The sequence below is a fragment of the Lactuca serriola genome, chromosome 2, assembly GCF_051521515.1.
Source record: "Lactuca serriola cultivar US96UC23 chromosome 2, Lser_US96UC23_V15, whole genome shotgun sequence".
In the NCBI taxonomy this organism is placed as follows: domain Eukaryota; kingdom Viridiplantae; phylum Streptophyta; class Magnoliopsida; order Asterales; family Asteraceae; genus Lactuca; species Lactuca serriola.
The window spans coordinates 167,890,135-167,961,732 of record NC_136409.1 but is presented as its reverse complement, the minus strand read 5'-3'; the positions used below and the strand labels follow the sequence as shown (position 1 = coordinate 167,961,732).

Below are 71,598 nucleotides of genomic sequence, written 5' to 3'. Positions count from 1 at the left end.
CTACAAAAGCTGAGAAACATAACATAAACTGGTATGGGTACTTTGGGGAATACTTACTTGAGCTCGACCGGTCGCGCACATCACACACTTCGTTCTTTCTCAAAACTCTTTTCTCAATTTTAGAAAAAATTTTCTTTTAGAAAATCTTTTAATCCCTCGATTTGAGTTCAGACACTCCCGAGGGTGTGTCCGAATCCCTCAAACCAGGGCTCTGATACCAACTTGTAACGACCCAATTTTCATGACCAAAAATTTTGTTTTAAAAACATTACTTTAGAAAATATTAATAACTAAAAACATTGTCTGATCAAATCATAACACAAAGTGAACCGTGTCTAAAAGCCAATTCATACATTCAATCAAAATATCAGAGTACAAATCCCAGTGAAGCTCGTAAATGCGGAAACCGGAGAGTGTGTGTGTGACATGCTGCTACCGCGCCGGCTCCTTTCCCCTAGCTGAGGAGGTACCTAAAACCAAAACCGAAAACTGTAAGCACAAAGCTTAGTGAGTTCCCCCATCGTACCACATACCATACAAACACGTAACATACATACTGCCAGGCTATTCTGGGGTGCATGACTACCCGGTACGGCCGTTCTGGGGTGCCGTCCTACCCGTGTCAAGCCATTCTGGGGTGCTGACTACCCGTGTCAAGCCATTCTGGGGTGCTGACTACCCGTGTCAAGCCATTCTGGGGTGCTGACTACCCGTGTCAAGCCATTCTGGGGTGCTGACTACCCGTCGGTCCTAACTACCGACCACAGGGACTGGTCCCCTCATACTACCTCTATCGCATATAACATAACAAGCCAGCATGCAAACATATCATCATATACTGTCAGACGTATCTGGGGTGTCTGACTATCCTTCGGTCCTAACAACCGAACTCGACTACTATCACATACAACATATCATGCTAGCATATAACATATCAGGTAGTAGTAAACCTAGATGATATCACAAAGACAATCATCTACCATACGTCTCCTACTGGTGGGTCGGCGTTGTGGCCTTAGACCCACCGCTACTGGAAGGTAACTCACCTCGAAGTAGCTGCTGAACTAATCGGAAACTGACTGCCTACTGCTGTTGTTGCTGCTCCGGAAATCCTCCGGCTGCAATTCCCACAATATACCCAATCAAACACTGCTTACTGACCTTTGGGTAAAATGACCATTTTACCCCTGACCATGCCCTAAGTCAAAGTCAGAGTCAACTTTCAGTTGACCCGACTCGCCGAGTTGGCTTTCCAACTCGCCGAGTCCCTATCCAAACGACTGCCCTGAATCCCGATCCTACCCGTCGAGTTAGGCGACGACTCGACGGGTTCACCTTCTTAACCAATATTCAAGTCCTTCATCCTACTCGCCGAGTTGTATGAACAACTCGTCGAGTTCATCTTCATCCGATGAACACTTATGCTGAGACTCGCCGGGTTGTATGAACAACTCGCCGAGTCTGTTCTTGATCTAAGGAGATTGCCTTGAACTCGCCGAGTCAGGGCATTGACTCGCCGAGTACCTCCATAGACGAGTTAAGCTTCCGACCCACTGAGTCACACCCCGTGACTCACTGCTCACTCGACACTACGAAAAGGGGACAAACTCGGAGACTCGCGCACAGACTCGCCGAGTCATATGGACGACTCGCCGAGTCGTTGCCATGCACCCACTAAATACACGGATTTACTCGATTCCAGTCCGTGCCATTCACAGATCTGGACTTCTAGGACATGAATCACACGTAAAGTTTCCAACTTTACGTGTGGATATTCACCAATATGAATTTTAGGGCTCAAAATGTCTCAAAAGGGTAGATATAGGACTATCAAGCAACATGAGGCTATAAAGCTAACAGATCTGAGCTCCTGGAGCTCAATCTTGCCTAGATCCAGAGGCCAAACATCTTATTACGACATATAATGCACATACAAGCTTGGGGATTTGTCCAAGAAAGACCTAAATGAAGTAATGAGCAAAGAATCATGGGGAAAATGGGTTATACCTCAAAGGAACTGCTAGAAGAACACAATAATGCCTGGAGGGCTTCCCTTCTTCTGGATCTACTTCCTTCCTCCTTCAAAACCTTCCAAAAGCACACAACAAAGCTTCAATACTTCAAAGAACGAGCATAAACGAGGGTTGGGAGCTCTGGGGAGAGAATGGGGGCTGGCCTGGGGCGGATAAGTCCTTTAAATAAGGTGCAAACCCCTGAAACTTAGGGTTTCATCCAACAGCTGTGACTCGCCGAGTCCAGGATATGGACTCGCCGAGTCGCCAGCTTAAACTTGTCCCGGGTCCCGCATCCACTCGGCGAGTCGGACCTATGACTCGCCGAGTCCAAGACTAAAAGAAGGGAAATACTCAAATAACATTTACGTACCAGGAACCGGGTGCTACATTAAGCCCATTAAGTCTCATTGGGCCCATTAGGGTTTCAAGCACCCTACACGAATCAGACTCAACGAGGCAAGCACACCGCCACCCGACAAGGCGGCCGGTGGTGGTTAGGGTTTTTTTTTTTTGCACCATTGCAATGTATAAATTGATAATTCACACCCACTAATAAACACACACACACACATACACTAAGACACACACCCACACACGGTGGTTCATGGCGGCAGCCACCACCTCACGGTGGTGGTGGTGGCTTCCTTGCGATTTCCGGCTAGACTAAACACGCACTAACAGAAATACATGCACACACACCCGCTATATGGTCACAAAACAACTCCTGCCACCCATCTGGTGGCTCACGGCGGCAACAATAGTTGTTTATGATGGCAGCGACGCCAAAAAGTGGAACGAGTGGCGGCAGGCGGCAGATTTTGCATAGATAGCCACTAACACATACGCATTTAGCCACCCACAAGGTGGCAGGATATCACCAAAACGCCACTGAATGGTGACCAACGGCGGTTAAGGCCCTAACAACTAGAAAATGGAAGAAGGAGGTGAGAGATAGTCTCACCGAGAGCATTCCAATTGCACACGACTCGCGTCCGTCGGTCACAGCTCCTCCTTCATTCTTGGTGGGGCTTCTCCAGCCGTTCACGACTTCACCGGAGGTGGCAGAGGAGATTATGGCGGCGGTTCTCAACGAAGCAGCAACGGTCTCAGTGGCTCGTTTCGACAACTATAGCGGTAGCATCATCGGTGGTGAAGAAGGAGAGCGATGGAGGTTGCGACAGTAACATGGAGTGAAGAAGAAGAAGATGGTGGCTGCCATTGTTTGCGCTAGGTTTAGGGTTACGGGACCCTAAATACCCGCCTCCATTTACTTAGTTTGCCATAAGGACCATAACAGCCCCTCCCTACCCTTATTCTTTCAAAGCAACCCCATAAATTACCATTTGAACCCTGCCCCTTAAATTCCTTTACACATTAAGTCCGAAAGTTACAAAACAGTCGCATATATCTTAATTAGGCCATAATCAGCCCTTCCACCTAATTTGCTTTTAAATTAATTTCAAGTAATTACCACGGAGCCCCTCTCTTCATAAATAATTACAAACAGAGTCCGGAACTTACACTTTTGACTCTCGACTTCTAAAATTGACAATTAGCTCTTCGAGATCGTCCTTTTATATTTAATTATTATTATTTATTTTTTTAGGGATTCTATTCGTTCATTAATTTATTTATTTATCTAATAATTAAAAGGCGTGTTACAAATGAATAAAAAGTTGAGTTGGTCGGAGCGGAGGAGGTAGGTAGATCAAAGTTCTAAAAGATGGGCATGCCAAGGCACCATGAGAAACGTCAGGCGGTGTTGGTGGCTTCCGAGCACCAGAACTCAATGTGGTGGAATCATTTGACTGAGAATTTGTCAAACATGAGATTTGCTCGGATGAAGTCGTTGAAGCCATTAGGGCTTCTTAATGGGAATGGAGGCGATGAAGCCGATATATTTTTGATGAAGGAGTGTGTGTGTGTTTGTGTATGTGAGAAAGAGAGAGAGAGAGAGAGAGAGAGAGAGAGAGAGAGAGAAATGTAAAGTTACGAGAAGAGAATTGGTGGGTAGATTAATTCCTTTTTTTATTATTTTTAAATAGTAAATGTATTAATATAGATTTTAAAAATGGAAAAAAGGATATGAAAATAGTAAAATAGTCTTTTTAAGTTGTTCAAGGACCAAAAACACGAAAAATCCTTGATTTGGACCTTCTATGCAAGTGGGAAAGTTTTTGAATCTCATCCAAAGTTTTTTAATACCATAGGGACTAATCTTGTAGTTTTGTCATATATATATATATATATATATATATATATATATATATATATATATATATATATATATATAGGGTTAGGTTATTTTGTTTCTAGTAACTATTGTGTGCCAGAATGCATAGATCTGGACCATCGGATGGAATATAATCAAAGGTAATGATCTGAGGTCTATGATAGTAGAATAGTATAACATATACCATATAATCACACAAATTTCAGCATAAGGGCGTTTTAGTCAATTAACCTATATTAAAAAAGGAAATTTTCAGATTTTTAGGGATAATTAATTCCTTTATTTTAAAAAATCTGAATATTTTAAATTAATTCAAAATTAGAAATTCGATTTTATTCTATCAGAATGGTAGAATGTTAACCATAAACTAGTAAATATATTCGTCAATTATATTCTGTCAGAATGACAGAATGCCAACCATAAACTAGTAAATACATTCTAAAAAGAATACACAAAATCAATTCTTGAACTAATAATATCCAAATAATTACATTGTATGATTATGATTCATTGAATAATAACAACATTCTGAAAGAAAAAAGAAAAAAAACATCACAATCTAACAAAACACTAATCTATTCTAATAGAATATTATTTTTTAGCAACACTTTATGCATTATAGCATAACACATTCTAGTATAATAGACTCTCGTTCTCTATGTTTTCTTCCTTCTCCACATCAATGTTAGCCTCTTCAAAACCTAAATCCACAAAGAAAACATAATCAAGTTTCAAAATTAAAAAATTCAATGCATTCTAAGAGAATAAAAACTATAAATTCTGACATAATGTACTTGTTGTTGACAATTATTCTCAAACATTCTAACAGAATACATCTACATAAAATAAATTCTAATAGAATACATTACATAATTCAAGAGCTGTGATTGAATACAGAATTCAATAGCTGTGATTGAATCATCAACACACATATGCATTCATTCCCAGTAAACACTAGAGTATGTATTCATAATTCACAGCAAGATAAAGAAGAAGATGAAAATGAACAGAAAATAAACAAGTTTGGAATACCTGGCTAGAAGAAGGCTTGCCTTCACCATGTAAGACAACCACTCGTAAACACTCAGTAAACCCAAGATCATACACCCTCGCCATTGAATAAAAAACAATCAGCCCCACCATGGCATTTTCCGGCAACTGTGCAACAATCGACAGCAACTCATTCTTAAGTGCTTGAAGTTCATCCTCACTTGAACTACCATCAACGACAAAAACAAACGCCGGCCCAATCCCCATCCCCCTCTCTGTTAACCCTCGTTGATCTAAACTCGACAAAGAAGACGAAGAAAACAAGGAAGAATTCGATTTAGCCAACCCTAATTCGTTACTAGTTCCCCAATTGTGAACCGGATTGGAATTCATCCGGGTCGGAGTCATCAAACCCTGGTGACCTAATTGGGTAAAGAAGGAACGAATATGATTTCTCAAACCCTGGTGACCTAATAGAAATTAGGGCTTTTTATGTCCTGTGTTTTTGTTTGATCGAGTAAAGAAGGAACAAATGAAAGTAGCGTCGACAGGAAAGAATGAAGCACGAAGGCTCGCAGGCATTTTAAGAAATCCGATGTTTTGTCGATCTATTACAAGGAGAGAGAAAGCATCTCCGATTCTCGTCTTCATTTGATCGGGGACGAAAGGAACTTGATCGAAGTAGGGGAAGAACGAACGGAAGGCAGCAACAACATAACTAGGTTGATGGTGATGGTGTTGATGTCGATGATGAAGTGTTCAGCCACAAACATAACTAGGTCAAATATATTTAGTTTAATTCCTTAATTGAATGATTAGTTTATTTCCTTAATTGAATGATTTCAATTAAATAATTTCCTTAAATAAAAGTACAAAAGGTCCAAAATACCCTTTAATGATTTGGTTAATTATTGATTATTTCTTGATTCTCATTGGTGCATTTAGGCACACAATATTTGCTAAAAACATTTGAACCTAACTATATATATATATATATATATATATATATATATATATATATATATATATATATATATATATATATATATATAGACACACACACACACACACACCCTTCGTCCCAAAATTATAGTTCATATTTCATTTTTGGTTTGTCCAAAAATAACAGTCAACTTCTAAAAATAAATAACATTTTTATCAAAATACCTTTCATTATTACTCAACCAGCTAAGCATGCTAAGCATTTAATGAAACATTAAATGCAAAGTAACGATAAAATATTATTTTATTATATAAAGTTAATGGTAATTAATGTTTTTTTAATGTATATGTTTTTTTATCTGTAGACAAAATATATATATATATATATATATATATATATATATATAGAGAGAGAGAGAGAGAGAGAGAGAGAGAGAGAGAGAGAGAGAGAGAGAGAGAGAGAGAGAGAGAGAGAGAGAGAGAGAGAGAGAGAGAGAGAGTAATAAATCCATACTAAACTCCATATCTCGGCCGACATTCCTTTACACATGTCTATCTCCCTATGTAAGTTTAAATAGAACCTTCCGTTAAGGCTAACGTGGCACGTGATTATACGATATCTCCCAATGTGAATTTAAATAGAACAATCCATTAAGGTGGCACGTAATTAATTATAGGATATCGCACGTGTACGGCTGGCTCCATGCCATGCATCCAAGGTGACCCCAGTGACCGGTTTAGGCACCTCACCTGCTCCAAAAGCGTATGATTAAAAGACACTGAGATTAAACACCTAATTTATTAGATACAGTTTGAAAAGAAATACAAAAATCAATAGAGACACCTGTCTATTTGTCTATTTTCATATGTGATTATCATAAGTAATTAATTGAAAAAAAAAAAAAGAAGAAGAAGATGAAGAAGCTATCCCATACGGTATGATCTGGTGCGTTTGGAATAATAGAAACAACAAGGAATTTAATAAATATTTTCTACCTCGGCGAAATTAATAGTGGATAATAAAATCCCTTTGGTTTTTGGGTAGGCTAAAGTGCTAAACATTTGGGTAAAACCGGTAATTGTATCCGGCTAACTGGTGTTGTTCCCATTCCTGTGTTTGTAATGTTCTGTTGTTTTTCTTTCCCAGCTTTGTGACTTGCTCGTTGCATGCGGTCTAATAAAATTCGTTGTTCCAAAGAAAGCTAAATTCATCGGATAGACGTTTCCACAACCTAAACTATCAACGTATATGAGCTAATATAAATGCATCGTATAAATTCAAATTTATAATGATTGATATCATATAACTCCCAGAAACTATATATAAAAGTTCTAAGATATAAAAAGTGAGAAAAGAGTTATAGACTCCGGATAAAACTTGTTAAATTTCATATAGTATAATTGAAGAATCTTCATATATACAAGTAAATAATAATACATATTAAACTTCGGTAATGACTTAAAAGGGTAATATATTTTCCGATTTGTATATATTTAGTCACTGAGTTTTTTTTTTCGTCTATATTTACCCCTTCAACTTGTTAAATTGTACACATTTAGTCCTTATGACCGGCTAATCCAGGTTAGCGGTAAAAATAACTTAATAGGGTAATATATTTATCACTTTGTACACATTTATTCCTTAATATTTTTGTACACATTTAGTCCTTAATATTTTTTTGTTACAAAATAAGTCATTTTTGTTTTTGTATTCATTCAGTACTTATGAATGATTTCTTTAGATTGTTCTCGCGACATCTTATGTGAGATAGCCATATGGTGGTGAGATAATTTCAGGTGGTCTTGTTATATGTTGTAGGCCAAGATACCTGGTGCGGGCCGACTATAAGCTGTAGGTACGAAGACTCGAGAAGAGCGGTTGGATTAAGGCATCATGCCAACAAACCCTGAGTATTCCAGTCTGATGACTGATTGGACCTGTTGCATGTTGGCATTCCAGTCTGATTACTGATTGGGCAAAGATATACCAATCTGATGAGTATAGGTCCGTTATGCATGATAATACATTTGTTGTGTTGAGTATTTTGGGGGAAACTCACTAAACTTTGTGTTTACCCAGTTGTTTATTTTTTCGATAAATATATTTTGGAATAAACGTTTTTTCTTAATAATGGATTTATAATTAGGGAGTTTTGCCTTATTTAAAAATGAAATTGTTTGGTTGTGAAAATGAGACATTACACATAAACATCAGTAGCCTCACACACTTCATCAATGATTGTCCCACGTAAGATGTCGTGAGAAAAAACTAAAGAAAACATTCATAAGTATTGAATGTGTACAAAAATAAAAATGAATTATTTTGAAACAAAAAAAATTAAGGACTAAATGTGTACAAAATGAAAAATATATTACCCTATTAAATCATTTTACCCAGTTAACCTGGAGTAACCGGTCATAAGGACTGAATGTGTACAGTTCAACAAGTTGAAGGGGTAAATGTGGACGAAAAAAAACTCAGTGACCAAATGTGTACAAATCGAAAAATATACTACCATTTTAAGTCATTATCCCTTAAACTTCTATAGTAGTATTTTATTATCACGACCGGTCTTTTAAATTTCAAGAGTTTATAACAAAAGTAAAACTAGGCTCCAAAATGCAATCGTTTATACAAGAAATTCATTGATAAATCGATAATTATCAGAAAGGTAATTAAAGCAAAAAATTATCAATGTTAGTAATCCGTCACTAATCTATCATAATCTCCAACTACTGGACGTAAAAAATAGCAGGCTCCCAAACGATACGGGCTATATGAGGTTGTGTATCCCTAACATGCCCGATGTCATCCCCTAGGCCCCCAAACGACACGCACCATGTGTGGTCGCACACTCGCACATGTCCAATCGGCCCTAAACATTACGAATAAATGGAAAGGCTAACTATATATATAAGAAAAAATTACAAAAATGGTTTTTGTGGTATGCATATTTTCTGAGGTTTAGTCCAAACCTCAACTATTTTGAGTTCATGATCCTTTTGAGTTAGTTTCATTGCGGATTTGGTCACTCGGTAAACTAAAATGACTTTAATACCCTTGAGTATTTATTTTCTATTTTTAAATTCATTTTTTTAAAGTTTAATAATTATTTATTAATTTTAATAATTAAAAAATGAGAGGGCCTACCTCCTCTCTCTCTCTCTCTCTCATTTTAATACCCAGAAGATACATCATCTTCTTTAAAACCCACCATCAACTACTCACCATCATTCCTCCTTCTAGCCACCATAAATCAACGTCCACCTTCATCATTATCATAGTTGACACCATTTAAAATCCATATTTTGATCATCTTTTTGACAAAATTGAAACCCTATCACCATCAGATAAGCTGTGGTGCATTCATCAATGGTGTCGTTTCCTTTTTCCTACAAGAGTAAACTAGATAAGTTGTGTTTCTCCATCTTTCATTCTGGACAAAATCGACATCTAAGAAACTAGCTGAGACGGTCTAAAACCGAATCAAACCCTAAATCTCTTTAATAAACCCCAAAACTGAATGTTAGCAAAGTTTTCCATAGCATAAGGCGATGATGGTGGCTGGTGGGGTCGGTTTGCCCGAGGAGATGGGTTATAGTGGTCAATTGTATGGGAGAGGAGTGAGGCGAGGGAGATGAAGCGGGGTAGGGGCGGGGCTAACGATTTCAAGATTCTTTTGTGGATTGATTTCTAATTTGATGAATTGCTTATTTTGCCACTGATTTTGTGTACCCATCATCTCCCATGTCCATCCATAGGTTTAGGGGGTGTTTGGATAAATAGTTTTTAGCTTATTAGCTTATTGTTTATTTGCTTATTGCGGTCGGAATAAACACTTTTTTTAAATGTGTTTGGATTAGCTTATTGCGGTGTGAATAAGCAATAAGCAATAAGCATTTTAAGTGTTTGACAAACAAAACAGCTTATATGAGTAAAATGACCAATAAGCAATAAGTAATAAGCAATAAGCAATAAGCAATAAGCATTCCCCCCATTCCTTATTAAAATCAGCTTATTTAGCTTATTCCTACCGCAATAAGCTGATTTTTAAAGACTGTAACGCTCTAAAAATTTCAACCAATTTAAAACTTTTAAAAAACAACCCACATTCATAAAGTTATTACAAAAAGGTTTTCAATACTTTTATTATCAGAGTATTCCCCAGAACCATATCATAAAACATAAACATGAGGAGCGGTACGATCACGCCTTTGCCTTGCCACGGTCTCCTGAAGTACCTGAAACATTAAACCACAACTGTAAGCCCGAAAGCTTAGTGAGATACCCCCAAAATACCAACCACAATACCATACACGCATAATATCATAACCAGAACAGAACAGTCATGCAGTTCGGGTCTACTATGTGACTGGTCCGCCGCACCGGCCTACAGTCCACCTGACCTGGTCCACCCTCCGAGTCTAGCCATATACATCGAGTCTACAGTGTGATTGGTCCGCCCGCACCGGGCCTTTAATCCACCTGGTCCACTCTCTGAGTCTACAGTATGACTGGTCCGCCAGCACCGGGCCTTCAGTCGGCCTGGTCCACTCTCCGAGCCTCGGCACGTCTGGACCGCCCTCTCGAGGCCTTCAGCCTATCCGGATCGCTCGCTGGGCCTTCGAAATATCCAGTCCGCCCTGGGTATGTTGGCCTACAGCACGAAGCAGGACCCACCTCAACCCAACCCCAGTCCAACAACCATGTGCACATAAACATATAATCATATAACAATCCTCAACCAGACAAACAGTCTAACAGATCACATAGCATATCAATGTCCTAACCAGGATTCCGACCTAACCGGTCACTAGCATACAATTACCCTATATCCCGGGTACCGACCTTAACCAGATCTCTAACACATACCATCCTAACTACCATGATGCAAATATAGCAAAACAATATCATAAAAACAACTACCCGGATTTCCATCCGATAAGGGGCCGACCTTGGTGTCGTAGTGAGGATAACTCACTCTGCAATTGCCGACTGAAAGGATAAGATCACGCTGTTCCAACCTCCGACACGAACACCACCACTGATCAATACCAAAAGATTGAACTCAACAAATACCAATAATTACCAAAATACCCCTGGAAGTCAACTGGTCAACTCTTGGTCAAAGTCAAAGTCCTCAATCAAAGTCAACCCTCCTGACTGACTCTACTCGCCGAGTCAACCCACTGACTCGTTGAGTCCCTATACTCAGAAACTCCCAACCCACGACTCAACTCGCCGAGTCCAACAAACTCTGAGTCACTTCCTGCTCAACTCACTGAGTCGTCCCTCGACTCAACGATTCACAGCTCAACCAAAAAGGTTAGGACTTCACGACCAGACTCGCCAAGTCCAAGGCAATCTTCAACAGACTCAGCGAGTTGTTCTTCCAACTCGCCGAGTTCTTGCCTATCTTCATGCAACTCGTCGAGTACACCCATGTGACTCGCCGAGTACCTCTAGTTCTTAATCCATATAGTGGCTTTTTAAGCCATGCAGGGGCTCCAATCCATAGATCTACTCTTCTACTACCCACACATCACGTAAAGTAGCAAACTTTACGTGAATCCAAAGAGATCTAAGCATAAAACACTCTAGGCCTAGGGTTTGGGACAAAAGAACTTCACCAACAACTCTTGGGCATAGACTTTATGGCTTCTTGGATCATCCACAGCCTAGATCTGAGGTAGCATCCTCAGATCTAACTCCAAACTCGAGATAGACCTTATTTATGCCCCCAAAAACCCTACAATTGATAGATCTGGAAGCACAAAAGCTCAAGAATAGATTATTACCTCAAATGCAAGCTCCCACTGAAGTAGACCTCGGATCTATGCTCCTTCCTTGCTGCAACCCCTTTGCTCTTCAAGATTTCCTTCCTAATCCACTTATCCAAGCTCCAAGATGTGCTCCAATCTCTCACTCACATCTATTAGGGCTTTTGGAACTCAAGGGAGGGTAAAGAGGCTGGGGAGAGGGTATTATGTTCTTTATATAGGGCTTAACCCCTGGGATTAGGGTTTTGTCCATACAGCACCAACTCGCCTAGTCCACCCATGCGACTCGCCGAGTTGGTCACTTAACACGTGACCTGTAACGCGACTCGACTCGCCGAGTCTATCCATCGACTCGCCGAGTCGACCTTCTTATTTACACTTTTAGCCCTTCAACTATACTTCTGAATTCCCGGGATGTTACAAAGACTCTTATCCAAACACTTAAATTTGCTTATTGCGGTGGGATTAAACAATAAGGAATAAGCAACCTATTTTTTCTCTATCCAAACACCCCCTTATTCTTCTCCCTCTTTGTTATCATCCATGAAAACATTCTCATTGATTGCTAGATGTATTGATGTGGGTTCATATATGATTTGTTGGTGTGGATTTAGACATGATTTTATCTTCTAATTTGGTCAATAGCACAATGTGTTGGTTTGGGTTCATATATGAATCGTTTTTCCCTAAATCACTGAATCAGTGTATGTATGTGTTGAAAAAGGCTCAGTCGTGATTTTGTCTTCTCTATCGCAATTACTCAAGGTCGTGGTAGTTTTTGAGTGAACTGAGAATAAGGATTTTTTTATTAAATCAATGGTCTACTGGTGTCGGTTTATATGTTCATCATAAATATGTGTGTTGAAGCATGTTCATCAGTGAGTGTGTATGCAGGAGAGAGAGAGAGAGAGAGAGAGAGAGAGAGAGAGAGAGAGAGAGAGAGAGAGAGAGAGAGAGAGAGAGAGAGAGAGAGACCCTCTTATTTTTTAATGTTAAAATAAATAAATAAGTTTTTGATTTAAAAATGGAAAATAAATACCCTAAGGATATTATAGTCATTTCAATATGTAGAGGGATTAAAAACACAATTAAACTAGTTCAAAATGACAACGAAACCAAAAAAAATCGATGTTTGAACCGAACATTAGAAAAACTGCATACCACATGTACCGTTTTTACATTTGTCTATATATAATTGATATCTCATAATCTATATGTCTAAAGAAATAAAAATTTGATAGTTTACTTATCGAAAAACTTCGATTTTTGTGATTAACCATCAATCATTAAAAATATAAACCATAATCCAAGCTTCCCTGATACTTAACTAACTCGATTAAATAAAAGTGGTTCCGTTAAAAGAAAAATAATACATAGTTATTTATCAAATATATTATATATTAATTTATTAATAAATAAAAAATATATTCTATTTTGAGTTTTAGTCAATCATATATATCTTCGTGGTCGGCCCTTCCATACATCGTCAATCCTCCACGTACACCATAATTTACTAACCAATCTATTCGACTATTCTCTATATAAAGCCACTTAAATCCATCTCCATTCCCATCATCTTTCCCACAATAATCAACTGTTTGCTTGAACGTTTTGAATCATCACTTGTACTTTCTAACAATCTTTTTCACCGGACGAAATGGCACAATACGGAGGAGAACAGTACGCCCATAAGGAGGGTCACCACACCGACGAGCATGCCCACAACCCACTGCAGTCGACAGGCGCCGTTGGTCATGACACTATCGACGCTACAAAAATCAACAGCATCGGAACGGGAGCTGCTCATGGTCACGCCCATGAACAAGTGAAACATAATGATGCCGGTGCCGGAGGTGTCCTCCACCGTTCTGGCAGTGGCAGTTCCAGCTCTGTAAGTGAAATATATATGTTATCATTAATCTTCTAAGCCTTTAAAGATTAATAACTAACGTTGGGTTTGATTGTGCAGTCGGAGGATGATGGAGAGGGAGGACGAAGGAAGAAGAAAGGTGTGGTTGAGAAGATCAAGGAGAAGCTTCCTGGTGGAGATGAGCAGAAGACTTCTTCAGCCACTACCACTGTTGGCACCGGCGTCGGCGTTGGATATCAGGGAGAGGAAGGGCATGAGAAGAAGGGGCTGATGGACAAAATAAAGGAGAAGTTACCAGGGAGTCACCAGTAATTGTTATAAAATGTATGATGCATGTATGTTTGTATGTCTTTATGTAAGTATGTATGTCGTACACATGATAGTGTATACAATAATCTGCCTTATGGGTGGACGGTGGGTGATTGAGTTATTCACAAGGCGATGCTTGGGATATGTTTTTGTATGTTTGGTTTCTGATTTGTGTTATACGATGAAGTGAAGTTCCTTTTTATTTTATTTTATTTTTTAAACTTTTTATTGAATGGTGTTTAAGCCTTTAAGGAATTGGTGAGAATTGACATGGGTGTCTTTAGATAATAAAATCGGTTAAGAAGATAAAAAAAAATAAAAAATAAAAAAAATAAAAAAAATAAAAAGTTTTTTAGATAATGAAGATGAGTGAGGTGTTTTTTTTTTTTTTTTAAGAAGTATGATCCTTTTTCTACATCTAGATAATAAATGTGGACTAAAAGTCTATAACCTTCAAATGTTTTCTATAATAATCTAAAATAAATATATGTTGTTTTTAATATTTATTGACCATATAAATTAATGATATTGTACATTAACCGTATCGATTTCTTGATGATAGTAAAGACGATGACGATACTGGAGGTGGTAGATGTGGTGGTGGCGGAGATCGAAGGTTACGGTGGTGGTGGTGGAATCATAGTTGGTAGAAAAAATCATAAATTATTTATTTATCTTATGTAAAAGCAAAGGTTATACAGAACTTTTTATCTTTCAACTTCAAAAAAGCAAATACTTCAATATTTTTGGTAAAATGCATTTCCATCTTCGGACATTTGAAATCATGAATACATTTACTAAGATAAACTCTCTCTCTCTCTCTCTCTCTCTCTCTCTCTCTCTCTATATATATATATATATATATATATATATATATATATATATATATATATATATAAGGATAGGTTAAAGTGTTTTTTATATTTATTGTGTGTTAGAATGCATCAATACGAATTTAGTAAAATTTAATTAAATAAAGATAGATATTAAATGATTTCCATAATTGTTTGTATATTAAATTATATGAATAATTATAATTTTGTCTTTATAGAAACTAATTAAATTTGTCATTAATGTCAGCAATAATATTCTTTCAGAATGAATTCATATCTAGGTTTTTATGTCAGCAATAACATTTTTTCAAAACTCATTCACTTAAAATACAATAAAGTTGTATGGAATATAAAGAATGAGGGTGTATTTTAATAGAATATACTATCGTTCTGCTAGAATACACTCTTATTATATTATATATGAATTCATTCTGAAAAAGTATTATTATTGACATTAATGACGAATTTAATTAGTTTCCATAAAAAACAATTATAAGTATGGATATCATTTAATATACATTTAATGTTTACTAAATTCTTATTGGTGTATTTTAGCACACAATAGATATGAGAAACATTTGAACCTATATATATATATATATATATATATATATATATATATATATATATCATACATACTTATAAAGCTAGCATTTTTTTCAATCTCATGCATTTGAAACCCCCTTTTCTAACTTCATTTGACCACATTCATTTGAAACTCCCATGATTTTTCAATTTCTTTACAATAATATTATAAATAAGTTAAATAATGTTCTATAAACAAGAAAGGATGTTTTATTACAATGTCTTCATCCCACATCGATGGTGAGAGTAAACAAGAGAATGTTTCCTCTTCTATAAATTGGAAAGGTTGTGAAATGTTTCAAAGGGACCAAACCATGAGAACTTCCTCATGCCTACCTTTGTAGGATTTTGAAGGTATTATTTAGAGAGATTGTCTATATTGGCAAGTGTCCAATTAACTTTTAGAATTCCAAAAATAGTTTTGAACCGAATTTTTTCAGGTTTAAACCGTGTTTCAATTAGAAAAAATTTTATGTAGTTGGGTATATTGAGTTGAACCAGAGTTGGATCAATTTGGACCGATAAATGAATCATTTTCCTTTCACAACAAACATTTGAAACTCCCATGATTTTTCAAATTATTTCTAATAATATTATAAAAAGTTACATAATTTTATATAAATATAAAAAAACATCCACCTAAACCTAAAATTATAACTGTTTGAAAAATCACTTTGATTCAAAAGCACGAAATATATACAAACCGGGTTTCACTAGAAAAAAAAAATATGTAGTTTGGTATATTTAGATGAATCGGTTCGAGTTTGATCTATTTGGACCATAAAAGAAGCATTTTCCTTTCACTATATACATTTAAAACTCCTATGATTTTTCAAATTGTTTTCAATGATATTTTAAAAAAGTTACATAATGTTATATAAATATAAAAAAAACATCTACTTAAAAATAAAATTATAATTGTTTGAAAATTCGATTTGATCAAAAGCACGCAATATATACGCAGATTATATTTTATAAATGAATTCTTTTTATAATGAACTTTTGAATCTTGAAAATACATATAAACAAGCTTTCTATATTAAGTACCTAACTGAATTTATGATTTTAGAATTAAACAAAAAGTTATTTAATAAGAACTTACTTTTTTGGATAGTAACTTACGAGATTATAGAAAAATATAACTATTGAACAATAAAGAAAGGGTAAACAAAAGAAATGGTGTTTTACTAAATAAGTTGAATAATGTTTTATTAACAAAAAAACGTGTTTTATTACAAAGTTTTCATCCCACATCAATGGTGAGAGTAAACAAGAGAACATTCCCTCTTCTATAAATAGGAAAGGTTGTGAATTGTTTCAAAGGGACCAAACCATGAGAACTTCCTTATGCCTACCTTTTTAGAATGTTGAGGGTATTCTTTGGTGAGATTGTGTTTATTGGCAACTGTCCATTTAAGTTTTAGAATCCCGAAAATGGTTTTAAACAAGATTTTTTTAGGTTCAAACAGAGTTTCAGTTGAAAACCCGTTATGTAGTTTGGTATATTGAGTTGAATCGATCTGAGTTTGATCAATTTGGACCGATAAATGAAGCATTTTTCTTTCAGCACATACATTTGAAACTCCCATGATTTTTCAAATTGTTTCTAATAATATTATAAATAAGTTACCTAAACATAAAATTATAATTGTTTGAAAAATAAATTTGATTCAAAAACAAAAAATATATAAAAATCGGGTTTCAATAGAAAAAACGTTATGTAGTTTGGTATATTAAGCTGAATCGGTCCGAGTTTGATCAATTTGGACCGATAAATGAAGTAGTTTCATTTCGCTACATACATTTGAAACTCCCATGATTATTCAAATTGTTTATAATAATATTATAAGTTACATAATGTTATATAAATATTAAAAAAATCTACCTAAACATAAAATTATAATTGTTTGAAAAATCACTTTGATTCAAAAGCACGAAATGTATACTCGATTATATTTTATAAATGAATTCATTTTATAAAGACATTTTGAATCATGAAAATACATATACACAAAACCTAACTAGATTTATGATTTTAGGATTTAACAAAAAGTTATTCAATAAAGACTTGATTTTTTATAGCAACTTACGAGATTACTGAAAAATAGAACTATTGAACAATAAATTTTCTGGATAACGTTTTATTCTTATTATTTAATATTTTATTTAACAAAATGAAATTATTGGCAAATAAAGAAATGAGTTTAATTAAAATGTCTTCATCCCACATTGATCGTGAGAGTACACAAGAAAATGTATTCTCCTCTATAAATAGGAAAGATTGTGAAATATTTTAAAGGGATTAAGCCATGAGATGTTCCTTGCATCTAATTTTGTAGAACGTTGAGTGTATTTTTTGGTGAGATTGTCTTCGTCGACAAGTGACCAATTAAATTTCAAAATTTCGAAAATGATTTTGGATCGTATCTTTTAGATTTTGATCGAGTTTAATAAGGATCCAAGTGTTTTCTGGCTGAGTTAGGCAAACTCGCTTCCATTGGAGGCCGAGTTTAAGTAACGTGCCGAGTATTTGGTTGTGTTAGCCAAGTTTTACAACTTTGTATGTAATACAATTTAAAGTTTTAAACTTATAAAAGACGTCACTATTATCATATGTTCTACATAATTATGGTAATATTTATGATACAAAACATTTTTTTTACTATTTAAGATAAAAAAAAAAAGTTGTCTCTATTATCATATGTTGTGCACAATGATAAAATTTAAGATAGATAAAAAGATGTCTTTGTTATCTTATTTTCTACATAATGATAATATTTAATATAAACGTTTTAATTTAATATGAAATTATTATTTAATAGATAACAATAACAATTTATTTACTTTTAAAAATTAATTTTTTTTTCTATTTTAATCATATAACTTTGTATATGCAAAACAACTTCAAGTTCAAACCTTATCTCTTATAATATAGTTCAACATAATAACAATACTAAAAATCATTTTTTATATTTTTTATGAAATTATTATTTAATTGTTAATAATAATGATGATTTAGTTATTTTTAATATAAAATATTTTTTTATATCTCACGCAACGCGCAGGCATTCGCCTAGTATATATATATATATATATATATATATATATATATATATATATATATATATATATATATATATATATATATATAGTCCAGTAAAAAGAAGATTTTTATAGGAAGGTAAAAAGTTTTTAATCTGTATATTTTTTTGGTGAATCAACAAAATGAACAAAAAAATAACATGATTCATAAAAAATATTCCCAAAAAATTGTCTAGATGATTCATTTTTACAATAATTTTGTTGTTTTTCTCTAAAATTATCTGTAAAGTGATTTTTTGCCCGGTTTACTAAAAAAAAAATAAGGTGTTTTTTTTCGAAAAATAATCTTGTGAATCATGTTACTTTTGATTTATCAATTAATTCATTTTGTTAGTTCGCTAAAAAAATATGCACATGAAAAGCTTCTTACCTTCTTTTAAAAAAATAACTTCTTATTTGATCTAGATTCTCTCTCTCTCTCTCTCTCTCTCTATATATATATATATATATATATATATATATATATATATATATATAACAACTCAATTCCAATTTCAATAAACCCAACACCAGCGAGAAGCTAGTGAAACAAAACAGCCAAAACAATTGTTACAACAAATGGTCCTTATCCAAGTTCCTACCAAGTTTGCTTCTAACATTGAACCAAATAAAGGAGGTGTAAATAACCTCAGAAGAATGGATTGGAATGATTTTAACCTTACTCCTAAAACATATATCATTCCTATAACACAAAAGAACTCAGAGAAAAGCTCGGATGACTGCATCAAATTTATAAGAGTCCAATTTTGACCAACTTGGGTCCGCACCACGATTAAGCAGGCCATCAATTCCAACACATTGTTGGAGATATGGGAGTTTTGACCACCGTCTTTTCAAGGTAACCAACAATTCCTTAGCCGTTGATCATTGGAAAAATAGATGGGGGATCGATTCATGATCACAGCTTCATGTTGGGCACAAATCGTAGTTTATTAGGACACCTATTTGCATCAGGTTGTCAATGGTGGGTAACCTGTACAATCTAAGACACCAAATAAATAGACTAATTTTTGGGGAACAACCTTGAACCATATAGTGTTCGTAGGGGCATTATCCAAAATACAATCATTAATCGCCTTCCTAAGAGAGCAAATCGAGTACTCCCCCTCATCTTCAAGAGACCACCTCCATTTACCCACTAAGTTGTCATACCAAAATAAGTTATCTATCTGTAGCCCCACTTTGTGAAGATCCTTGCTCAACCCGCTAATAGCCCCCCAAACACTAGACTTGCGATAAGCAAGAATGTTTTCCCCGAGACCAACAATTAACCCATAGAGTGATTTAATTACTTCTTTCCGAAGACCATCCGGGCCAGCCTTGAAATGCCACCACCATTTTCCCAAGAGAAAAATGTTGAGCACTTTTAAACTACCAATATTAAGGCCACCTTTGTCCCTGTCATTCATTGATTTCCTCTAAGAGATCCAAGCAATCTTCCTAGTCTCATTGGAGCTTCCCTAAAAGAAACATCCTCTAATATATTCTAGCTTTGAAATCACCATATCTAGAACTTTGAAAATAGAAAAAAGATATGAACCAGGGGATCCAAGCACCGATTTGTATAGGGTTAACCAACCCCCAATTGAGAGGCATTTGGACCTCCAAGCCGAGAGTTTGTTGTTGACTTTATCAACTAGGGGCAACCAACTAGAAGTCTTGTTCATCCGAGCCCCAATCGTTATACCAAGGTAGGTAAAAGGAAGATTGCCTCCTTTATACCCAATTCTATTGGCCATCTCGTTGATTTCCCTTTGAGGCACCCAATTCCAAAGATCTTACATTTTTTATGTTTATCTTCAGCCTAGACAATATGTGAAAACAAGAGAAAATGCGTATGAGATTTTTCACATTGTTTATCGACCATTCGCCTAAGAGGATGGCGTCATCCGCATATTGAAAGATTGATAGGATAAACCTAATACCCAGTGGCTTAATATCGGTAAAGTATCCCTTTTCAACAACTTCAACAATTGCCACACGAAGACCTTCTGCAGCGATAATGAACAGGAACGGGGAGAGGGGGTCCCCTTGCCTGATGCCCCTCTCCATCATGAATTCATTTGAAGGTGCCCTATTAACGAAACCCATTTGAGTCATGATGTCGTCGATAAAGTTCAAATTCAGCAAATCAAGCGCCTTTTTAAATTCTACTTTGAACATCATCGTTCTCCTATTTGTTCTAACGCCCGTCTTTCTGGGCTAGGCATTAATGTTGATGTAATAATCTAGGTTAACCTTTGTAACCCTTCTTGAAATAATAAAGATGTATTATTTGAGTATTATGTGTTTATTGCTTAATTGTGTGATTTAAATGAATTAAGAATAAAAATAAGTGTAATAATAAAATATTAGATAAGTCCAATATCTATGAAGGATGTGGTAGTGGTCGTGACGAGGTTTCCGAATATATAAAGAATGCCGAAATCCGAGTTATAACGAAGAAGTTATGACCAGTCGAAGTTTCGCGACAGAACCGGCACGACGCTGTATGACGTAAAATATGAATTTAAGATAGAGCAATATCAAGCTTTAGTGATCTAAACAAAATTTTTAGAATATGTTAAACCGAGAGCGTGCATAAAAAGAACGTCTAAATCTGACTTCATATGAGGAAGTTACGATTTTTCGAAGTTTTGACTTAGCGGTATGCAGCCTAAAGTTTGAATATGAGATCGAGCGATATTTAGCCAAAATAATCTAAATAAGAATTGAAGATCTCGTCAATAGTAGTCCAACGGTGAAAAGACAGACGAAAACGGACGTTGAGTGAAGGAGTTATGAATTCCTAACAGAGTTTTCCTGTCCCGACCTACTAAAAATAATATAATAAAAATAAAGTCAAAATTATCCGATGAAGTCTAAACGAGAGTTGTAGAGCATAATCTCACCTACTCGTCGATATAAAAAACATCGAAAATGAAGTTCGTATGCAAAAGTTATGAATTTCTGACGTTCGGGGCGCGAAACCCCAAAACTGTCAGAGACCACGACGTGAAAACAGTGTTCACGACGCGAAATGTTTTCTGACACCTCCTGGAGTTTGTCAAACCCAACTTGTGATGACGCATGCAGTGACGATCAAGCCCACGACGTGAAAATACTGTTCACGACATGAAAATCGAGAGATCATTCCTATAAATAGATTTGAAGGGGCAGGCGGCCAAGGTTGCTAATTCACCCTTCTCTCACCCATATTACCTTGATTTATGTGAAAAGAAGTACCCCAAAGCCCCGGTATCATCCCGAGACCCAAAGCGAATCCCAAAGCCCGATGATCCCGAGAAGAAAAAGAGTTTCCGAGCCGAAGCTCTGTCTGCGAGAAGCCCGATGTTTGAAGATATTCTAGTTTCATCAAAGAATACTACTCGAAGAGCGGTAGTGTTGTCCAAGCATCGTTTAATCAAGTGAGTGTGTAGTTACTATCTTCTAACACATAAATACGAAGTATTTCCATAAAATACGTGCTATGTGTTTATATGTTACGTGTTATTTGAAATGAGTATTGGTTGAATGTTTTATACATGTTTTATGTTGTTTGTGTGTGTGTGTGTGTATATATATATATATATATATATATATATATATATATATATCTACAAAGATGTTGGGTAGAACATGGATAGATAGTGGATGTGTGATGAAATAAAATGATGAGAGGCCTCGATGTTGTTGTTGATCTAGTCATCTAGCGGAGTATGGATATCGACCACGGACTCTTTCTAGACAGTCCAGTAGAACGCTAGCAGGTTCATGACATGTAGGTGTTGTGAACGATATGTTCACCGGTGTACTCTATCCCCCTCATGGTTTCCCTTAGGACATCTACTTTCAAGGAGACCCCTTTGCATTAATGCCCGTCCCGATGAAAATCCTAAATTAGGTCTCTTGTAATAGTTGTTGTCATAAGGACGTAAAGTGAGGATAACGAGAATGTGTAATCGGGTTATTTTTGGTTGATGAACTAAATATAATTATTTATTGTGGGTTGAAAACCCTATATGCTCACCAGGCTCCCAAGCCTGACCCACTCAGTTTTTCTTTGTATTACAGGTAGTGGCACGAGAGCATAAGTTGGATGACATTGTCAAGATATATTTGGATTCTAGACCAGTAGTTATATGTAACTGTTGTAAGGTCTATTTTGTATTGATTATGCTTTTGGTCTGTATCGAAACATGACATCCCGAGGTTTTGTTATATAATGAAAATACATTTCTTTAAGAAATGCTTTGATAAACCTTATTTTATCATGTATTGTTTTGGGGACAAAATTCCGTGACTCTTTTAAATCAATGGATTTACTCTGAAATTATTTTAAAAGCATAAATGAAACTGGTCTTTTCTGGCCGTGATTTTGGGGATGTCACATTTTCCCTCTTGACCCAAGAGATAATCTTGTTGACAATGAGAAGACCATCCAAAATGTTTCTGCCCTTAATGAAAGTTGTTTGCTCCTTGCTTATGATTTTCCCAATCACCACCTTTAGGCATCTCGCGAGCATTTCGGAAATGATTTTTGTGATACAACCAGTAAGGTTTATAAGGCGGTAATCAACAAGGCATATCAGGTTGTTTGCTTTGGGGATAAGGGTAATGAAAGGACTATTATAACCCCCTTTAAAAGACTTGTTTATGATTAAAAATTTCATGGCCTCAACAATGTTCTCTCCTAAAATATCCCAATACTTTTTAATAAACCCAAAATTAAAGCCATTCAGGCCTGGGCCTTTTTCGTTTCCGTATTTCCACACGACATACTTGACCTCGTCAGGAGAGAAATACGATTCAAGGAAGTTTCTGTCTAAGTCGTTCAAGCGCATGAACTTGTTATCACTTCTATGGTTGGGTCTAACTGGCAACGATTCCTTAAACTTGGAGTTGAAGAACCCAAAGCATTCATTCTTGACAGTGTGGGGTCGGAACACCATACATCATCAATATTAAGCCCCATAATTCAATTTCTTTTACTATTGGAGTTGGGCATCCCATGAAAAAATGTAGAATTCTCATCTCCTTCTAGTGTCCATCTACTCCTGGATTTTTGTTTGAGATCTAGGACGCTTGTCGCTTTAATTTCTTGTAACTTCATTACCACATCGGTCCTTTCTGTGACCAACAGATTATCCATACCAAGGACTTCCTTCACCATTTCGATGTCCATCACCTCCTTTTTTAGGGAATCCATCTCCTCGTTTTTGTTTTTTAATCTCCCCCTCCATATCCGGATATCGTGTTTAAGATCTCTAAGTTTCCTTTGCAATCTTTCGGTCTTAGAGTGGATATCCAACACTTGTCCTTATTTATCCCAACTTTCTTTCACAATCTCATCAATTCCACTATCTAGCAACCACGAAGAGAAGAATCTGAAGGGGGGGGGGCATAATCCAGACCAAAAGTGTCAAGGAGGATAGGACAGTAGTTAGAATGAAGCTGGGGAAGTGTAGGGGAAGAAACATTAGGCCACCACTTAAGGCAGTTGGACGAGATTAAAAACCTATCCAGCCGGCTGAATTGAGCACCATTAGGTCTCATCCAGGTGAAACTTTGTCCTCCAAGATTCAAGCCCACTAGACTAACATTATCGATAAAGTTGTAGAAGTTGTGGGCGCCAACAGTAGAGAAAACTGACCCACTTCTTTCTTGTGGACACCTGACTTCGTTAAAGTCGCCACAAATAATCCATATTCGTCGTTTTTCACTTGCAATCTTGTTAGAGATGCAATTCCAGAGATTAAGTTTATCAACCCATACTTTGTTTGTTGCACTTCCAGTTACCAAGTGTGATCATGAGGTTACTGATAACCACTGTTGTTGTGATGTTAACAGCTTCCAAGTCCCAAACCGTGAGTAAACCACCAGAAATACCAACAGAGGGGGAGGCTGGCCATCCAACCTTTCGGTCTTTTCCCCGTAGAGAGTTCACATCAAAATCATTAAGCCTGTTATATTTAGTCTCTTGAAGACACAGAAATAGCACCTTATGGTCACGAAGATTATCCCTCACCTACTTCCTTTTGACCCCAGTTCAGTTACCATTAATGTGAAGGGAGACGATTCTAATCATTGGAAAAATTTCTCACCTAAACAGATACTCAGATAGCTGCTTCATTCAATTGCTTTTAAAATCCATCCAATTCGAAACCAATAGCTTCCCCTACGAGTTTTGTGACCATGGTTTCCTCTGATATTTTTTATGCTAGATTCTTCTAATTTTGGATAGTGTAACGCCCGTAGATTCGGACTATTCAATTCAGAGACGATAAGCGTCCAAAATGAATTTTTGATAGAAGAGTTTTTAAAAAAATTAATCTTAACCAAGTTGTAATATATGTCACAAGGTTTCCGTACATATAAAGAACGCTGAAATCCGAGTTATAACGAAGAAGTTATGACTTGCCGAAGTTTCGTGACAGATTTAGCACGACGTTGTAGGACGTAAATTGTGAATTTATGATAGAGTGATATTTAGTCTTAGTAATCTAAACGAAAGTCGTAGAATACGTTAAACCGAGAGCGTGCAAGAACATCTAAATCTGACTTCGTATGAGGAAGTTATGATTTTTCGAAGTTCCAACTTAGCAGTATGTGTAACGCCCGTACATCAGGGCTAGTCAATTTAGAGACGATAGGCATCAAAAATGACTTTTTTATGGAAGATTATCTAGAAGGATTAATCTTAACCAAGTTGTAGTATATGTCACAAGGTTTCCGTGCATATAAAGAACGCCAAAATCCGAGTTATAACGAAGAAGTTATGACCTGTCGAAGTTTCGCGACAGAACCGGCACGACACAACGCGACGTAAAAAGTGAATTTACGTTGGAACGATATTTAGCCTTAGCGATCTAAACGAGAATCGAAGATCTTGTTGTTAGTAGCGAAACGACGAAAAGTTAGGCGAGAACGGACGTCAAACGAAGAAGTTATGAATTTATAACGAAGTTTTTCTGTCGCGGCCTATTAAAAATAAATAATAAAAATAAAGTCGAAATTAGCCGACGGAGTCTAAATGAAAGTTGTAGAGCGTAGTCTCACCTTCGCATGGATATAAAGAACGTCGAAAACGGAGTTCGTATGAAGAAGATATGAATTTCCGAAGTTTATTAAATAAATTTTATTTATTTTTAATCTTTTAATCCGGCATTATCCGAAGACGAGTCACCGGTCCGATCCGACGTCCGCCCCGCGTACGCGAGTACGCCCCGCGTACTCCTAAGAGTGTCGACACTTCGGATGACGCATGCAGTGACGACTTCGGAGGCCAGTACGCCCCGCGTACTCCGAGGCTCCAGCCTCCTATAAATAGGATGCGAGGGCAGCCGACTATTTTGCTAATTTCCTCTCTTCTCTCTCCTGTTTTGCATCGTTTTGCATGCCAGAAATACCCCGAAGCCCCGGTATTATTCTCGAGCCCCGAGGCAAGTCCCGAGATCCCGAAGATCCCGAGAAGTACGGTTCCCAAGTCGAAGCTCTGCCTGCGAGAAGTTCGATTTTTGTAGAGATCTTCCAGATCTGCTGAGGATTTCTACTTCTGCAAGTCGTAGTGCTGTCCGATCATCTTCTGATCAAGTGAGTGTATACTACCTTTCATAAACACGATAATAATACAAGTATGGTTTGAGTGTATTAAGTATATTGTTGTTTATATGTGTGGGTGTGTAGTTACTTTCGTCTAACACATAAATATGAAGTATTTGCTATGAAATACGTGTTATGTGTTTATATGTTATTTGTCTATTTGAGATGGGCATGGAAATTGGAGTTTTATATAGGTGTTAAATGATTTAAACTGTGTAAGTATTTATATCTACAAAATTGTTGGGTAGAACATAGGTAGATGGAAATTGTTGGTGACTATGGAGTTAGCGCCTATTGTATAAATCTTGGCGACGATGTGACTTCGTGCCTATTTGATGAACCTTGGCGACTATGGAGTTAGCGCACATTGAGTAAACTTTGGCGACTATGGAGTTAGCGCTTGTTGAGTAAACCTTGGCGACTATGGAGTTAGCGCTTGTTAAGTGAACCTTGGTGACTATGGAGTTAGCACCAGATAACTATGGATTTAGTACTTGATAAGTAAGCTTTGGCAGTAATGGAATTCATGCCAAATTTCTTACGAATGAATGAATGAAGGATAGTTGGTTCTTAGGGTAAAACCTTAAGAAGATAATGGGGATGGGTAATTGGGTTGATTGTTTGCTGATTAAATATAATGATTATATTATTGTGGGTTGAAAACCCTATATGCTCACCAGGCTCCCAAGCCTGACCCACTCAGTTTTCTTTTCATTACAGGTAATGGCACAAGGGTATAAGTTGGTGGACTTGACGAGAGATTTTGGGATTATAGATCAGTAGTTATAAATAACTATTGTAAGATCTATTTTATATTGTTTATGCTTTTGGTCTGTAACGAACATGACATCCCGAGGTTTTATTATTTAATGAAAATACATTCTTTTCGAGAAATGTTTTGATAAATGGTTATCATATTTTATTTTGGGAACAAATTCCGCAACCGTTTTCTTTAAACGATCACTCTGATTTATAAAACAAAGCATAAACAAATCGGTTTTTTCTGGCCGTGAAATTGGGGATGTCACAGTATGCAACCCAAAGTTCGAATATGAGATCGAGTGGTTTCTCGCCGAAACAATCTAAACGAGAATTGAAGATCTCGTTGATAGTAATGCAAAGGTGAAAAGACAGGCAAAAACGGACGTCAGATGAAGAAGTTATGAATTTCTAACGGAGTTTTCCTGTCTCAACCTATCAAAAATAACATAATGAAAATAAATTCAAAATTAGCTAACGGAGTCTAAACGAGAGTTGTAGAACATGATCTCACCTACGCGTTCATATAAAGAATGTCGAAAACGGAGCTCGTATGCGAAAGATATGAATTTCGGAAGTTCGGGGCACGAACCCCGACACTGTGTCAAAGTTCACGACGTGAACATTGGGTTCATGTAACACCCGTAGATCCGGGCTAGTCAATTTAGAGATGATAAGCATCAAAAATGACTTTTTGATGGAAGATTATTTAGAAGGATTAATCTTAACCAAGTTGTAGTATATGTCACAAGGTTTCCGTGCATATAAAGAACGCCAAAATCCGAGTTATAACGAAGAAGTTATGACCTGTCGAAGTTTCGCGACAGAACCAACATGACCCAGCGCGACCCAGCACGACGTAAATAGTGAATTTAAGGTAGATAGATATCTATCCTTAGTGATCTAAACAAGATTCAAATATGTCTTCGATAGTAGTCCAACGATAGAAAGACAGACGAAAACGGACGTCAGACGAAGGAGTTATGAGTTTATAACGGAGTTTTCCTGTCCCGGCCTACTAAAGATAATATATAAGTAATATATTTATAATATATTAGAAATAAATTCAAAATTAGCCAATGGAGTCTAAATGAGAGTTGTAGAGCATAATCTCACCTACGCGTCGATATAAAGAACGTCGAAAACAGAGTTCGTATGCGAAAGTTATGAATTTCTGAAATTCGGGGCGCGAAACCCCAAAAATGTCAGATACCACGATGTGGCAAGCAGTGCCACGACGTGGCAAGTCTCTGACACCTCCGAGAGTCCCCCAGATGCAACTTGCGATGACGCATGCGGTGACGATCAAGCCCACGACGTGGAAAAAGGTGTCACGACGTGGCAAGGGAAGATTTTGCCCTATAAATAGATTTGAAGGGCCAGCCGTTTAGGGTTGCTATTTTCTCTTCTCTCTCCCGTTTTACCTCGATTTACGTGCAAAAAAGTACCCCCGAAGCCCCGGTATCAACCCCGAGACCCGAAGCAAGTCCCGAAGCCCGAAGATCCCAAAAAGAAAAGAGTTTCCGAGCCGAAGCTCTACCTGCGAGAAGTCTGGTGTGTGGAGAGATCACAGTTTCACCGAAGGATACTACTTCTACAAGACGTAGTGTTGCCCGATCATCTTCTGATCAAGTGAGTGTATAGTCACTTTCATCTTACACATAGATATGAAGTATATTATAAAATACGTGCTATGTGTATATATATTGTTGTTTATATGTGTGAGTGTGTGGTCACTTTCTTCTAACACATAAATATTAAGTATTTGCTATGAAATACGTGCTATGTGTATAATATAAAGTTGTTTATATGCCTGAGTGTATAGTCCCTTTCATAAACACGATTTTAATACAAGTATTGTTTGAATGTATTAAGTATATGTTTTGTATGAGTGTGTAGTTACTTTCACCTTACACATAGATATGAAGTATTTGCTATGAAATATGTGCTATGTGTTTATATATTGTTTGTTTACTTGAGACAGATGCTGAATGGTTGTTTCATACAAGTTTTTAAATGATTAAAACTATATATGTAATTTATATCTACAAATATGTTGGGTAGAACCTGGGTAGATGAAATAGTTGATATAAGATAAAATGATAAGAAGTTTGGATGATATTGATGTTCTAGTCAACTAGTGGAATAGAGATGGTGACCATAGACTGTTCTAGACAATCCAATGAAAAGATAATTGGTTTGCAACCTGTAGGTGTTTTGAACTCAATGTGTTCATTAGGTATTTTGAACTATATGTGTTCACTTGGTGTCCTTGAACTCAATGTGTTCATTAGGTATTTTGAAATATATGTGTTCATTAAGTATTTTAGAACTCAATGTGTTCATTAGGTATTTTGAATTATATGTGTTCATTAAGTATTTTAGAACTCAATGTGTTCATTAGGTATTTTGAACTCTATATGTTCACTTGGTGTTTGAACTCAATGTGTTCATTAGGTATTTTTGAACTCTATGTGTTCACTTGGTGTTTGAACTCAATGTGTTCATTAAGTGTTTTTTAACTAGATGTGTTCACTTGGTGTAGTTGAACTAAGTGTGTTCACTAAGTGTTTTAGAACTAAGTATTCACCAGATGTTTTGAATTAAGTGTTCACTAGGAGGGTTAGAACTAGGTGTTCGTTAAGTTTGTTGAACTAAGTGTTTACCGGTTGTAATTTGAATACCTTGGCAACGATGTCACTTCGTGCATATACCTTAGGTCAATCCTTAAGAATAAAGGATAGATGATTCTTAGGGTAGATCCTTAAGATAAACGAAGATAATGGGGATGGGTAATTGGGTTGATTGTTTGATGATTGAATATATATATATATATATATATATATATATATATATATATATATATATATATATATATATATATATATGATATAATATTGTGGGTTGAAAACCCTATATGCTCACCAGGCTCCCAAGCCTGACCCACTCAGTTTAATTGTATCACAGGTATCGATATGAAGCTGCTTTGCACTGAGAGATTAAAGGAGATGTAAATCACTAGAGTAAATAAATGTATGTTCTGTTTATGCTTATGTGTCTGTATCGGAACATGACATCCCGAGGTTTTATTATTTAATGAAAATACATTCTTTTTGAGAAATGTTTTGATAAGTTTTTATCATATCTTGTTTTGGGAACAAATTCCGCAACCGTTTTCTTTAAACGGTTACTCTGATTTTAAAATAAAGCATAAACAAACCGGTCTTTTCTGGCCGTGAAATTTAGGGATGTCACAGTTCACGACGTGAACTTAGTAATAACGTCTCCTGGAGCCTGTCAGACCCAAGATGCGACGACGCACCTGATGATGAGTGAACTCACGACGTGAATATTTGAGATTCATGACGTGAATTTAGAAAAATGGCCCTATAAATAGAAATCAAAGGGCAGCCAATTTTGGTTGCTAATTCCTTCACTCTCTCACTCCCGATACCCTCTCTAGTCCTCTTGAAGCACCCCCGAAGCCCAGGTATCATCCTGACACCCGAAGCAAGTCCCAACGCTCTGAAGATCCCGAGAAGAAAAGAGTTTTCGAGCCGAAGCTCTGCCCGCGAGAAGCCTGGTTCGTGAAGATATCCCAGTTTCATCGAAGAATACTACTTTAAGAGCAGTAGTGTTGTTCGATAATCGTCGTATCAGGTGAGTGCATAGCCCCTTTCATGAACATGATTTTAATACAAGTATTGTTTAAATGTATTAAATATATGTTTTGTGTGAGTTATTTGATGATGTATGAATTATGCGTTAAAGAACATTATTGAACATACCTGATTGTTTATGATAACTTAGGTTAAAGAGTAAACCTAAGGTTTGTTATAATGGTTATCGGGTAGTATCTCTTTATGAGTACGAGCGAGATATATATGGAGAATAGAACTTCAAAATATGTCATTGATCCAGAAGCATGGATTAGACATAGTTATTCGTCCCTAGTCCGAGAGTATGGATTGGACTTAGTTAATTATCATTAATCCGGGAGTATGGATTAAGACTTAGTCAGTTGTCATTAATCCGGGAGTATGGACTAAGGCATAGTCAGTTGTCCTTAGTCCGGGAGTATGGACAGGACATAGAATCTGTCATTAGTCCGGGAGTATGGATTTAGACATAGACCAATTGTCCCTTATCCGGGAGTATGGAATGGGCACAATTATGGACTCGAGAATATGGACTAGATCTGGGAGTAAGAGTTAAGATTTAAGGTCCAAGGGTATGTATAGTCTCGTTGAGAGGATTAACGAGGTGGGGTAAAAGTTGGTTATATATATATATATATATATATATATATATATATATATATATATATATATATATATAGACACACACACACAGAGAGAAACATTTTTATATTGTGTGAATTCTAAATTATATATATGTTATAACATTGTGGGATTGAAATCCCTATGTACTCACCAGGTTTTCCAAACCTGACCCACTCAACATTTTTGTGTCACATGTATCGATACAAAGACACATTACATTGAGAGATTAAAGAGATGTATATCATTAGTGTAAATGAATGTAAGTTTGGTTTATACTCATGTGTTTGTATTGACCAGGATATCCCAAATGTTTTAAAACGAATAAATACATATCTTTAGAGATGCTTGGATAAAGTATTTATCATGTTTTCTGGGAACAAATTCCGAAACAGTTTTCTTTAAAATATTACTCTGATTTTAAAATAAAGCATAAACAAATTGGTCATTTCTGACTGTGAAATTTGGGGATGTGACAGTTGGTATCAGAGCATTAGTTTAAGCGAACTAGGAATTTGTAGGATTTCAAGACTTAAACTTAGAATGCTGAGTGAAGATTGTGAGATGAGTGTCTGCTATAGTTTAGACAGGAGCACTAGTTTATTTTAGGAAAGATGCCTAAAATGCTTTTATGTGCTAAATATTATATGTTTGCTATATATTATATTATTTGTTCGGATCTATGGTCAGTTGCCGACTAGATCTGGAAACCTTATGTGTTTAGGATTCTAAGCGTATGACTACGATATTAGAACTAGCATGTAAATGTTTTGGGGAGATATGGATGATTTAAATATATACCGTGAATGAGGATCTAAATTCACCTTATTCAGTGTATAGATCAAAAATGGCAAGAACCAGAAGTGGAGCTGGAAACGTAAACAAAAACAGGAATCAACCACCTGTGATTGAGCAAGTAGCTGTTGTAGCAGCAACACATGAACCAATCACAAGGGATGGAGTGCGAGCCATGATTCAAGCCATGATGGATGAACAAAGGGAGGAAATGAGACAATTGTTGCTGAACAACAGGAGTGAACCTTCAATGCCTGTTAAACAACCGGAATTAAATGACGATCAGTCGGAGGAAGGAAATTATAGTAGATATGTTGGTCAAGCTGAACCGCCTGTGGTTAGGAGGAATAACCAAGAGAATGGAGTTGAGAGAAATAGATGCAAGTACAAAGACTTTATGACTTGCAAGCCGTCAACTTTCACTGGAAAGGAAGATCCTGTCGGAGTAATGGATTGGATCTCGGAAATAGAATTAGCCTTCCTGACATGTGGTTGCAAAGAAAAGCTATAAACCACATTTGCAGTACGTCAGTTCAGAGGTGACATTGTTCGCTAACAAATGTTTCCTACAACGTTCATGAGTGCTCCTGAAATGGGGATTTGAGTATTGGATTAAACTCACGCTCATAGAATTACTTCATGGAATTTATCATGGGTAATTATAAGACGATAATATCATATAGTCTTTAAACCGAGATATATGAGTTGTTGTTTACGAGTTGGTTATGCATTGACAATGCGTAAACGCATCAGTAACTTGATGTTATAAAACGTATTGTTGTGTATGATTTGATGAGTAATAGTACAAGCATATAAGTCAAAGTTTATCTGTTCCTTTTATCCCAAAGAGTAAAAGGGATATATTGGGCCCATCGATGATTTTGTTTTGACTTATGTGTCGGGCCTGGTCAGGACTGAATTAATGTGTTCAATTAAGTTCTTTGTCGTACAAATCAGAAATCGGGAATCAAATTGTTGGACAATGAGAATGATTTTGTTCCATGTCTTTGTCCACACGATATCTTGCAGAACAGAGGATTATATGATCCCTGATAAGGACACATAACTGACTAGGCAATAGTTCGAAAGCGACTTTTGAAAGCTACGATTGTTAGACAAATTTTGAAGTCATTCTTGCAATTATGGTTATTAGACTTATCCAAGTGGGAGACTGTTTGATTAGGTGTCTAAGTCCATAACTATAATTTGGTATATACTTGATTTGATAGTAGCATGGTCCTTTTGGGTTGGCTTCACCCTAGCAACTTGAAATGATGACTTTTGGAGAGAGATGTTAAATTTATTATTTAGAATAATAAATTGATTTATTAATGTATTATGAAAAGAATATATTAATTAGAAATCACGTTATTTAATTAGTATTTAATCAGAAATTAATTTGGAATTAGTTTTGGGATTAAAGGAACTGATTAAAGGAACATGGGTTGTTTTGCAAATCATTGATAGTTGTGAATTTAGGCTACTGGACTCCTTAGAATAGAGTGGACGAAAACTATAGGGAGGCCCTATAAATTTCATCCAAGGCTCCCTAATAAGGGTCCATGGGCTGCTTAAGCCTTAAGCAGGAAATTAGGGTTTCCTCTAGCAAACCCTAGCAGCCCACAACTATATAAAGACCGCAACTATTAGTATTTTTGGGCACTGATTGCTTTCTACAAACCCTAGCCGAAATTCTGAAGAATTGTCTCCTCTCTCCTCTCATCCTTTTGTTAGTGGTGTTTGTGAACCATTAGAGGTGCAACATTTGAGGCACTAAACTTTCAAGATTCAAGGATCTACAAGGTGTTCTTGTTATTGCTACATAACAAGTAAGGTAAACATCAAAACCGTTTTATTATGCAATTTTCGATTTATATATGCTAGATCTAGGGTTTTGCTTTGGTATTCAATCTGCATGTTCAACTAGTGACAAAACTTAGGTCCAAAACAATTAGGGTTGCATGAACACATAGGATGTAGTTATGCTAAAAACCCATCATGACAACACTAGGGTTTCATGCGAACAGGTGGAGATGGCAACGCTCGAGGTGTGTTGGTTTTTAATTTCTTTGCTCCAGTACTTACTTCGGTGAGGCGAGGCGACAATCATGACCCACATAACAGATCCAAATAAGGTGAGGCTTTTGTGAACAATGAAGCTTTTTGTAGCGACAGAGACGAAGATTCAGGTGGGTTTTTAGGGTTTTAGACAATGATGTGAGATGGTTGTTAGTGATGGCAACTTACTGGAGGAAGTGAATCCGGTGATGGTTTAGATATCTGGCGGTGTTAATGAATAATTCTGATGATGATATTTAGAGAAAAGAGAGAGATATAGAGGGAAATAGATATTAGGTTAAGAGTTTTAAAAAGGTTGGTTGGATGGGGCCATATATATTTTTTTAAATTTAAAAATAATAATAATAACTTTATATTAATTGGAAAATAAATACACAAATGACATTATGGTCATTTTAGACCTGATATGGACTAAATTTTCAACAAAACCGCATATCAGGGACGAAACGTGTAAGTTATAAACAAATGAGAGACAAATCAAATTAATTTTTAAAAATAAAGACTGAAAGTGTATTTTGACACTTGTATGAAGAACGATTTGTAATTTACTCAATAAATTATGAATTGTATATTTAACACAAAGATTATAAATAAATATTGATTCATATGAAATAAAAAAAATTAAAAAAAAAACGAAAAATAATTGTTAAAGATAAATAACAAAATAAATATTGATCTAAAATACAATAAAGTTAGGCTAGTTTTCTTTTGTCATTTTTTTTTTCCAATGGTACCAAATAGTACCCAAATAAAAGAAGAAAACGTATACGTTTTGTCTTATTTCGATCTCAAACATATCAAAAAGTACGATGACAACTACACAAATAAAAATAAGAAATAAATATAGATTTTTGAACCAACATAAAACAAAGAAACGAAAAACAAGAAAACAAAAATTACTACTTTACTCTTTTATTCATCACCATTTAGAACCAAATTAAGAATAGCAAAAACTTATCACGACTTCATATCTTATCTCACTTACTAGAACAGACCTATTCATGTTGTCGTAACTATAACATAGTATTTGTTTTCTGTACTGTTACTATAACATAGTATATATTTTTGTATATAAAATAAAAAACCCCTAGTTTACTTAAACTTTTGTATATTCATAAATATTTATAAAAAACTAATAAAATAAATGAATTTATAAAAAAAGAAAAAAAAACTATTATAAAAGTGAAATATTGAAAATGTCGGTTAAAAGAATTATAAGGATAAAAATAACTTAAATTCATAGATTAAGATACTTTTTTTTTTAATTTTTTGTAGAATGACATTATTGAAACCGATATACCTTATTAAAAACAAAAACACTTTTTAACAAAATGGGCTAACCCAAACTTGTGCGAGATACTCGTTATAACTCCTCTAATCGTGTAGTCCCTATGACACTATATAATCCCGAGTTCACCCATCTCAAATCCCATCGACTTTCCCACTATAATCAGCTATTTGTTTGCACGTTCTGCATAATCACTTGTACTTTATAACAATCTTTTTCACCGGAAGTAATGGCACAATACGGAGGAGAGCAACACGGCCATGAGGAGGGTCACCACACCGACGAGCAAGCCCACAACCCACTGCAGTCAACAGCCGTAGGTCATGATGAAGATATCGAAGCTACAAAAACTAACACCATCGGAACGGGAGCTGCTCATGGTCACGTCGATGAACAAGGGAAACATAATGGCGCCGGTGCCGGGGGAATCCTCCACCTTTCCGGCAGTGGCAATTCCACCTCTGTAAGTGAAATGTATACGTTATCTTAAATCTTCTAAGACTTTGAAATCAATAATTAACGTTGTGTTTGATTAATTGTGCAGTCGGAGGATGATGGTGAGGGAGGACGAAGGAAGAAGAAAGGTGTGGTTGAGAAGATCAAGGAGAAGCTGCCTGGTGGAGATGAGCAGGACGCTTCAACCACAACCACCGTTGAAACCGGCGGTGGCGTTGGATATGAGGGGGAGGATGAAGGGCATGAGAAAAAGGGACTGATGGAGCAAATAAATGAAAAGTTATCAGGGAGTCAGCAGTAATTGTTTGATGTCTACATGTATAATTAATCATGTATGATGCGTGTATTTATGACACGATATAGTAGATACAATAATCCGCCTTGTGGGTTTGTGTGTGTGAGTGATACACAAGGCATGCAGCTGGGGATATGGTTTTGTATGTTTGGTTCCTGATTTGTAATATTATACGATCAAGTTAAGTTCCTATTATAATATAATTAATCGATTAAAAAGATAAAAAGAAAGTATTAGGATGAAGCTTTTTCAACAATTCCACGACCCCATTTCGCATACTTCGTTGCATCTAATTCACTAATTGGGCACAAGCTTAAATGACACTAGCTAACCTCGTCTGTTTTGACTTAAGCCTCTTGCCTTTTGTCAAAGTAGTCCAAAGCCTCCCTTGGCTTTTTGTAAAAATCCCATGACCATTTTGTAGGCAGTCCTTCGAACAGCTCACTTGCTTCTTCCATGTTCCCATGTCTCGCATAAGCCACAATTAACGACATCCATGAGATTTCATTTATTTACGTCATTTCATCCAACACTTTCCGAGTACTATCCAAGAACTCACATATCTAACGTATATGTCAATCAAAGTATTAATTACCCACATACAAATGAAAAGTAAACACACCAAGACTTGTAACCTGCCCGTGAATCTGCATACCCTAACTAACCCCACCAACAGCACTGCAACCTTTCAACAAAGTCGTGAATGTAAACGACACATGACCAATCCCTCGTCGTCTCATCAAATTATAGAACGTTAATTACAGACTCCATATAGAGTAACCACGTATCAAAGCTGTTAACAAAAATGGGTTTGGGCGCTTAACTTGGTGAATGGCTTGGATGGGGTATGGGTCCATAGGGACGTCGCATTTCGCAGTCAACGCACGAACTAGTTTTGTAATTACGGAACAACATTGATCAAGACTCGTACCGATAATGTGGGCATGAATTTACTTAGCCATCTCCAATATATTGAACTCTTTTTTTTTTTTTAAACGACAAACTAACTAACCTATATCTCCACTGAGACTTGAACCCCTGATCTCTCATATGAGATGGTGACTCGATACCGCTATGTCATTGACCCTTTGGTATACATTGAACTCTTAAGCCAACATTTCACTAACCATATTATTTAACTTATTAAACTCTACACTCCATTAAACTAAGAGTTTAATGGATTGTCACACCACCATTTTATTTTATTTTTTATAAATAATACTAATAAATAAAAGTAGAATATTATATTAATTAGAAATTCAAAGTTACAATTACTAAAAATTAATTAAAAATTACAATTTAAAAATTAAAAGTTGCGAATAATACATTAAATAAGATGTTATGTTTTTAACATATTTTAAAATTAATTTATATATTTTTTATTGTTTAGAATAAAAAATATAAAGTAACTTAATAAACTAAGTTATTGAATATAAAATAAAATAAAACATAAATCAAAAAATAACATTATATAGTTTGTTTGTTGAAAAAGAAATTGTTGTATTAAATTGAAAAAAAAAAACATTACACTACACGGTTCAATGGGGAATTGGCGATTGAACCCCCATTCAATTAACACTAGCTACAATGCATATTTACTTCATTCAATGTCACATCACCCCTTTTATCCCATTAAACTCTTCATAGAACCCCCGTTGGAGATGGTCTTAGCTTGGCTAAGATTAAAAAGGATTTTGGAGGTCTTTGGCATACGAGAGATCAAGACCATTATACATGAAATTGATACACCTATTTAGGAAAAATGGGTGTTTTAGGTAGGCTTGACAATTGGGTTGAGTTCGGGTTAGCGGGTCATGGGTTGGCAGGTTGACGGGTCAGAAAACATCAACTCAACTCAACCCATATAATATATGAGTTGACAGATCACGGGTTGGTGGGTTGGAAACCTCAACCCAACCCAACCTATATGTAACACCCCGTTCTTAAAGTATTTATGTATGAGTCCCTGAGATTTAAGAGAAAGGGTAATGTTGGTCCTTTTATGGGAAAAGTGGAAAGGGAAGACCGTGCATGGAAAAGAGATCATGCTGGGTACGCTCAGCGTAAGCTGGACGTACGCCCAACGTAGTGGGGGAAGAAACGCGGGTGTTTGGGTGAGTACGCCCAGCGTACTAGAGGTACGCCCAACGTACTCTCAGAATCCCTAAAACCCTAATTTTAAGGCAACCACTATATAAAGAACATAAAGGTTTCCTCCTTAGCCTCCATAATCACTCTCTTAACCTCAGAAACCCTAGATAGCCGTCCCACCTCCTTGGTTGGGTGTGTTTGGTCTTGGAAAGCTTGGATTAGCAAAGGAGAGCATAAAGGAAGAAAGGAGAAGTTGTCAAAGAAGGAGAGGAACGGCTGGAGCTTATAGATCTGGAAAGACATCATCCTTTGGAGCCTATTTGAGGTATAAAGCTTCTTGCTTGACATTCATATTGTGTAGATCTATGTGTTGTAAAGCTTTGACACCATTCTTGCCCCAAAAGTCCTCATCTTGTTGCATGTTTCGAGTTGGTCAAGATTATCTGTCCTTTCAGACCTTAGGAGAGGTCTTGAGTGAGAAAAATGAGGTCCCAAGGGCTGAGGTTGTTCTATATGTGAGATAAGTGGGTCTTAATGGATTAAGACCTTGGATTAAGAGCTTTATGGACGTCCCAAGTGATAAAGTTTGAGACTTTATGAATCTTAGGCATATTTGGCCTAAGGATCTGAAGTTTGGGCTTAAGAGCTTAAACCATTAAGACTTTATGTGATGTTGTTGAGCAGTGAGGTTACGCCCCGCATAACCTATGAGTACGCCCAGCGTAGCGGGCCAGTGTCCCGATCCCATGTTGCGAGCATTGCTGTACGCCCAGCGTACCAAGAAGGGTACGCCTAGCGTACCCCATCTGTGGCATTTTCAATTTGGGCCTTATAGTTTGGAATCTAGGCCCATTTGGTGCAGAGGGCCCAATTTAGTAAATTGGGCCAATATTGGGCTTTGTAGAAGATTTGGACTTTGGCCTTGGCCCAAATAAGTGGATGTATGTTTGGCCTAATGATTATTTTGTTATGATGGCTAGTTCGGGAGTTTCGGTGAGTCGGTGATTCGGGAATCTGATTCTTCAATTCAGAGTTTCGGCAATTGCGAGGTGAGTTATCCTCACTATATCAACAGGGTCTAAGGCACCAAGGCCGGCCCTTTATCGGATTGAGATCCGGGTATTTGTTGATTATGTTATTGCTAGATATGTTTGCATCCTGGTAGTTAGGATGGTATATGTTAGAGACTTGGATGAGGTCGGTATCCTGATATGTAGGGTGATGCTATGCTAGTGACCGGTTAGGTCGGTATCCTGGTTAGGATGATGATATGCTATGTGATCTGTTAGCTCAGCTTGTTGACTGTGAATTGTTATATGATTGTATGTTTATGTGCACATGGTTGTTGGACTGGGGTTGGGTTGAGGCGGGTCCTGCTTTGTGCTGTAGGCCAAGATACCAAGGGCGGACCGGTTGTCCCAAAGGCCTAACAAGTGGTCCGGATAGGCTTTAGGCCCAAGAGGGCGGACCAGACGTGCCGAGGCTCGGAGAGTGGACCAGGCCGACTAAAGGCCCGGTGCGGGCGGACCAGTCATACTGTAGACTCAGAGAGTGGACCAGGTGGATTGAAGGCCCGGTGCGGGCGGACCAATCACATTGCAGACTCGATGTATATGGCTAGACTCGGAGGGTGGACCAGGTGGATTGTTGGCCGATGCGGCGGACCAGTCACACAGTAGACCCGAAGTGCATGGTTGTTCTGTGATCGGATATGGTATGGCATGTTATGCGTGTATGGTATATGTGGTTGGTATTTTGGGGATATCTCACTAAGCTTTCGGGCTTATAGTTGTGGTTTAATGTTTTTCAGGTTCTTTAGGAGACCGTGGCAAGGCAAAGACGTGATCGTACCGCTCCTCATGTTTATGTTGTGATGTGATTCTGGGAATACTCTAAATGAATTGTATTGAAAATCTTTTTGTAATAATTTAATGAAATCGGGTTGTTTTTGAAAAATTTAAATTGGTTGGAATTTTATGGTCGTTACACTATATAACCCGTTTACGTATATGGGTTCGCGGGTTCACAAGTTAATGGGTCAAACCCAACCCATATAAATCGTTTAATAAATAAACAACACATTTTAAAAAATAAGGTTTTTTCATTCATAAAATTATTAAAGTAACTAACATAAAATAAGATTTTCAACATAAATTCATAAAGTCAATAACATCCAAATAAAAATGAAAAATGAAAAAATTCATAGAAAGTGGATCTGTTCTTCGTGCGTGACTCGTGAAAATAATGACATGTGTTTTTTCTTTTTGTGATTAACGAGCCGCAAATGCAGATTAGTCACATACGAATACGGAAGGAATACAATGATACGGAATATTACGAATATGGATGGAAGTCAAATTTCATTTATAACTAAATATATCATTTTTTTAAATGTAATATATATATATATATATATATATATATATATATATATATATACTGGTTGACGGGTTGACCCGTGAATCCAAACAGATAACCCAACCCAACCCATGAAATAAATGAGTTGGTAGGTTGACGGGTCAAAACTCTTAACCGAAACCTGTCTATTTTCGGGTGGGATCAGTGTCCGGTTACATGTTGGGTCGAAAGTTGTCACCCCTAGTTTTAAGAGTTGTTAATGATAACCATTTTTCTTATTGTAGGACATATATCACATGTTTTCACACTTCCGAGTGTATAAGAAGAAATTAACATTGTTGGGAAATTTATACAAAACGTAATGCAGTTTTTTATACAATTTAAGAGCGTATTTAGATCAAATTAGTAAAGTTAGGTCTAGTCAAAGAGCGTGTTTTAGATAGATAATTTGGCAACCGAGAGGTATTAAAGCGTGTTAATATCTTTTGGTACCAATTTAGAATAATAATCATGAATTACATCAAATCATAATAGAATTAAATGACAACATTCAGGACTAAAACTAGAACTAGAACATTTCCAACAAATTGTTTACAAACCTAATTCATTTTCTATATGTTCTTAAAGTAAATTGTTATTTTCATTATTTAACTTTTTGCAAATAAAACCCCCCTTTGTAACCAAAATATTGCGCAAAGAGGTATAGATTTTTATGTCGTGTCTCTGTGGTTCGATTATGCTTGCTTTGTAATATTTTTTAGTACATTAAAGTAGTGTATTTGAAGTCTATTGTACCCCTAATTTGTTGGGTCTAACATCCCTAACAAATAGCATACAAAAAAATTGATCAAATATGAACAAAAACGATAGTTTGTTACCCTCCTGAGTCATTTTCTCTAATACAAATGACAATATTCATATGTCAATATATTTTAGTTTTTATCGGTTAATTATTAAATATATTGTGTGTTCAATAAAAATTATTTGATTTTCGAATTTAAAATTTTTGTAAGAACTTGTTATTTATAGTTTAGCATGTATAAAAGTTGCCATGATTTCTTTTTAACTTACATAACATTACATGTGATTTACAAAATAACATTTAATTTTCTAAAATGATTTCTCATATATCTGTTTAGCTTGTATGTATAGCGGACAACTACAAAAATCATTTTAAGAAACAAAATAAGTTTTCATTGAATACATATGCTAAACTGACAAATAAATGAAAAAATTATGTTAGTTTTAGGCTTTTAGCACATATTAAACGGACAAGGAAAATAAAAGGTTGCAGTGGAAATTATTTAAAAAACAAAAAAACGGATGGTTTTTATTGAGTGGAATAGAATATAATAATTAAAATTAAAATGTTTTTGTGTAAAATCCCTAAAAATGAAATAATATTGTTTGCTACTTTATTTATTATATTTGATCCTTCATCGGAATTGAACCCCTAGATTCGAACCCTAATAACTTGCAAAACCCAAAATAATACAAAACCGTCGTTGTTGAACTTCAGGGTAACTGTCATAGTTATCTTCAGGTGTTCGATGATTCAAATGCCATTGTAATAATCGCTTGCCTGCCTCCTGTAATTCGTTATCGCGATCAGTTTGTGCATAGAAACCAGGTATAGGTTCCTTGATTATCCCCAACTGATTAATATTAAATCTCAAATCCATTACCTTACATAAAACTAAATGCCTTTCGCTTCAAGATATGTCGATGTCTTACTTACAGTCTCTTCCTTCTCCTTCTGTTAGTATGAAGGTCCAGATCAGTTTTTTCTTTTCCCTTTTTACAGGTAATTGATGAATTAGTAGTTATTTACTCGTCTCTGTAAGAATTAAGAAACAAACTGTTGAATGTATATCAGTTTTGTTCTTTTTTTGAATGACAACTTCGTTTTCTTGTTTCATTTCCAGCTTTCCTCTATCAAACAGGCATCGTTGGTTCTGTGGTTGTACCTGCAACCAGTTGCTATGCTCTTGACAATTCTAGCCACATTCATGATTTTGTATCCTCCTCAAGTAACTGCAATTTGGAATTAAATTCTGTATTACTTGGTGACAAAAAAAAGTTTGTTTTCTCTAACATACTATACAGAGTAGCTGGTTTGGACACCCTATTGAGTATGATGGAGTGGTAATTTCCTTTTGTACATTTTGACCTTGATTTCATTCTAGTTGTTTTAATTTGGGATAGTTTCTTTTGTACATATTGATCTTGATTTCCTTGTATTTAGGATACTGATTATGCAATTCGATTCTGTAAAGATGTGGAAACAAGATCACAACCGGTGACTCATCATACCTTGTTTAATGATTAAAATGTATTATATTTATTATAAACATGATGGCAAAATTGTAAATGTGTGAGCTTACTGCAGGGGTATGTTGCTTTTGGCAGATTTGATGACTTCAATTATTTTGTTGCTGGTTCAGGACGTTATGATTTTGTTCAAGTAAGCTGAATTTGAGAATCTTTATATCTCATTCATGAAAATTTGTTCTTCAATATGTTTGATTTATAATAGTGGTTTTTTTTTATGCATTAGGAATTTTATAATGGTGATCTTCAACACTGTGAAATAAGTCTTGACAAAAGGGGGCGTACAGCTCAAGTAAACATCATATGTGGTGATTGCCCAAATGGGCGTTGCAAAGGTATGTGAGTTTTTTTGGATCTTTTTTGATTTTTCTCTGAATTTAAAACTTTTTAAATGTTCTAAAGATATTTGCATGTTTTTTTTAATAAAAAAATTGTACCCAATTCTCAGGTGGACTTGAATGTGTATGCAATGTTACACTTGAGTCAGATTGCAGGTTTTCTCTAGCAAAACTTGTGTTTTTCGTTAGCACTAATTTTTTCACTCCTACATGCTAATAGTTTTTTTTTGAAATTATTTCTAATATTTGAATGCAGAATTATTGTTGAACTTGCAATTCCATGTGAGAAACCAGGGTTACGAGTGTTTGAAGGATTCACAGTGGGTTTTCATCCAAGATCATGGGAAATTGTAAGATATTATATTAAATTGTAATATTTTATAAATCATGATTGATTTGAAGTTATGTTGGAAAAATTACTATTATACCCTTGACTCACTGCTTAACTCCTCATAGGTTTACAATGGCATGACTCAAATCGGTTACGAAAAGGCTTATAAGGATTACAGGTGTGAGAAGAAGATGTACTTTCATTTATTGGTTCTTAAACTAATGTTTTGTTAGAAAATTACTATTTTACCCTTTGTTTACTTTATTGCAGGTTTGATACAGACCAGAGTGATGTATCACTCTATATGACAGCAATTGCATCCCTTTCACATTTAGTAAAAAAACCATCCATAAAGGTATATATATACTCATATTTACCCAGTTTCTTTTGTTTCCATTGATTGGATTCTATTTTTCATTTTTATTTTTTTTAAATTTAATCTTTTTGTAAATTTTAAGGTTTCTCCAGAGACCGGTTTGGAGGTTACTTTGTCTGGTTCAGGGGCAACCGGGACTCCACCTACAACTTTGTCTCCAACATTGTTGAACATCGATTGGAGATGTACAATTATTTTATATATCTATTATTCTATATTTCATCATGACTCGATTTTTTATAAAATTTATAAAATTTCAGGTGAAAAAACCAGTGAGAATCCGTATGAGGTTGAAATAACTATCCCAGTGGAGGGTTATGATCCCATTCAGTTTACTCTTACAAAAATGTGCGGTAATACTCAATTTCTTATCTGTTTGACCAAAGTGTTTGACTATTAATAAAAAATGTCTAAAATGCCCCTCAATATGAAAAATAGTGGCATCATCTGATGCATGATTTTTCTTCATAACATTGCAGAATCTAGGCAAAATAAAGGAGGGGATTCTACTAAAGGATGGGCTCTATTTGGAATTTTTTCCTGCGTGTATGTAAATTTAATTATCTCTATTTACACAGCACTTATATCTTTAATAAATTGCATATTTCAAAGCATAGATTACTTTCTTAGTGTTATTAATGCAAAACACATTGTAAATGGAGCAGATTCTTTGTCATTTCAATACTATTCTGCTGTGGTGGCTTTGTTTACAAGACTCGAGTACAAAAACAGGTAGGATATATATCATATATGTCTAATTTCGTCTTTTATAAAAATATAAACATTATTTTGTTTGTTTTTCTGATGAAAATTTATAAACTTTTGTTGATAAATGCAGCATGGGATTGATGCATTGCCGGGCATGACAATTTTATCTGCATGTTTGGAGACTGTAAGTGAATATTTTTATACATAAAAAAAAAAGTTTTATAATTTTTGACACAAAATAAAATTAAAAAATCAGGTGAGTGGTGTTGGAGGGGGATCAGGGTCAGGGTCAGGGTACCTAAGGGTGGATGATCCTAATGATGTTTTTACAAGTCAAGCTTCATGGACACGAGAGCCTACTGAAGTGGCTTCAGGATCTTCAAGAACAAGTGAGAGAAAATATGGGACGTAATTACCCTTTTGGCCTATTCTTGTTAACTTCAAGTGATATACAAGGGAAGGCGTTTCTTTTTCCTATTATGCCCTCCAACCAGATTCTAGTGTTCCCCACGGGAGTACAAGCATTGGATCTAAGTGTTTCTTGACTGTATTTGTTGTGACAAAATTACATTTACATTGTTTGGGAATAATCCTATGTGGGATCATGTTCATGGAGTTTGAACTTATAGAGTTATAGTGCTTTATGTTGTTTACATATCAAAGAAGCAAGCATGTTTCGAGCTTTAGTTGATTGTGTATGGTTCAAGATTGTAGTTTAAATGATAGGTTTGTTTGAGATTGTATTCTTTCTTAGTTATAAAAAATAGGGATGATTAGAAAAAAAAAATTATCAAACAAAGAGAAACTAAATACAAAGATGTGGTTTCAAGTTGGGTTAATGATAAATTATAAGGATAATAAACTTTATCACGCGTAAATCGTACTGTACTGTATAATGTAGGATCGGTTTGGTTTGGTTTGGTTTGGTTTAGCTGATCCATTTACTTATCCCCAAGTAAAATTATAGATAACTAGACAGAAAATATAAAATTACATAAAAATACATTTAAAGTTATAATTATAAACGAGTTTACACCAAATTTGCCAACAAACTATCTCAAGCTATAAAAATCAATTTATATATTTATTACATCAAGAATTACCAAATTTGCCAACAAACTATCTCAAATAGCTATAAAAGTCAATTTATATATTTATTACATCAAGAATTAGTCGATCTTAAAAATTGTTGTTAATTATTCTCATATTTTTCTACAAATGTATTTTTTTTAAACGGCCATTTTATGATTTATACCTTTTTTTTAAATTACGTTTTTGACAAAAAGAAATTTACAAAAAATAATTACTACTGGTTTATATTTACAAATTTGTAAAACGAATATATAGAAAAATGATTTTTTTACATGTTTATAATCTTACAATTTTAAAAATAAATATATAAAGTAATTTAGAAAATGAATTTGAAACAAAATACTAATTGGTACAAATTAAAAATCTTTAATAAAATTATACAAACCGATTCATAAAGTTGTAAAAAAAAAAATTAAGTTTTATAAAACATAAAATTATTTTAAAAAAATATGAAAATTTTGAACATATTATAAAAATTATTAATAAATTATATAACAATTTTTTTAAAAAAAACTACATTACAATAAACTAAAAAGACAAATTAACTTATAGTATGCAGTTCCATGACGATGATTCAACCGTTCAAAAGTCTCATTTGAAACATAGTGATATTAAGAGTAAAATAGGAGCGTGTTTGACACACAATTTTTGAAAGCTTCTAATAGTAATAGCGTTTAACAAAAAAAAGTTTTGTTCAACAGTAAAAGATTCTGGTTTTAAATAAAACGAAAAAATTCAAATTCAAAAGCTAACAAAAAAAAACCTTTAATAATTTTGCAAATTGATTTCATTTTAAAAAAATCAAATGGCATGTTTTTGATAATTCGGTTTATATAATTTTACATGTTTTAAAAATATCAAACTATATATATTTATATATAAATAAAAACTACGACGTCCAGTAACTCTTTATACTGTTTTACAAACTGCTATTTTAATGGTTTAAAAAAATAATTAAAAAAAAAATAGATCAAAAAGACAAAAAGTAACCAGAGATCCCCTGCTTTTTATCAGAAATACAAAGTGCCCCCTTTAACTTTTATATTCCCTAAAACCTCCTGCTGATGCAAATCTTGAAAACCTATCGCCGTCGGACTGTAAATCTTGTCTAAAACCCTGCATTCCTGGTTTTTCATTTTTCCCATCAATATTTTCCATGATCACGCAAGAATAAGGCTATTAACATGAAGAAATACTACTACCAAAGACTTTCCCAATCCCTCTCACTTCACCAATTTCGTTTATTAGGGCTTCGAAGCTCCAATTTGATTGAATCTCATCCCCCACAATGTACCAATTTGCATACCATCCGAGGATTCTGCGCTTCTCCACAACAATCAAATTCAAACCCTTCAACGCCGTCCAGTCGCGTCTCGGACATCGTTAACGAGCTAATGAATTTAACGTTGCTTGAATCCGCAGACTTGACTGAGGTTATGAGGAAGAAAATGGGTATAAATGAGATGCCGGTAATGGCGGTGATGATGCCCGGCATGGGGCTGAAGACCGGAATGAAAGGAGGCGCCGGCGGTGCGGTGAAAGGTGGGGAAGAGAAGGCGGCAGAGAAGACAGCGTTTGATTTGAAACTTGAAGGTGGATTTGATGCTGGGTCGAAGATTAAGATCATTAAGGAAGTGAGAACATTTACTGATCTGGGTTTGAAGGAGGCTAAAGAATTAGTGGAGAAAGCTCCTACCTTGTTGAAGAAAGGAGTACCAAAAGAGGAAGCTGAGAAGATTATTGAGAAAATGAAGACAATTGGGGCTAAAGTCATTATGGAATGAGGTAATTGTATTTGAAATCCTTTAAAGTATCAGATTAATTAGTTGATATCCTGTTCTTTCATATGTATGATCTTGAACTGATGTTTAAGATGTCAGAAGTGTTTTTGAACCTTTGAGTTAATGTTGATTACACATCACACATATTGCTGCAAATAGAACAATCTTGCTGGTAAATTTGTGGCGAAATCAATTTTATACTTCCATTTTGAAGGTACTAATCCTGAATTAAATGTTAAGTTGCGACTCGTTTATTTGATTTTGAATCACATGAACTTATGGTTTTTTCATGTTTTAGATCAGAGGTATTTTCAATTTATGTACTTTATTCTGTACACGCTGTTTAGTTCAATACTACTGGTTTAGTTTCATTTTAGTTGAATGGAGTTGACTCATGATGTACATGTACTTATATTTGACATAGCTAAAATCGACTTCCCCATAACATTTATTTTAATTTGGTTTACACAAATAAATGTAAAATGGCCATTAGCAAAGGATTAGTTTCTTGATACATTAAGCCGGGTTTTAGAGGAAAAATGAAGAATGGCAAATTGGAAAAGGATTAGTGTCTTGATACATTAATCCAGGTTTTTGTCTTAACTCATTATGTCATTGTGTCCAGATTAAGTCAAAAAGAAACAACCATGTATAGCTGAATCCAGATTAAATGCTTAATCCACTAAGCCAGTTAAGTTAAAAAGAAACAGCCCCTTAATCCGATAAGTTATATATCAGTGCTTTTTTTTGAATTTATGCAGAAAGAACAATTTAACAGATTTTTTTTTTGGAAATGAGACTTTCCCCATAAAATCCTAACCTTTTACTCCCTTCCATTTTCCCAAGTGTGCCATTATTTTCTCAAATATTTTTAATCATCCTTTATCCAAACAACACTTTAGCAAAAAAGAGCAGGTTTCTCAAATGCTACTATGTATATCTATATGTTGATAACTAGCAATTGTTCTTTTAATATTGTTTTTTAATTTCTTTTTCACATGAGTAATAAGAAATCAATAATCATTTGCCCTTTTCTCATATTCAGGTAACTTTGGAGATCATGGCAGAGTTTCTTAACCTCATACGCATACTTATGTTCTTTGTAGAAGTGTTCATTCATATTTCTATGCCAAAAAAGCAACATTTAAGGTTTTAAGGTTTGGTACACTGGTATCATAGGAACTGAAGCTTTTTAGAAGATCATTTACCTTCTCTTTTTGATATTTTTTCATCCCAAAATAATTGTAACAGAGAGTTGTGATCCAGATTTTGAACAATTTGTGCATCATGATCGCATGCGCTAGTAAAATAGTCTTCATTTCTTACCTGAAAAAAAAAAACAATCCTGATTGGTCTTCTCAAGCTTGTTTTTGTGTTTTTTTGTTTAATAAAATTATTTTAAGTAAAATATCATGCAAAACATGAAAACAAGTTGTATATTACATTTTTCACATAAATAGAATCAAATGAAATTTAAGTGATGAAACCTCCAAGCACAAAATTTGAAGAGTTGGTCCAAAAATGATCAAAAGAGGTAAGCATATAATAATATAACACAAATAACCATTTTTTCAACATATTTTTATCACAATGACCAAATATATTTTGCATTGTTTTTTCTAGTATCATAATTTTCCCCGAAAAAACCGGAAACCAATTTTACTATACAGAATTTTATTTACATATCAAAAAATATTGAATTATATCATTTGCTAAATAAACACGAGTTAGCAAAATATTATGTTTTGGGTTGTTTGATATGTTTTTTATTGGGTCTTTTTGGGTTTAGATCAATAATATTATGACAATTTGATACTATAACAACATATGATATACCTCTTACTAGCATGAGACAAGCTTTGACTCAATTAACCATTATCAAAAAACCTTAAAATGCTTTTTTAGGAATCAATGGAATTCTATTATAAATATATAATTATTTTAAGATAAATATTATAAATATAAAAATCGTTTCGTGTTACACAGTTTTCTCATTTTTTTTTATTAACTCAAATTTGAAATTCCATTACCAAAAGTGGATCCGTATAGACGGGATCTTATATGCTCTTCAAACAAACAGGTCGGTGTAACATTACGTACTGCCATTTCTTCTCCCTCCATAAACACCTAAACTTGCATACTACGAACGCTAACTGTCGTCGGCAAAACTAAATTATGACTCAGTCGACGGATTGGCGATGGGAGAACGCCACCGCGGGATCCGTTGCCGGTCTTGCTACCGTCACGTTTTCTCATCCGCTCGATGTTGTCCGGACTAGATTCCAAGGTGCGTAAATGTTGATTTACTCAGATTGATCGTGTCTAGTTTCGTACTCTAATAACAAGTTTATTCTACATCTATTTTCGTTGATTTTATTCGATTTAACAGTTAATGATGGTCGGAACCCTAACCTTCCGACCTACAAGCACACTCCTCATGCTCTCTTCACCATTGGTCGATCAGAGGTGCGTTTATTCAACACTATTCGTTGTTGCTAAATTTCAATTTCTCCTGTTCATGCAAACGGGCGTTTTATAGCTCATTTATTGTAAACTTACAACTAGGAAAGGAATTTGATAATTCTATTGCGTTCTTGTTTCGTGCATATGGTGATTTGATACAATTTAGTGTTTCAAAAGCGAACTTAATCATTTTTAATTATTGTTGGTCTCAGTTCCAGATACAGATTAAAGATATATGAAGGAAGCATGATGTATGATTGGTACGATAGGGTTTGGTTTTTACATACTGCTTCGTATGAAAGTCCATTCTCTAATCTCTAGTGCTGATGACCCCATAGCTAACATGATTATTTCTCATGTTAATAAGCATTTATACAGATTGAGTCAACCCCGGCTTAACTTCTAATTCAATTTAATTTGGTAGTAACAGATCAAGTACCATAAGCAGTGTTCTACATCCAACTCCATTGATTTTTTATTAGTATTAGTAAGATATGCTTAACTACTCATGTCTGGAATCATTTAACTCAACATAAAATCTCATACCACTATAAACATTTCGTTATGTTTCCCTGTTCAGTATTCATGCTGCTGTAATTATTGAATTGAATTACTCCTATAACTAGATATGATATTGACATATTGTATTCATCATTCCAAGTAGAATTTTATCCCTTTGGAAGTTGTTCACATGTTCTGCTTAATGTAGTAATTATATGGTTGCCATTTATTTTTTCAGGGTCTCAGAGGGCTCTATTCTGGCTTTTGCCCTGCAGTGCTAGGATCAACTATCTCATGGGGTCTATACTTCTTTTTGTAAGTGAAGCATTGAGCCCTGCAGTACTTAAGCTATACTTAATTATTCTATTGAAGGTTTTATAATAGGGCACCATAGTGCATAGTGCATAGTACGTAATAGATCTATTGTAATGCTCTTGTCCTTTCAGTCATAAACAATGATAAATTACTCTGGCTTGATATGTAATATGAACACCTGTAGCCAGTTGAAGAATTCAAGCTTTCTATTCTCGTAATTAAATTTGGGTAGTAATGTATGGGTTTACTCGGACATTACAAAATATGCTACTATCAAAACGGAGCTAATTAAAGTTTAGTGCTCTATAAAATATTAAACATAGTAAAAGTTTATTAACTTCAAGTAAGACCAATAAAAATATATATACTTTATTGTAATTTCTTTAAATATATATATATATATATATATATATATATATATATATATATATATATAATATAATATTTTGGAAGGAAAAGAACACACTCAACCATGGAATGAAAATCAGTCAAATGAAAGGAATTACATTCCCTCAGGAATAGTCCATTACATGGAATGCACCATTCCATTCCTTCCCTGCTTACCAAAATCCGACTTTGGATTTTAGAACCTATACAAGCTTTTCCTACATGGATACCCATACAATTGCACATTGCTGAACCCGAGGGTATTTTAGAATATTGTTGAACCCGAGGGTATTTTAGAATCATGCATATCCAACTTGTTGACATATATACCCTTTTGTTGAATAGCTATAACAGAGCCAAACAAAGGTACCTGAAAAATCAACAGGAAACAACTGTTCATATTCATCTTGCATCAGCTGCAGAAGCTGGAGGATTGGTGAGTTTCTTTCACTTTTTTTTTTTTTGGTTTACTATATGTCATTTCATAGATCTAATATGTATAGGTTGTTATTATTATTATTGTTACTTTTTTTCAGGTATGTCTTTTCACGAATCCTATCTGGCTTGTGAAAACACGATTACAACTTCAAACTCCTCAAAACACTCGTGCATATACTGGCTTAGCTGGTATGTTCAATTCCCATTCTTCCATTCCTCCTTTTAATAACTAAAAAGACAAAATTACCCTCACTGTGCTGTTTCCTTATTTAGATGCTTTGAAAACGATACTGAAAGATGAAGGATGGAGGGCGTTATACAAAGGGCTTTTACCGGGTCTTTTTCTGGTTAGATTTGGTACTGTTATCTCTGTTCAAAAATGTTAGAATAGAAGAACAAAATTGTTGGTTTTGAATATTAGAAAATAATCTTATTGTTTTTTTTTTTTTTTTTAAATACAGGTGACGCATGGTGCTATTCAGTTTACAGCATACGAGGAGCTTCGTAAGCTTTTGGTTGATCGAAGGGATAAACAAATGGCCTCCATTACCACTGCTGCTGACTTATTAGCAAGTTTTCGTAAGAAATTGCGTGACTTTAGGGATAAACAAAGAGGCTTGAGTTCTTACACTCCTGAGTCATTGGTAATTCATAATTCATAATATTATTATTTAATTTAGGTGATTTATTATTAAACTTTGATAATAATGATAATAATTTCGTGACAGACAACAGTTGATTACGCAGTTTTAGGAGCTTCCTCGAAACTAGCTGCCAGCCTGGCGACGTATCCGTTTCAGGTCATTCGTTCTCGCTTGCAGGTAGGTTTTATAGCATCATTAAATTTTGAATTTTGAAGCGAAATATATAGCAATGAAGTTTCCTTCTTTTTTTTTTTTAATGATTTTGAATTGTATGTACTTACTGTAGCAACGGCCCATGAATGGGGTTCCAAGATACATGGACAGCTGGCATGCCGTGAAGGAAACTGCTCGGTCAGTTTTATTTATCTTTTTTATGAAAAATCTTAATTAATACTATATTATGATTTATAAATTAATTATGGGTGGGTTGCTGCAGGTTAGAAGGCGTAAGAGGTTTTTACAGAGGGATAACAGCAAACCTTTTGAAAAACCTGCCTGCAGCTTCAATAACTTTCATTGTGTATGAAAACGTTCTGCATCTGCTAAAACTTGCAAAGACAACTAGCGAAAGGGCAAACAACTGACAAACATGTATTTTATTTTATGGTACCACTTTTGGCATAAAAACAACAATTCATTTAATACGCTTGCTTTCTTCATTTTTTTTTTTTTTTTAGTTTTTAAGGAATGTATATGTAGCGAACATGTAATTGGTTATCGCTGTTATTGTCTGTCAAGAACAAAACTTCCTTTGAATCATTCAGTCATTATAAGCATTCAAAAATATAAGGAAGGAGGCAAGCAACATAACTAGTCTTCCAATCTCATCGAAATAAGCAAACCCAAAGCCCAACTTTTATGAAATGTTAGTAAAAATACACCATAAAGCTGATATTCGTTACTTACCCAACACAACACTTGTGTATAAATTATAATCAAAGTTAAAAGACTATCTACTAACAAACTAAATCTGATGTGTACTTTTATTTTTAATGCATTGTTCCCATAAATAAATGATGCAGTACTTCTCATGGTATAGATTGATAAAATGTGTAAAATGAAAGCATCCTTTCCAACAGCTTGATCAATTACATAATAACAGCCAGCCCAGAGCCAGAAGAAGAAGATGTTCTTTCTGACCGAGTAAAATAACCAAGAAATGTGACCTGGCTTCATTTACAGACATTAATATTAATTACCACTTTACAGCTACATCCATCACATTAAGATTTCATTAAACTTTATCATCATGAAACCACCATCTTGTTTCTTTAGGAGATCTACCATTTCTACAGTTTCTAACATATCGATCATTATCTTCTGGTCTTTCCTGCATCCATAGGTTAAGTGTTTGTGTTATCAGTTATTACTAAAACAATACAAAATGTTTGTTATATTATCTATGTTTTTTTTTGAAGAAAAGAAAACGAACGAACCTTGACTGTTGAACTTGAAAGCATGGAGAGAATACTGATACAGACAGAGCTAACAGTCATGGCTGGCGACCATGAGTCATATAAAATATCTACAAAACAAACAGTTGAAAAAAATATTAACAAAAATGGTATAATGGACATGAATAATAATTACTTACCTAAACAAATATGGCCATTGCTATAGATGTGTGGGTGTAAAGGAGCTGGATGCAAAAATATCACCTGTATCCTTCCACCAAACAAACCATAACATAAGCTTAAGCTAAGCTAAGTAAAACACATAATTGACTTGATCAATACAGATTTCCGACACTGACCTGAGGTGCTTCCATAGGATAATTCTCAGGAAAATCAACTTGGAGTTGATACTTTTCATTAGCATAAATTGTCCCCTGAGCTCCATACACTTCAATCACCCATCTTTAAACAAGAAATAACAAATATCTTTATCAAAACTTTTCATGTTGAATGTTTAAATAGTTACAAAATAGTTGGTTGTGTCAATTCCTTCTAAGAGGGATTTTAGGTTTTTCAGATATAGTTATTTGAAAACAATAACTCTCACATATCATATGTTGAAAAAACATGATTTTTCTTTGATGGAACACATCACATGGGTATTCACCAACTTTGGACACAATTACATATGGCCATTTTTTGTCCATTTATGTAGTATTGTGCAAAAAAGTTGATTCATCATTATCATTGCAAGAAAGTTAGATTTTCCATCGTTTTGGTTCAACAAGATTCCTACTTTTGTCAAACTGAAAGGAAGTTCAAACCATTTCCATATTCTTAGAGGTTGCAATATGCTCAAGGAAGTAACACACTGGAGGAATAACATTGATTGTAGGTAATTATTAATGGTAGGTAATTTCATATTAAAAGATCATACAATTTCCTTAAATCAAAGTTGTTAGCAAATTTCATGGAGAATTGTAAGAAGAAAATCGTTACAAGACAGCGGATATGTGGAGAATCTTAACATGGTCGTGGAACCTTGAATCAAAATTTACAGTTATATCCCCTTTTATGAGTATACCACGAGGAAATAATATCGGAAATCACACTTTGGGATAGATAAACCTAGAAAAATAATTGAAATGAAAAGTTAATAACCTCTGAAGATTGTCGGTGACTTTGTGTACAAATCCAGAAGGAGGATTGACCTGCCACTCTACCAGCTCCTTTTGAAGTCTATTGCTAGCTATTTTGCTCAAAACCTGATCAATCAACATCAAATTTTAGACAAATTGACAACTGATCGCAATCAATTTTCTGGAGACGAAGTCAGTGGAACGCGTAATTTAGATACGCATCTGTGTGGGTGTACTATAAAGTCCCTAAAGTCGTGCACACACACGCATATACGTATACAGAACAGATAAAGAAGTGCATGTGAAAGATGGAGAGAGCACCTTGCGAGAAGAAGTGGAAGAGCCGGTCATGACGGAGGTAAACGGCAGAGCGAGTCACAAAGCCGGAGGTGATGCCGGAGAGAGAGAGAGAGAGAGAGAGAGAGAGAGAGAGAGAGAGAGAGAGATTGACTTTTGTATGTGTGAGGGTGGTGATGCGGTGTTGTGAGTTGTGACAGATACATGGATGGCTGGCTGCTCAATTTTATTTACGAGTAATTACATAAATAGTCCCTCAGGTTGCTGGTATATTTCAATTTGTGGTGTTTGAATTGTTTATTTTACATTATTGGTTTTTAAGAATATACAAATCTAAATATCTAATAGAACTTTAGTTAGTGTTATGAAAACATGTAAAATATAAGGTAAAAATGTTATTTTCTTTTATGAATTCAACCCTCCAAATACACTTTTTTTAAGTAAATTACACAAATGGTCCCTATGGTTAGGGGTAATTTGCGTGTTTAATTCCTAACTTGTTTTTTTAACTCGGAAGGTCCCTACTGTTTGTTTTTGTTGCGCGTTTGGTCCCTACTTATTGTTTTTGTTACGCGTTCGATCCTCATCTAACCTAAAAAGACTATTATTTAAATGTGGAAAAATGATGGGGTGGATAAGGTAAGATGAAGGGGATGGGTTTGGGGTGTGTTTATTTAAATAAATTAAAAAATCAAGGGCAAAATAGTCTTTTTAGGTAAGATAGGGACCAAGCGCGTTAACAAAAACAAACAATAAGGACCTTCCGAGTTAAAAAAATAAGTTAGGGACCAAACGTACAAATTACTCTAAACCATAGGGATCATTCGTATAATTTACTCTACTATGTATTTTGAGCTTTACTTCACATTGCTCATAGTTTATTACTACAAATGTATCACTTTCAACCAACAAAAGTTCAAAATCACCATTAATGGGAATGGGTTCAAACCCAAAATCGAAGTTAATTCATGCATCTTTGATGTTAAGTGCACCCACCAACTACTACTCCTTGTACTTATGAGTTATGACCATTTAAATCATTTTGGTTTACGTTTTCTTTCTATAAACTTTGTAATCGTTTTTTCAACAAAAAATTAAAGCAAACACAACACTATGATTTTTTTCGCTAAAATATCAAAGCAAGGTAATTGTTTTTTCAAAAGAAAAAAAAATTATTTCAGGCAATGCTATGAGTTTTTCTGTATTTCATTAAGCGAATAAAAAAAACTACCTAGAAAACATCAAAAACAAATTTTTAAAAGGTCAAAAATAATGAAGTAGCTTTGTAGTGATAAAGTGTGACATAATAATAACTGTCATTAATGATGAAAATCTAATAACTTCATAATCATCTTGAATCAGTATCTTCATGCCCTCTTACCTTATCTAAGTCTACCACACAAAACTTACACAAACAATATGAACTACTATTTTATATTTATTGAATATGAAGTAATTTACAAATGAGTAGTTGTTAATTTAAATTAAAAAGTAGTACCACAATTAACAACATTGATATTAGGAGGATGAATTCAGGATAGGAGTGATTGTGGGATAACTTTGTAAGGATTCAGTATCCCATTAGGATCCAACATCTTCTTCATAGAAGCCATCAGCTCTACCTACAAATTATCATATATCATATTTAGTCTTTAGACAACATTTATAAAAGTAATAAATACACTTAGTGAAATTAATATTTACAAAAGCAGACTTACAGTTGCAGTTGACTTGCTATAATAAATCTTTTCAGCTTTCATAAGACCTAATCCATGTTCAGCACTTATACTCCCACGTTGCTTTGATGTCCATTCATACACAAATGGTTCAATTTCTCCCAAAATCTGTAAATATAATTTTTTTTTTTATTTTAACAATTACAACAAAATATAATTTTATATTTTTGAAAAACAAAATCACAAATCTTACAGCATCATCATACTGTGGAGCCGAGACATTCAAATGAAGGTTTCCATCTCCAAGGTGACCATATCCCACTACATTTGCTTTACCACCTATTTTTCTTTTTTAAAACCAAAATCAGCAAATCATAACAAATTGAGAAAAAAAAAAGTTGCACTTTTACCTAAACGTATCCTCATTTCTTCAACAAGATCATACATTTTCTCAACAGGAATTGATAAATCATATTTATAAACAGCTCCAGCTTTCTGCAATGCTTCTGGAATTCCCTCACGAATTTGCCAAAATGATGATGCCTGATTCAAATCCTGTGCTATGGCTCCATCACTTACTAAACCACTTTCCATTGCATCCACAAGAAAACCCTCAACCTTCTCTCTACAAAAATCAGATAATAATTATTATTATATATAAATATATAAATAGGTAAAGTAAAATAGAAAAAAAGTTACTTGTCATTAGATTCATTGCTTCCAGTTGTCTCGATAAGAACATAGAAGTTGTAAATTGAAGATGGTAATGGATTTCTGATACTGTCTAAATGATGAAGAACAAGATTCATTGCTTGTGCATCAAGAAACTCAAATGCAGATAATATTTCACCAAGTCTTCTTTTAGCTTGGAATAGAAGTTTCTAAGAGACAGCAAAAAAATAATAATAATAATAATATAAGCTTTTTATTTTTTAAGAGAATAAAAAGAAAAACAATGTTTTACCTGGCAACTGATATAATCTTGACAAGCAAGGAAAGCGATGTTTACAGAAGACAGCTTTGGAGGTGTTAATATGGAAACTTTTGTTATAATACCCAAAGACCCTTCACTTCCTGAAAATAGTCAAATACATACATAAATGAGTAATAAATCAGCTAAATATTTTTATATATTTATAAAATAAAAGTTGATTTTTATGTCACACCAATAAATAAATGCTTTAGGTCATAGCCAGTGTTGTCTTTTCGCAAAGTCCCAAGCATATCAATCACATTTCCATTTGCCAAAACAACTTCAAGACCTGAAATTATTATATTTTTTAATTATATAAATGTTTAATTCCAAATTTTTAAATAGTTGAATAAAATAAAATGAGAAAAAAAGGCTTACCAAGAACAGTTCCATGAAGAGATCCATAACGTACAAGGCGTAATCCACCAGCATTAGTTGAAACATTTCCACCAATCTGACAACTTCCTTTTGCACCTAAATCTAATGGCATAATAAATCTGAAACAAAAATTAAATTAAATATGTTTACACAAATATTAATTAAATAATATTATAAATTTTAAAACTATTACCCTTGTTTGTCTAGGAAAGACATTAGATTTTCCAGTATGCATCCTGCTTCACATACCAATACACCACTCACCTGTAAAATTGTACAACTTTAATATATATTGATATTAATAAAAATGACCAAAAAGTCCTTTGGATTAGTAATATAAGAAGACTGACCTCCCTACCTCGTCAAAGGAAATAATATTATTCATGCGCCGAGTATTTATAATAACCTGAAATTGATACAGTAAATCAAAAACTAGAACAAAAGTAAACAATGAATTTAAGATGAAGGGATAGTAGTGTTGGTGTTACCTCATCAAATACAGGAACACTTCCTCCAACAAGACCTGTGTTTCCACCTTGAGGAACAACTGCCAAACATCTGGAATTGCAATACTTAAGAATTTGAGATAACTGCATGAAAACACACCCACAGTGATAACTAACTATATGTGATTAAAACAAGCATAAGAAACAACTTTGGAAAAAGGAAAGATAATACAAACCTGATCAGTGTTCTCAGGTAGGAGCATAAGCTTACTTGAGCCTTTGTACTTATGCATCCAATCTGTGTTTGCAGTTTGTAGTTCTTCTTCGTCCTGAATTACGTTTTTCATCCCTAATTTGTTTTCAAAATAGATGATATCATCATGATTTATGGTTGAAAACAAGGGGTTTCGTTGAATTATAGTGGAAGTTGCTGAACCAAAAGTTCTGTGCTGGATTCCAGGAAGATTCTGTATGTGAATTAGAGAGGATTTCTGAAGATCCCATGGAAAACGTGCAAGAAAATTCTTGAGAGGCGCAGTGCCACAATGATGCATAGAACCTGTGGAATTAGTGTCAGATAATTCGCACTTTCCCCAATTCATTTGGATGTTCATTAATCCCGGTTACTAACTCATCAGGAAATATTACAAACAATAAACAACAGTTGTGATGTATGACCTAAAAAGAGAATGTAAAACATTATTTCATGTCGATTGCGAAGTGAATTGGGATAACTATAAGCATAGGACGTGGAAAAGAGGGGTGCATAACTATAAGTGTAACTGTAGAGCGATACCTTACCTCGTGAACTTGAAGACGATCGGTGAACTTCACTGAAATTAGTGACCAATCGGCGATGATCCAGAAATCTTTTAGAGGTGTGATTCTTTTGGTTGAGTAGACGATAAGAAGCAGAAGCAGTAGCAGCAGCCATCCGCTTCTCCATTTTTGATTTTGCACTTGCTTGCCCCACTGGAACTCTTAAGCTTCAAAGCTGAATGGTTTATTGGTTTTGCGAACGATGGTTACATGTTTTCGTATGGATAATTTAAAAAATAGTTTAATTATATAAGTTATTTAATTAATAGCTAAAATATTTTTGACAAAATTGCAAGAATGGTCCTTGTGGTATGACAAAACTAGCAAATTTGGTCCAAAATGGGTTTGACTCGCGTGGATTGTCCAATAGTTTCGTTTTGTTGCGAGTTTAGTCCAATTTCCTATGAACTTTTTTATAATGACCGATTTGACCTTATTATTTTATTTTCTATTTTTCTTGTATTACAACAATTAAAAAATAAAACAAAAATAAAATCTCTCTCTCTCTCTCTCTCTCTCTCTCTCTCTCTCTCTCTCTCTCTCTCTCTCTCTCTCTCTCTCTCTCTCTCTCTCTCTTCAAGAGCTTTTTTTGGGTTTGTTCTTGTCCACCCAACTGGTCCCTCTTTAACCACCCTCATAATTGGGCTTTAATCCCAACAAAAAAACCCCTGAAGCCTCTGAAGCTTCTTGAGAGCTCAAGCACACACATATATACACACAATCACATTCATAAACCCTATATAGGCGATCTTCACCTTTCTTGCATTCACTCTCTTTCTCTCTCTCTCTCTCTCTCTCACACACACACACACACATACACAAACAAACTCTTCTTTCTCTCTATCTCTCCCTCTCTCTCTCTCACTCACTCTTAGGGTTAGCAACAACAATAAGAAACCAAAATTGGGCAAGAAAGATGATGTTGCCACCGTCTAATCTCTAATTCTTGTCATCGAGACAGAGAAAGACGTTCAGAAACCTTAAATGGCAGGCGATGGTATGAAGTCCGGTGAAATGTCGCCGCTACTATGAAGCACTTCAAAACCCACTTGCGATGGTGGTTTGCTAGAAATCGAGTCAGAGAATGAGATCGTTTGAGCCAGAGAAGAAGGATATCGTCGTTCTCGGATAAGGGTAGTGATTTAGGGTTTCGACCACTATCACTTTTGTCATTTGGGATGGAGGATTTGTGGCTCAACCATGTCATCTAGGAGGGTTTCGACCACCATCACACACGACGACATATTTTTGGTTCGACATTCCTACGAGAATGACGGTGATTTCCGGAGGTAAGAGAGGAACAGGAAGAAGGTTAGAGGATGTAGGTTCGATTAAACAGATTTAGGTTCGATTTTATTTTGGGATACCTTCATCTTCATCTTTGTCGATCATCTCTTATTTTCTCCATATCTATTAAGCAAAAAATAAACAATGGGCAAATCCACTTTTAAACCACAAAATAATTATATATTATTTTTGTTTGAACAAAAAAATAATGGTGTTTTTTGTTTGATTCCATAAAAAGAAAGAATGTAGCTGTTAATGGAAAAAATATATGTTTCATGTTCATCAATTGGAGAGAGAGAGAGATAGATTTGATTTTTGTTTTATTTTAATTGTTGTAATACAAAAAAAATGAAAAATAAAATAATAAGGGGTAAATCCGTCATTATAAAAAAGTTCATAGGAAATTGGACTAAACTCGCAAAACGAAACTATTGGGTCATCCTTACGAGCCAAACCCATTTTGGACCAAAGTTGTTAGTTTTGACATAGCACAGAGACCATTCTTGCAATTTTGTCAATATTTTTTATAATAAAATCATTGTATTCCCTAAAAAGTTGCATTTATAATCCAAACGATTGACTTGTTGTATTTTTGGTCTCTGTTTTATTGTTTTGTTGCAATTTGGCTAACAATTTGTTACCTCGCCATGTTAACCCTCCACATGTGTTACGAGGGTAAGCTTGTCTTTTCAACCTTTTATTTCTCTTGTCAGTTTAAAATCACTAGCGATCTATCCGTGCAATGCGACGGAACACAAAATATAATTGTAAAAACTAAGTATGTATTGTCATCATTGGTTAAGTCATTCGTTTAATTGATTGAGATTATTATTGCTCATGTTTACACCGAAAGAAATGAAAAAACGAACGAGATAAATACATATAAAATAGCAACTACATTTCATTTATTGATTTATTATAACTTCCCCAAGTTATTTTAATTTATCATTGTGTTTTTATCTTTTGTTCATACTAAAATATAACATATTTAAAACTTCCAAATTCAAATATCGTAGCATCATTCTATTATAGAAATCAAAAGTAAAGTTTCGTTGTATTACATATTAGCTTCTTTTGAAGTAACTGGACCTAATGATGTCCTTATTAAATAATAAATACAATGTTCACTTTCAGTTATTAATTTTGTTGTGATTAGATTTATATTAAGTGTGAGTTATTAATCATGGTTTGTGGATTGCGGATATCAATTACAATTGTATACGTACTATTATAATTATGTCAAAGAAATTAAATAAACATATTAAAATATGCGATAAAACACCAAAAACAATATATGTTGTTAAAAAGTGATCGTTTTTGTAAAAGCAATAGGAAAACCTCAAACCTAACCTTAGATGCATTTCGACTAATAAGACTAATTATGTTAACCTTTCTATATGCAAAATAGCCTTATGCTTTGGAAATGGAAACGGAACAACTTCAATTTGAGTTTATCACACCACACATACTGTCAGCTAACCTAGAAGGTATAAATCCAATAATGTTGAGATGTTATGATTGAGAGAGAAAATTGTATTTGATTCTCATTATCTGAATGCTTAAGTTACAACTGAAAACTATACATGAATATATAACTGTCTATAACTACTTGTAACAAAAGAGTTCATAGAAAAGACTAAAATGCCCTTAAGGCTAAACAAACTCTAACGACTTATACTGTAACACCCCCCCTCAATCTGGAGTGTATGGACGAAGACCCAGATTGGATGTAGCATGTTGATGTTGAGAACCATTCAATGATTTGGTGAAGACATCCGCCAATTGAGAAGTAGTAGAAATATGAGATAATTTGATTAAACCTTGTTGTAACTTCTCTCGAACATAGTGACAATCTATTTCGATATGCTTGGTACGCTCATGAAAGACGGGGTTACGAGCAATAAAGATGGCAGCTTTATTATCACACTTCAACGGTATAGGAATGATATTAGGAACTTGTAATTCATCAAGCAATCTACTGAGCCAAGCTAACTCAGCAGTAACTCGTCTCATGGATCTATATTCAGCCTCAGCGGATGATAAAGAAACAGTTGTTTGCTTTTTAGATTTCCATGAAATCGGAACACCTCCAAACAGTATAAAGAAACCACTTACAGACCTTCTTGTTATAGGACAAGCAGCCCAATCAGAATCGCAAAAAGCTTCAACTTGAAAAGACTCCTGCTTGTTGAAAAACAATCCTTGTGTGGGATTACTTTTGAGATAGTGTAAAACATGAAGAGCAGCTTCGTAATGTTCTTGACAAGGAGTTTGATTGAATTGACTTAGATGTTGAATTGCATAAGACAAATCAGGACGTGTATGCAATAAAAAATTCAATTTTCCAATCAATTGTCTGTAAGTTGTTGGATCTTTTAGAGGATCTTTCATAACAGGTGTCAATTGAGATTTAGAAGGCAATGGAGTTTTAACAGATTTGGTGGAATCTATTGAATAAAATTCAATAGTTCATTCATGAACTTTTGTTGATGTATAATCATTCCATCATTAGTAGACTGAAATTCTAATCCAAGAAAAAAAATGAAGAAAACCCAGATCTTTGATTTGAAATTGGTGATGAAGAAAAGTTTTCAAACTATTGATTTATGTGGAATCATTTCCTGTTACTAAAATGTCATCCACATAAACAGCAACGACAATTAAGGATGTATTAGTCCTCTTGAGAAATACCGAATGATCATTTTGAGAAAGATAGTACCCTTTAGACCTTAATGTTGTAGAAAGCTTAGAATACCATTGACTTGAAGCTTGTCTTAAGCCATATAAAGATTTCTTGAGTTTACATACTGTGACAACCCGAAATTTCCATTCTGAACAAACCAATTTAAGCCAATAGAAGTAGAACAGTTACAGTGAAAACTCAGATTTCGAGTATAAGTTTGGCAGTTTTCAGGATTTTACACTTAAGGAGATATTAGGAGAGTGGATGCACTAGGGTTTTGTGCAACACTGTTATTCCAATACTCTAGGACATTAGAGTTCATTCCGAGAATAGAAATATTTTCTGCCAAAAATCTCAGGACTATAAATAGAATTCTGAACCAAATTGGTTCATTAGTTGAATTCCAATTAGAGAAAAGCCAAATTCTCTCTCACGGATCTTCGGGTTTTTATCCCAAATTGTGAGTAACTCTTTCTAGTAGTGTTAGAAAGCTTTAAATGTGTTCATAACATAGATTACATAGCTAAATCATCCGATTTAGGAGTTTACTCCCCAAGGTGTTCTTGGGCGGTAAACTCCCGAAACCAAGCCTAGATTGTCCCTCGTGATTAGTAACTACCTTGGACTTGTATAGGAGTGTGTTAGGGACATGAAATCAACCAAGAACCACCCAAGTTTAGGAGTTCACGGCCCAAGAGTAGCTTAGGCCGTAAACTCCCTTGTAACATGCTCAAATGGTGCTTTTAAGGCACCTAAGGCTTAGACTTTATTTTAGACAAGTACCCTAAAGTGTTTAAAGCCTAGAAAACATAAGAAATCACTAGTATTGAGGAGTTTACGGCCAAGACAAGTTCTTGGGCCGTAAACACCTATAAAGGGGTCAAATGACACCCTAACTCCTTCCTTAAGCCAAGAGACCAATTTGGGCATGTACCTAAATGAGTTTTGGACTAGCTAACACACTTAGAACACCAAGAGTAAGGGATTTTACGGCCCAAAAGGTTCTAGGGCCGTGAACTCCATAAAATGGTGCCAAATAGTGCCATAAACTCTTCTAAAGCCAAGTACAAAAGCCTAGTTTAGTTCCTAGTTAATTTAGAGACTTGAAAACACCATAAACACCCTCCCAAGGGAGTTTACAGCCGTAAACTCCAAGGGAATATGGTCCCAAGGCCGTAAACTCCTTAAAGGAGTTAATATGACACCCAAACACTTGTTTAAACCTTGGAACCAATTACCACTAGAGTTGTATAAATTCTAAGCTCCATATAGAGACCTTATTGAGAGTTTACGGCCAGGAGTTTACTCCCCTGGGCCGTAAACTCCAAAACATATGGTCATTAGACCTTAAACTCCCATTAGAGGCATTGCACTCCTTTGTTGCAACCCTTTAGCCTCCTAGCACTTGACCAAAAGTGTTTTCCTCGCGTTTAAATGTTTATACTTGTATAATTAGTGTTTTAATCACTAATTATTTATATACATATGTCTTCATATGTAATTAGGATCATTGTGTGTGTCTAAAGTCTTCACTTGACACCAAGCACTTGCCCGATCCTTCCTTACGATAACAGTCCGTTCAATTCTAGTCACTTACTGCAGGTGAGTCCATACCCCTTAACTAATGTTTTAAACTATTTTTAAATGTTTTATGGGGGGGGATACAAGTAGAATCATGCTAGTTATTATATCAATCACATGTGATTAATATAAAGCATTCAAAAGATTTGGCTACTCATTAGCCGTTTTACCAAACAGTTTCCTTCAAATGATTTTTATAAACATTTTATATGTTTTAAACTCGTTATTACACTGTATAGTTTACTCTGTATATCACATTCCAAACTTATTTACAATTGTGTTTCAAACAAATGTTTCTTCATACTAAACTATTTTATCATACCCATGCCTTCAAATTGTTTTATAGATTGACATCAAGTCGGTCTTTTCTTAGAAAATATTTATGTTCAAAGGTTTTACAAATCTTATTTTTTTCTTTTATATTATAAATTGCATGCCTCTATATGTATAGTTATATAAGAAATGTTTAAAAGACTTAGGAAGGCTATCCACCCTATTTCCTTTTCGCGCTTGAGATGTGGTCTGGTGGGATATCGGGTACTCGTCCGATGGTCGTTTAAATATTAGTTATATATCATGTGTACTTGTATAGTCATAAAAGGTCCTTCCAGTTCATCTCATGCCCTTGGGTAGCAAGGGTATACATCCATGTCCATACGTACCAGTTAGACTACTAGTAAACTACCATATGGGTAGTTTAGGAAGATACTAGAACTATTACTAGAACGCGATATCATACTATGAGTCAGTTCATTCATGAGTCAATACTTACTACTAGAAGAACATATACAACTATACTAGAGAAGAACATATACAACTATACTAGAATGATTACATTACTATACTTGCTAGGTAGAGAGCACATACATTACAGCTAGAACAGTTCATTACATTACATATACATGAATACGTTAATAAAATTATGATCCACTGTATCGGAGCATGCCTTAAATGTCATGGCCTGAGTTGTAGCTAGAATTCTCTTGGAGGGAGAGCGTGAGTTTGCGTATAGATCTATACTGGATTGACTATCCTACACCTTGCTGCTAGCTACAGCCGGACCTGCAGGTCTGCGGGTGCCAAACGTCATTCCGTTATTACGACCATTCGTATGTCGTTGTTACCAGTCGATAGTATGGTGAAATTAATCACATGATGCCTTAATATAAATCCGGTTTAAGGTAGTTAGTACAGCAGTAGTTCTTATAGCGCTACGTTTTAGTACTACATTAATTTTCCCTGTACATATATTTAGTGATCTTTTCACTTAAACTATAAATGTAAAAACTATATTTTGATAATGATAGTTACACTTGGGAAAAATTACACACTTTTACAAGAGACGAACATATAGAACAGTTAAGTCTTGGTAGAAGACTACATAGAGATCAGTTAAGTCTTGGTAGAAGACTCCCGGTTATAATAGTAGGAATCATAGGGATTCCTAGGGTTTTTCAAACGTTTACAGTTGTTTTACAAACATTTTCATACTTACAGTTCATATACAAATTCTTACATACAAATTCTTACTTACAAATTCTTACATACAAATTAAGACACTAAATACTTATGATCTCACCAGCTTCAAAGCTGATACTCGCTTTCAAAATTACTTGTATCCTCAGGTCATTATAGACAGGTACCGATGCAAGGAGAAAGGAAGATGGAGCTTGTTCAAGACTCATCTTTCATTTTGGTTTATGCTTTAGTGTTTATCAAAATTTGATAGAACATACTTGTATAATAATTCTATTATTAATGCAATGGAGGATGTTGTTGCTTGGTTACTACTTTTCATTGTTGTGATACTGTACATGACGTCCTCTGCCCCAGAACGTTTCCGCCGTTCTTGGTTTTGGGGTGTGACAGATTGGTATTAGAGCATTGTTTATAGTGAATTAAGTATATCAACCCATAAAAGATATACTAAATATATATACATAAGGGATTAAAAATACTCTGACCAAGAGTTTATACTTTAAATAATAAAATATTTAAGTAAGTATACGTGCCTGCATTCATACTAAAATCAGTGTCACTAGGACAGTGCAAAAGAATTATGATTGTTGGGCAACACAAGTGGGCTTAGAGGCATATGGTCAAAACTGGGAAGATATAGCCTGATCACCTATATTATCCGAGGGTTGACTAGCATGTGCCTAAGTTTAATTGTGTGGTTGCAACAATGCTAAAATCTTACCAACCCTACCACAATGAGAACAATAGAACATAACATTAAAATTAAAATACTATAGGAGTATTTGGTGTTACTATAAGTACTTTATACTTGAGAACTAAAACAGGATCTTCATTACTAAGTTGATAGTTGCTAAGTGGATACACTAAGGATATATGTAATTAGGATGTTATAGACTTAGAATCTGTGAAATTTTACTTTACCCCGATTCTGTGTGAATTTGGAGTTAAGATCACTTATTCGAAGGTCTATCCTATTTAGATTACACATAGCTGGTATGCACTTCACAAATAGCGATGTAACTAATGAAGGTTTTCTAAATAATTATCTAGATAGTTCGTCTAATAATTATTCTCTTACCCTAAATTCTCGCATAGAAAATATAGCTGGACTCCATCCCCACGGCAACCAGTATCTTCCGAACGAAGTCATAGCTGGTTGGTTTGGAGAAGAACCAGAGAATGATCATCCTATCCCCTTGAATGATCACCATGATGAAGACCTTTCGTATGATGCTAACTCCGAACCAGAGGTTGAGAACCTACCCCGAGCAGCTCCCTTTCCAATTCCTAACCCTCGTCCGGCTTTTCATGGCCCGACCCTGAGTGAGTGGAATGCTTGGAAACATGGAGCCAAGGACAAGATCAGCCCATGCCATTTAATGGCGACCGAAGCTTTTGCGACTTGAACAAAGGGGGCTCAGCAGATAGAGTCTTGCCAATCTTGGTCTGCAGAGTGACCCGAAATGAGATTCAAGGCAGGACAGCCTTACATCAGAATACCGAAGTTGTCGCCGATGCGAGAATGCATACCCTCCGCACAATTCGTCTAGAAGATGCTCACGAGAGATCAGAGAGAAACCATGAAACCCTGCTGCAAGCACTAGCTGAATCACGAGCTGAAGTCATAGAGCTCCGAGTACACCAGAGGGTGTACGAAAGACACCTACTTGATATAGAACGTCAACTGGCTGAACTGAGAGTTCACCAGAGGGGTGACCGTCATCAGTAGTAGACTCTTTACTTTACTTAGAAAGTAGTCGTTTTCTGTCTTTTCCTGATGTGGCATTTTATATGAAATTACCTTGTACTGTAAGTACTTTAGGTTAGGTCCTTATGCTGTCAAGAACTATCTTCTCGGGATATGATGTAAGACCTTTACAAGGTCATTTTTCCTGAATCTTTACATCGTGAATATCCAAGATATTGACAGCCGGCTGACTTCTGTGTCATTCTTCATTCAAGTACTTTTATCTTACTTTCATTGGAGTCTATCTGAAACATGCTTTAGTCAAGTCATTGGACTATAGTGATTTATCTCCGGAGACTTTTCCAAGTCTCTTTCAGTGGTTGGATCTTGTTATTCACCAACCCACGATACCTCGGCTTGAACGACAAACGTCTTGAGACCATTCTACGAACTTACTTCTACTCATTACTAGGACTGCATCATAGGGATGTAGGTCAAACATTCGCGAACATACTTCCATTCCGTACTAGGACTGCATCATAGGGATGTAGGTCAAACTTTAGAGAACATAGTCGTACTCTTTACATGAACAATCTAAGTACATCAAGGGTCAACCAGAATCGCTCACAAATCCTTATCTTTCGTGTTACAGAATCATGTCGTCATCAGGAAACAATCAACCGAACAACGAAACCCCCATCCTCCATATCGACACCGCTACATTACAAGCTGCAGTAGAAGATGCTGTGACAACTTTCCTTACACACATCAACTCAGGCAACACAAACAATACTGAAAAAGGAGTCGAGAGTTTAGATGGTAGTACCAAACCGGGGAACCAAAAAACAGTAACAGTCACGGGCTCGCAAAGCCGAAAGACTGAGAACATGAAACGAAAGCCTCAAGCCCAGAAGGAACGCAAGAAATCCCAAAGGCTGGCTATGCAACAGCAACAAGTGGAAACCCCTGCCATCCCAGTACCGAGCAGGCCATACAAGGGAAAACTCCCGAAGTGTGATAAGTGTAGGTTCCATCATCATGGGGCTTGCCATGAGATGCAGTGTTGCAATTTCCTAAAAACAGGGCACCATGCTAGTAGCTGTGGAGCACCGGCACGACCCATCACTCAAGTCCCTTCCATCGGGACTAACCCTACACACGAGAGTAGTTATAACGCCGAACGCTTTAGGAAGCAATTTTCAAAGCGGAGTAATGAGGAAGGCACTCGTTTCCACATAACATTGGCTAAACACCGCAATCCCGTCACCAAAGCTAGTACTAGCCAGTCATGCCACCAATGCGGTGAGATAGGGCACGTCAAGAAGGATTGCCCTATAGAAAAGAACTCTGGCGCAGATGGGAAAATTCTCAGGATCACAGCTGCAGGAGAGCCTACTCCGGAACCCTCGTTAATGTAACTTAGGCGGGTTGTTGTAACAGACTTATAAACTATCCAGGACTAGTGCAACTAGAGTCTTACATTTTGCGAGATCTTGTCTGTATAGGGATTCTCGAGCTGCGTATACTTGTCTTTTGTAGTATATCATATTCGCAGCAATAGTCTAGTGGTAAATCTAAAGTACTGTAACTCTGTTCATGGTTGCACGGTTGTGTTTTGTCTGTAAACGTCTTATGTTTAAATCTAATGTCTTTAAGTTTCAGTATGATTCCGACATTATCATACGACTCGATTCAATTTGATCCTCACAAAAACAGCTTTTTACGTACATCTCTTTCTTCTAGATCACTTTTCCAGCGAAGCCGTCATATCAGAACACCGAAGTACTCACGCCAGGAGTACCTCTTAGTTATTTTTTTCTAAAGAAACCCCCGAAGTACCACTCGTGCAGGACGTCAAGTTCAATCCAAGGATTTATACGATTGATCTATCACTGAGGAATGTATGCATAAGAGTGATATATAATCAAGGTTCTACAGGTTTAGAATTGATGATTCCACTTTAACTTCTTTTTCCCCCAGGGGATGTGAGCTTAAAGAAGAATCAGTTATTCGACTACCTTTTCAATCTTAATTATATACGACTTGTATACACGAAAAAGTGATTGTGAAACCAGGTATGAATTCTAATATGAACTTAAGGACGGAGAACTGCCTAAGCCTACGAGAAATCGCATCGTCATGTGAACAAACTTAAAACCCAATACGACTTTTGTAAACAGATCACCCTATAGTCTAAACACCCACGGAGATACCGGAATAGTACAGACAACTTAGCGAACCACACAGAAATAGAATTAGAAGACTAGGCTTCTCACCCTAGAGAACCCCAGTCTTATTCTCCCAAAGATCGACGGATTGCACCGTATGTGCCTCGGATTTCGAGGACTCCGTCAAGATTTTCATTAGAAATCATTATCTCTGCCGTGCATAGATGAAATGGTTGAGCAAACACAAGGAAAGAATTACTTTCAGGAATGGACCTGAGATCCGAATATCACCAGTTCGAGTGTTAGGGAAAGATGTCCGGAAGACTATCTCCTGAACTCGATGCGGACACTTCGAGTCCGTAGTGATACCCTTCGGATAGGACCAATACGCCCATAGTTTTCATGAGCTAAATGAATAGGGTTACGTCTTTCTTACTTGGATCAGTTCGTCATTTCTCCACGTAATGACTTACTTATCTACCCTCGTAGTAAGAAGAAAAACCATGGAAACATTACCTTCAGAGGAACTTTTAGCGAAGTTCTCTAGGCACGAGTTTTGAAATTGAAGAGTCAAATTTCTATGACACACTGTTAGTAATGTGAGAAATTATGAGCACTCTTTCAATTTGTCAAAAGTCGTTGAGCATTTGTTGACACCAGAGACGCCGACAGTCATTCGCCAAATTCTAGGTCTTACCGACCTACCGTCTTAGTTCATTCAGAACTCCTCGCAAATTACAGAAACCCGTACGACTTTGACCCAGCAAGGGGTGGCCTTTGTCTGGGAAGTTAAGCAAGAAAAAGAAACCTTGGAGATTCCAAGTGAGTGACCAAATTCTTTAGGAAGTCTCACTCGGAAACGGCTTAATACGCTTCGTAAAGCGTGGAAAGCTAAATCCAAGATAGACAGAACCTCCGAGATTCTTATCAGAATCGGTCCTGTGTCTCGCAAACTAGACCTACTCCGCGAACTCAGTAACGTACATTCTACTCTTCGCGTCTCGATCGTGAAACCATACCTTTCCGTTAGGACTCTTGTAAGTCCACTCGTCGAGATCCTCGCCTTCGTATTAGAACCGTAGTGACCCTCGACCGAGAGGTCAAGCGGACGAAGCAACGCCGTCGCCAGTTAGTGAAGGTTCGTTGGAATGCCAACCGAGAACCCGATTTCACTTAGGTGCGCTAGAACCAATCGATTAGGAAGTTTCCTCCTCGCGACTCGATCATTCGTACCTACTTCCTTG

General features: G+C 35.4%; 6 protein-coding genes and 1 pseudogene across 10 annotated transcripts; 5 read left to right on the top strand and 2 right to left on the bottom strand.

Annotated features, from left to right (window-relative positions):
* The first annotated feature begins 13,517 nt into the window (after positions 1-13,517).
* LOC145087335 (uncharacterized) lies at positions 13,518-14,347 on the top strand. Its single transcript, XM_079025279.1, has 2 exons — positions 13,518-13,852; positions 13,931-14,347. The coding sequence occupies exons 1-2, from the start codon at positions 13,619-13,621 to the stop codon at positions 14,141-14,143; spliced, it is 447 nt and encodes a 148-aa protein (XP_078881405.1). The 5' UTR covers positions 13,518-13,618; the 3' UTR covers positions 14,144-14,347.
* A 21,225-nt stretch (positions 14,348-35,572) lies between these two features.
* Positions 35,573-36,383, top strand: LOC145087336 (uncharacterized). Its single transcript, XM_079025280.1, has 2 exons — positions 35,573-35,905; positions 35,987-36,383. The coding sequence occupies exons 1-2, from the start codon at positions 35,672-35,674 to the stop codon at positions 36,197-36,199; spliced, it is 447 nt and encodes a 148-aa protein (XP_078881406.1). The 5' UTR covers positions 35,573-35,671; the 3' UTR covers positions 36,200-36,383.
* A 5,694-nt stretch (positions 36,384-42,077) lies between these two features.
* LOC145087334 (G-protein coupled receptor) lies at positions 42,078-45,412 on the top strand. Of its 3 annotated transcripts, none has more exons than XM_079025277.1 (17): positions 42,078-42,272; positions 42,406-42,446; positions 42,568-42,659; positions 42,749-42,787; positions 42,888-42,941; positions 43,032-43,106; positions 43,200-43,308; positions 43,422-43,467; positions 43,568-43,661; positions 43,768-43,820; positions 43,913-43,997; positions 44,101-44,203; positions 44,279-44,371; positions 44,498-44,564; positions 44,684-44,750; positions 44,857-44,910; positions 44,983-45,412. In XM_079025277.1, the coding sequence occupies exons 2-17, from the start codon at positions 42,407-42,409 to the stop codon at positions 45,136-45,138; spliced, it is 1,227 nt and encodes a 408-aa protein (XP_078881403.1). In that variant the 5' UTR covers positions 42,078-42,272; position 42,406; the 3' UTR covers positions 45,139-45,412. The 3 variants fall into 3 exon arrangements, with proteins under 3 accessions (XP_078881403.1, XP_078881402.1, XP_078881404.1); XM_079025276.1 differs by having other exon boundaries at positions 42,360-42,446; XM_079025278.1 differs by lacking the exon at positions 42,406-42,446 and having other exon boundaries at positions 43,052-43,106.
* A 1,457-nt stretch (positions 45,413-46,869) lies between these two features.
* On the top strand, positions 46,870-48,908 carry LOC145087332 (uncharacterized; annotated as a pseudogene). Its single transcript, XR_013700774.1, has 2 exons — positions 46,870-47,603; positions 48,645-48,908. The product of XR_013700774.1 is annotated as an uncharacterized LOC145087332 (transcript).
* Positions 48,909-49,619: 711 nt separating this feature from the next.
* LOC145087331 (folate transporter 1, chloroplastic-like) lies at positions 49,620-53,114 on the top strand. The gene is made up of 10 exons (XM_079025273.1): positions 49,620-49,886; positions 49,989-50,065; positions 50,802-50,878; positions 51,611-51,701; positions 51,802-51,892; positions 51,977-52,050; positions 52,165-52,347; positions 52,432-52,524; positions 52,634-52,698; positions 52,784-53,114. Exons 1-10 carry the CDS (start codon positions 49,775-49,777, stop codon positions 52,929-52,931), a joined length of 1,011 nt encoding a protein of 336 aa, XP_078881399.1. The 5' UTR covers positions 49,620-49,774; the 3' UTR covers positions 52,932-53,114.
* A 239-nt stretch (positions 53,115-53,353) lies between these two features.
* LOC145087333 (putative ubiquitin-conjugating enzyme E2 16) lies at positions 53,354-55,382 on the bottom strand. Its single transcript, XM_079025275.1, has 6 exons — positions 55,202-55,382; positions 54,903-55,006; positions 54,101-54,203; positions 53,942-54,005; positions 53,784-53,872; positions 53,354-53,677 (listed from the first exon to the last, which is right to left on the bottom strand). The coding sequence occupies exons 1-6, from the start codon at positions 55,229-55,231 to the stop codon at positions 53,582-53,584; spliced, it is 486 nt and encodes a 161-aa protein (XP_078881401.1). The 5' UTR covers positions 55,232-55,382; the 3' UTR covers positions 53,354-53,581.
* A 1,215-nt stretch (positions 55,383-56,597) lies between these two features.
* Positions 56,598-59,682, bottom strand: D2HGDH (FAD-linked oxidases family protein). 2 transcript variants are annotated; one of them, XM_079025271.1, is made up of 13 exons: positions 59,452-59,682; positions 58,887-59,209; positions 58,693-58,794; positions 58,563-58,610; positions 58,398-58,468; positions 58,205-58,323; positions 58,020-58,115; positions 57,818-57,927; positions 57,553-57,734; positions 57,264-57,478; positions 57,107-57,192; positions 56,896-57,021; positions 56,598-56,799 (listed from the first exon to the last, which is right to left on the bottom strand). In XM_079025271.1, exons 1-13 carry the CDS (start codon positions 59,594-59,596, stop codon positions 56,710-56,712), a joined length of 1,713 nt encoding a protein of 570 aa, XP_078881397.1. In that variant the 5' UTR covers positions 59,597-59,682; the 3' UTR covers positions 56,598-56,709. The 2 variants fall into 2 exon arrangements, with proteins under 2 accessions (XP_078881397.1, XP_078881398.1); XM_079025272.1 differs by lacking the exons at positions 56,598-56,799; positions 56,896-57,021 and having other exon boundaries at positions 57,107-57,200.
* Between the last annotated feature and the right edge of the window lie 11,916 nt (positions 59,683-71,598).

What these genes read in the sequence shown, in the direction of transcription:
- LOC145087335 (XM_079025279.1), top strand. Translation starts at nt 13,619, where the DNA reads ATGGCACAATACGGAGGAGAACAGTACGCCCATAAGGAGGGTCACCAC. An exon ending in GCAGTGGCAGTTCCAGCTCT is followed by an intron (nt 13,853 to 13,930) that starts GTAAGTGAAATA and finishes TTGATTGTGCAG; the next exon opens with TCGGAGGATGATGGAGAGGG.
- LOC145087331 (XM_079025273.1), top strand. Translation starts at nt 49,775, where the DNA reads ATGACTCAGTCGACGGATTGGCGATGGGAGAACGCCACCGCGGGATCC. An exon ending in TGCATATACTGGCTTAGCTG is followed by an intron (nt 51,893 to 51,976) that starts GTATGTTCAATT and finishes TTCCTTATTTAG; the next exon opens with ATGCTTTGAAAACGATACTG. An exon ending in CTTACACTCCTGAGTCATTG is followed by an intron (nt 52,348 to 52,431) that starts GTAATTCATAAT and finishes ATTTCGTGACAG; the next exon opens with ACAACAGTTGATTACGCAGT.
- LOC145087334 (XM_079025276.1), top strand. Translation starts at nt 42,362, where the DNA reads ATGTCGATGTCTTACTTACAGTCTCTTCCTTCTCCTTCTGTTAGTATG. An exon ending in TGGAAACAAGATCACAACCG is followed by an intron (nt 42,942 to 43,031) that starts GTGACTCATCAT and finishes AGCTTACTGCAG; the next exon opens with GGGTATGTTGCTTTTGGCAG. An exon ending in ATCCAAGATCATGGGAAATT is followed by an intron (nt 43,662 to 43,767) that starts GTAAGATATTAT and finishes AACTCCTCATAG; the next exon opens with GTTTACAATGGCATGACTCA.
- LOC145087333 (XM_079025275.1), bottom strand. Translation starts at nt 55,231, where the DNA reads ATGACCGGCTCTTCCACTTCTTCTCGCAAG. An exon ending in CTTCCACTTCTTCTCGCAAG is followed by an intron (nt 55,007 to 55,201) that starts GTGCTCTCTCCA and finishes TTGATTGATCAG; the next exon opens with GTTTTGAGCAAAATAGCTAG. An exon ending in CAATGGCCATATTTGTTTAG is followed by an intron (nt 53,873 to 53,941) that starts GTAAGTAATTAT and finishes TTTGTTTTGTAG; the next exon opens with ATATTTTATATGACTCATGG.
- LOC145087336 (XM_079025280.1), top strand. Translation starts at nt 35,672, where the DNA reads ATGGCACAATACGGAGGAGAGCAACACGGCCATGAGGAGGGTCACCAC. An exon ending in GCAGTGGCAATTCCACCTCT is followed by an intron (nt 35,906 to 35,986) that starts GTAAGTGAAATG and finishes TTAATTGTGCAG; the next exon opens with TCGGAGGATGATGGTGAGGG.
- D2HGDH (XM_079025271.1), bottom strand. Translation starts at nt 59,596, where the DNA reads ATGGAGAAGCGGATGGCTGCTGCTACTGCTTCTGCTTCTTATCGTCTA. An exon ending in AGAAATGAGGATACGTTTAG is followed by an intron (nt 57,193 to 57,263) that starts GTAAAAGTGCAA and finishes AAAGAAAAATAG; the next exon opens with GTGGTAAAGCAAATGTAGTG. An exon ending in CTCCACAGTATGATGATGCT is followed by an intron (nt 57,022 to 57,106) that starts GTAAGATTTGTG and finishes TTATATTTACAG; the next exon opens with ATTTTGGGAGAAATTGAACC.